The 72,089-nt window shown below is 42.4% G+C and overlaps 1 long non-coding RNA gene across 2 annotated transcripts; it reads left to right on the plus strand.

The window, feature by feature from the left end:
* Positions 1–13,498: 13,498 nt before the first annotated feature.
* Positions 13,499–57,843, plus strand: LOC142830668 (uncharacterized). Of its 2 annotated transcripts, none has more exons than XR_012906111.1 (4): positions 13,499–13,654; positions 47,437–47,488; positions 51,757–51,965; positions 57,048–57,843. It is a non-coding gene; the product is annotated as an uncharacterized LOC142830668 (long non-coding RNA). The 2 variants fall into 2 exon arrangements; XR_012906112.1 differs by lacking the exon at positions 57,048–57,843 and adding an exon at positions 55,628–57,030.
* The last annotated feature ends 14,246 nt before the right edge of the window (positions 57,844–72,089 follow it).

The raw sequence follows: 72,089 nt of genomic DNA on the forward strand, positions 1-72,089 counted from the left end.
CACTAGACCAGGAAGGTGCCTGTCTGGCCCTTTGTGGCCCCTGGCTGGCTCCTGGGAGCTGCCAGCCTGCTCCTGGGGAGCAGTGGAGGGCGTGGTGCTACTGGGTTGCTGGCTCATGCTGGGCCAGGTGCACGGACTGCTGGCTCTGTGCTGGCAGACTTGCAGCTGGCACAGGCACTGTAGCCAGAATCTACCTCTTTAAGGGCTCCGGGGCTCCGGGGCTGCGGGGGGAGCAGAAGAGTTTTCCTTGTTGTGCCCAGAGTGGCCACCAGGGCACCCTGGGAAGGGCTGGAAGCCCCCTATTTCGAAATAAGCATCTACACAATGCTTATTTCAATTTAGTTATTTTGAATTTGGCATTATTCCTCATGGAATGAGGTTTACCAAATTCAAAATCAAATATTTTTAAATTATTTTTAAATTTTAAAATATTTTGATTTAATTTCAAAATTGTGATTTGGCTGTGTAGATGCTAGGAAAGTTATTTCAAAATAATGGCTATTTCAAAATAACTTTGCTGTGTAGACATACCCTAAGGTACCACAGGACTGCTCTTATTGTAAAAAAGCTTTTTTGTTTCAGTTCTTTTAGTTTTTTGGGCTAGTGAGTTGTATTGGCATCTACTCATGTCATTGCTACTAGCCACCATGCTCCAACTTAACCATTTGAATTTTTAACTGCAAATTCCTTGCCTCCATTCTCCCTGATCCCTTTATCAATCCCCTGTGGACTATCCAAAATACTCTCACCAAAACCATCTTCCTTATCCATCATTCTAACTATGTCAACTGCATCTGAAAGCCTGATCCAAAACCCAGTGCATTCAGAGGAAAGACCCTCTTTGACTTCAGTGGGCTTTGGGTCAAGTCCTGATGCTCTCCCTTGTTTAGTATATATCACATTGAAACTGTCTGTAGTCTTATTTAAGGCTCTGCACAGTCTTTCTTTGCCTACATCTTTGACCTCATCCTGTGTCTTGTCTTGTTCTCCCCCCCCCCCTCCGTTATGCTTCTCAAGTAAGAATGACACCAACCACAGTCCTACATCAAACTAATTTGCAGTTTCCTTCTTCATTCTTCTGGTGAGGTATGGACCTGAATTTGCAAAGAGTTTTTGTGCCTCCTAAATTTTTTTGGAAAATTAACTATTCATCCTAAGAAAATTGCCCAGCACTCCATGGAGGCCCTAAATTACCAAGCAGGGTTTAATGAGCAATTCTGGTAATATATGTATTTGTTGTTGAGGTTTGGTATAGGACTGATTGACAGTAAAGGAAATAATTCACTTTACGCTCCTGAGAAACATCAGCACCACTCATGCCTGCGTGATACCCAAAAGAGCTTCCTTATTGATTCAAATAATGCATCACTTGTACATTAAGTGGAAAGACAAGCAGGGTATATTTTACAACAAATGATTATACATCCTGGTTTGACCAGGAATGTCTGACACTGAATGAAGTAAGAATCCAAATACAGACAGCTATATTCCTGCATTTTTCTAACCTGTTCTGTCCTTGTCAGCTGCTCTAGGAGCCTCTCAAAAGCTGCTTAAATATTCAGAGGCAGAATACTCTGAAATTGCTTTGTTGAAGTGCACGCCATTTTGGAAACATGGTGAATTTTCAGAAACCACAGTACGTAGCTATGCTGCTGCTCACTTTGTCATATTTTCCTTTCTAATTCTTAGGTCAGTTTTAAATAATCTAATGACTTTTGGTGTTCAAAATCTTCCAGGCTCACAAAATAGCCACTTAATCTGCAATCTACTGAAGCTTCATATGTGTCTTCTGCAGGGCCGCATTATGACTTTCATGGGCCCTAGGCACTTTTCCCTTCATGGGCCCCTTCCTCCATAAAAAAAATTTTTAAAAATTATTTTTTAAATAACTTTAAATACGTCAACATTTTATTTTTTTCTGTTTTAGGCAAAATGTAATAGATATTCATGGGCCATAAAGTTTCATTTTTTTCTGATGTGAGAAAAAAATTAAAACATTTTCTTCAACCCTAAAAGTTCATTTTTTTCTTCTGATTTTAAAAGAAATTAAAACATTTTCATGGGCCCCTAAAAGTGTCATGGATCCTAGGCACTGTGCCTACTGTGCCTAATGGATAAGTCGGCCCTGGTCTTCTGTAAAGATATTTTCCAGCTTTCTCCTTTGCTATTCAATACTATTAAATAACATTTAACTAACTACATTTGTTGCAGTATGTCTTATTGGATAGCATGAAGGTAATGTTAGGGCTGATATCATCTTTATGTGTCTGATCCTGCTCCTATTAAGTCAATAATAAATTCCTATCGATTTCAATAGGAGCAAACTTATGGGTATTGACTGACTGTTAAAAACCATTGTTATAATTCTTAGATCCTATGTCTAACTCACATGTGATTGTTACAGAAAACCAGCTGCAGTTAGTTTTATGAACTGCCTAAATGACTTCATTGCCTGGGATGATTTCCATGTCCAAATGTATTCTCAATGAGTGATCTGTAAAATTAACTTTTGAAGTAAACAACAAAATGCTACCTCCGACAACGTGCTTGTCTTTGAAATCATCCTGATGCTTTCTCTCCTGTTGAGTGAGCCATACTTCATTGACTGGGATGTAGTATTTAAGTAAAGTATTTGCAGATAATATACAATGGCTCTTCTGAGCTGTTAAAAATGAGTTGAATGTTCCATCTAAAAACAATACCGCACACGGTATTCAAGCTGTGGGCATACCATGGATTTATACAGAGGCAAGATGGTATTTTCACCCACATCTTGAATACTGTGTGCAGATGGCATTGCCCCATCTCAAAAAAGATGCATTGGAACTGGTAAAAGTTCAGAAAAGAGCAACAGAAATGATTAAGGTTATGGAATAGCTACCATATGAGGATAAGTTAATAAGACTGTGACTTTACAGCTTGGAAAAGTCACAACAAAGGAGGGATATGATTGAGATCTATAAATTCATGACCAGAGAGGGCAGGGCATCAGGTCGGCAGTTACTTTGTGTAGCTGCTGCTTGAGGCTATCTGAGGCTCTTGAGGCTATCTGTGGACCCCTCCACACATCAAGGTCTCAGGCTTTTTGTCTTTGCCTACCTCCTTGAGGGACAGCAAAGCCCTTTCTTCTGGCTGCTGTGGTTGCCTTGCAGACATCTCAGCTTGTCAGACGTGGAGCCGGAGCTGCCTCTGGGCAGTCTTCTGCTATTGCAGCTTGTGCTGCAACTCATGCAGCAGTTTCTGCAGGTTGCCTCCCAGGCCCTACAGAAACCCAACTCCCAGCTTCTCTGGGAGAACCTCCCTGGATCTCTGTGGGCATGGCTCATGCAGCTGGATCCTGCCCGCCCTCCCCTGTACATCATGTCCCGCCGCCTCTGGCATCTGGACTCCAGTGCAGACTGGTGGGACCGGATCATCATGGAGCTGTGGGAAAACCAGTAGTGGCTCCAGAATTTCAGGATGAGGAAGGACATGTTTCTGGAGCTCTGTGAGTGGCTCGCCCCTGCCCTCAGGCTATGGGACACTCATGTGAGACCCTCCATCCCCTGCCAGAAGTGTGTCACCATTGCCCTCTGGAAGCTCACCATGCTGGACAGCTATCAATCTGGCGGGAATCACTTTGGCATGGGGAGATCGATTGTCAGGACAATATGGTATTCTCACACTACTGTTCCAAGGGAGGGGGTGTGGACTGCTGAAATGGGGTTCCCTAGGAAAAAAGGAGATGAGAGTGATAGGGTAAGCCCCCTCCCCAGGAGGTTTTTTCAGTCCCACCTCACAAAAACCTGCTGGGGGTTAGGGTGAGTGGAGGAGGGGGTTGCTCCTAGTGTGTGTGGGGTAGGGGGACAGAGGGGTGGGCTGGTGGAACTCCCATGGGTCTTGGCACCCCAGTGAATCTCTATTTGTTTGTCTCCTTCTACAGGTGGCGAGGGCCATCAACACCATCATTCTGTGCAGAGTCATCCACCTCAGTGATGTGGACACCATCATCACCAGGTTTGCTGCCATGAGCTTCCCCAACTGCGGGGATGGGAGCTATTGATGGCACCCCTGACCACAGAACATCTTTCTTCATCAACTGGTCCTGCAGGCCATCACGGACCACTGGGGCCAGTTTACTGTCGGATGGTCGGGGAAGGTGCACAACGCACCTGTCTTTAGAAACTCTAGCATGTTCCAGAAGCTGCACACCAGAACTTTTTTCCCTAACTGCACCATCAGGTTCGGGGACGTGGACATGCCCATCTGCATGGTGGGAGATACAGCCTATCTTCTCTTGCCTTGGATCATGAAGCCATACCTTGGCCACCTCAACCCCTCTTGGAAACACTACAATGCCAGGCTCAGCAGGGCTTGCATGGCTGTGGAGGGCACCTTCGGCTGTTTGAAGGAGCATTTCAGATGCCTCCTCACGCGGCTGGACCTTGGGGAGTGCAATATCCCTCATGTGGTGGCCGTGTGTTGTGTGCTCCACAATCTTTGTGAGCAAAAGGGGCTGGTGAGGAGTGGATGCTGACTGCATCAGCAGGGCCTTTGAACAGCCGCACACAGCTGCCATTCAGCAGGCTCATCAGGGGGCCGTGCATATCCAGGAGGCCCTGAAGGAGAGTTTTTCCCCAGGGGCCCAGTGACACTCTCCCCTGGGCCTCCCCACTAGGGGCTGTGTGGCCAGGAGCGACATATGGTCCCACATGCACAGGCCATAATGGCCAAGCGAGGAGCTGCCGGGGTGGAGCTATCAGCTACCCCTCACCGCCAACCACTTCCACCCCCCTGTATGAAGGGAAAATGATGGCATTCACATGAGCATTCCTTCCCCAGCCTCGGATGATGCCTGGGAAACATCCACAGGGAGGGGTACTGGCTTCAGGTCAGAAGGGTGCTGGAGCTGGCCTCCTACAACTCCTCCTCCTCCACCTCATTTCTCTCCCCTGGGAGGATGACAATGGGCATCTTGAGCCCAGAGTCCACAACCAGAGGGTGGAGGGACTGTCCCGCCCTCCAAGATGGGGTCCAGGTCTTTGAAATAAGGGCAGGTATAGGGTTCTGCCCCGGAGCAGGAGTTGCCCTCCCTGACCCTGGCATATGCCTGGTGGAGCTCTTTCGCCTTCATCTTCACGTGCTCCTGTGTGCAGATGTGACCCTTGTTGGCCAGGCTTCCTGTGTTTGGTGTGGAGATCCTGGAGGTTGGTCTTGTCACCCCAAACCTCAGTAAGGTGCAGGATCTCTGTACCAGACTGTCTGACTGCTCCCTGGGAGCAGCGGAGGGCTGATTGGGAGTAACAGAGTTTCTCATTTTTTTAATAAAGCGAGGCAGTGGAAGTTGCAGGGTGGCTCAGGGCTGTCAGGGCTTCCTTCTAGCCACAGGCCTTTTTGCAGAGGCTGCAATTTTAAGGGCTCTAGGAGAAGGGGGGAATATAGAGTTTGGCTGAGTGTGGACAGAACAGCCAGCAGGTAACTTTGGGAAGGGCTGGAGGTCCCTTATTCCAAAATAACTACAGCTGCCTTGTCTACACAGCCTCTATTTCGAAATAACTATTTCAGAAGACACGTCATTTCTCACAGAATGAGGTTTACAGATTTCAGAATAAGCCGCTCATTATTTCAAAATGATTTTGAAATAACACTATTGAGATAAATATGAGTCAATAGAGTGACGCTGTTGCAAAAAAAGCAAACGTTATTCTGGGACGCATTAACAGGAGTGCTGTGAGCAAGACACGAGAGGTTATTCTTCCACTCTACTCTGTGCTGATTAAGTCTCAGTTGGAGTATTGTGTCCAGTTCTGGGAACCACATTTCAATAAAGATGTAGAGAAATTGGAGAAGGTCCAGAGAAGAGCAACAAAAATGATTAAAGGTCTAGAGAACAGGAGCTATGAGGGAAGACTGAAAGAACTGGGCTTGTTTAGTTTAGAAAAGAAGACTGAGAAGAGACATAACGGTCTTCAAGTATCTAAAAGGGTGCTGTAAGGAGAAGGGAGAAAAACTGTTCTCCTTGGCCTCTGAGCATAGGACAAGAAGCAATGGGCTTAAACTGCAGCAAGGGAGGTTTAGGGTGGACATTAGGAAACACTTCCTGCCTGTCAGGGTGGTTAAACGCTGGAATAAGTTGCCTAGGGAGGTTGTGGAATCTCCATCTCTGGAGATATTTAAGAACAGGTTCGATAGACATCTATCACGGATTGCCTAGATGGTACTGGGTCCTGCTGTGAGGGCTTGGGACTGGACTCGATGAACTCTCGAGGTCCCAGTTCTAGTGTTCTATAATTCTATTGCTGCATAGATGCTTGCATAGTTATTCTGGAATAACAGCCATTATTCCAAAATAACATTGCTGTGTAGACATACTCTCGTGGTACGTCTACACAGCAGGGCTAAACTCGAAATAAATTACACAACTTGAACTATCCTAATTGCGCAGCTTACGTCAAAATACCTTATTTTGAATTTGGGCATGTCGACACAGCATTTGTTTCAAAATAGAGCACTCTTCCTTCAACCTGCTTTACTCCTCATACAATGAGGTTTACAGAAGTTGGAGTAAGAAGCCCAAAATAAATTTGAAATAACAAGTGTGCTGTGTAGATGTGCAGTAAGTTATTTTGGGATAACTCTGCCGTGTAGACATACCCTAAATGAAATTAATAGGTAGCAAGTTTAAAACAAACAAAAAGAAGAATTTCTTCACACAATGCACAGTCAACCCATGGAACTCTTTGCCAAACGATGTTGTAAAAGCTAAAACTAATATCAGGGTTGAAAAAAGAAGTAGAAAAATTCACGGGGGCTGGGTCCAGCAATGACTATTAGCTAGTATGGGCAAGGATGGGGTCCCTAACCTCTTTTTTTCCAGAAGCTGGAAATGGGCAATAGGGGATGGATCAATTGATTGTTACCTGTTCTGTTCATTCCCTCTATGGCACTTGGCCATGGCCACTGTCAGCAGACAGGATATTGGGCTAGATCCACCTTTGGTCTGACCCAGCATGGCTATTTCTATGTCATTTTCCTTTATTCTCTATCCATTTCTTAATGATTCCTAATATTCTGTTTGCTTTTTTGACTGCTGCTATGCATGGAGAGGGTATTTTCAGAGAACTATTCACTCTAAGATCTCTCTTAAGTAGGAACAGTTAATTTAGACTCCGTCATCTTATATGCATAGTTGGGATTATGTTTCTAATGTGCATTACTTTGCATTTATCAACATTGAATTTCAGCTGCCATTTTGCTGCCCTTTTCATAGCTCTTCAGTCTGCTTTGGATTGAGTAGTTTTGTATTATGTGCAAATTTTGCATTTAAGTTGGAGAGAAGAATTAGAAGATCACCAGTGAAAACTGATTTAAGCTGTTCTATAAGCCTCATGGAGAAGGCAGTGTTTTAATTTTTTTTCTAAAGCATAGTGCACAGCTCTGGGACTATAAACAGTAATCCACAATCATGAGACCAGTGTTCTGAAATTTCTCTGTGACTGCAGCCTTGCCTCTCTTTTAAGAAAGCAGCTAGCATGTGACCTGCCATGTACCTTGTTTATTGGGCACACATTCAGTAGTGCCTTATAGGCATGTGCATATTTGATTCCATACTCCCGTACATGTAGGCTATGGCTATCACTCAAGAGTAAAATGCAGGGAGAAAGAAACTCACTAACAATCCTCCTGCAGACTAGTCACCACCTTTCTCCTCCTCTGCACACACACCGATCGTCTCAGTTATGTTCTGTAGTACTGTTTGGGTCCTAGCTCTCTGCTACTCAGATATATTTAAAGGAGGATTTCAAATGTCTATGTTGTTACTTAATCCCTGTTCCCCTTACTCTACAAGCACATGAGCTTGTTGGTTCACCACAATTAGCAACCACTTTGTCTACACCACACAGCTTTTAGAGACATGGCTGTGGTGACATGGCAGTGTCACTACAAGTCTGGCAGTGTAAATGCTTTTTGTCAGCACTGCAGATAAAAAGCTGCTGTTCCCTATGAGTGGTGTTTGTGTCATCGGCAGGAGAGCACTCCTGCTAACAAAGTGCCATGTACACTAACACTTCCTGTGGCAGCAAAGCTTTTGTTGTTCAGGGTTCTTTTTTTTAAAAGAACTTGTGAATGACAAAAGCTTTGTCACTCAATTGCCAGTGTAGACAAAGCCCAAGTTAACATTTTGCAGCTCGAGTTATGGCTTGTGCCTTTGAGATATGACTGAAAACTTAATTCAGACATTTATAATTCAGGTGCAGTTCCCAATGGAAACTAGTGACTCATCACATTGTGAGTCTGGGCAAATAGGTGCAGAAGGCACCGACATACAATAATGAGAAGATATTGACTTTTGCTGAGGCCAAGATAAGAATTTATTAAGTGAGGTAAACAGTGACTAAAACTTTGGACAGCTCTCCCATATTCCACTCTTTTTTCTTTCTTTCTTTCTTTTTTCTTACAGTCCATAGAAGGTTGTAGAGAACTTTCTGAATAACTCAGTTACCATGTAGCAAGTTAGATATCCACTTTTGCATTGCACATTATACTTGTTTTCACTTATAGTACTTCTGAGGCCAAAGTAATTTAGAGTGCATTTCAGAGGGATATTTAAAATAATGCTAATTATAGGGTATTTCATTGACTCTGCCATTTAGAAACCACAAGCCTTTTAATGAAATAGTCTTCTGATCCTAAGGGTCTTTACAGTCTATTCCAACCCCAAGCTGACTGTACACGTTTCTGTACTTTACCTCACTCTCTCTGACATCTAAGATTCCATTTTGTACTATTTAAAGACAGCGTGGCATTTGAACAGCTCTCCGAAGGATTTCCTTAGAAGTGGTCACTCCTTGTGCCACTGACACCCTTTCCACTCTTGAGAAAGGGATTTTTCAGATGAATTATTCACCAGCCTCAGAGGGCTTGATTTGGCTAAAATTGACATCTCAACACTATGCTGCTGTTCCACCTTGAAAAATGAGGGTTTGTCAGATTTTACTCCAGCCAATAGCTGCTGCTCTTTCTGATGGGTTGTAGTAGTAAACATGCCCACGGTAGTAAGAATGCAGGTTATACAATCAGACAGTCTCCTTTTGTACTACAGCTTTTCAAATCTTCAAACAAACTATTGTACTCCTTGAACAAACCCTCTTTCAGTTACACTTAAATATTACCTGTTGAAATATACATTTCTCAACACATGCACATGCAAAATCTACCATCAGAGAAAGTGTGTGCTTTTGCTAAGAAACAAGTTTTGGGCTCATAAAATATTTGTGATCCAATTCTTTACAGCCTGCTTGATAGCTCTAAATTACAATTCATGCCCACTACAGGTATTCAGAGAAGATTTTAAATTAATTTAATGTAAAAATGTATAGCTGCAGCTTCTGCATTTAATTTTTAAAAATATTTATTTAGCCTTAGCTATTTCTTTTACTAATATTTTTATGGAGCAAAGATAATGTGCTTTACAGACAGACAGTTTTACAGAGAGTCACTGCTTTACAGACAGACAAGAAGAAATGATCCCTGCCCCAGAGTTCTAGGATTTCTAGTCATTCTGAAGTGGATAACTTGGTTCAAATACAAATGACGCACCGCGTGTCTGCGTATCTTTCCTAAGCAACCAGGCAATATAACACATTCATGTGTCTCCCCTTTACAGCTTGCAAGGAAAGGGGCCTCTCAACTACTTCTTTAGCACAACCCTCCTTCAGTACCAAGTGCAAAAGCCCATGTAAAGTTAATACAAACACAGAGTACAGAAACTTTATCCAGAAGCCTCCTCTTTTTGGGTTCTGGAGGCAGCTGGCATCAGAGGAGCCGGGGGGCAAAGCTACTGTGGAAATACAGCACCCTGCATGTTTGACCATGAGCTACTCCCATCACTGGAGTTTATGAGCCAGATTCCCTCTTTCTTTCATGTAGGGATGTGACCAGGCACTTTGTTTAAACTTTTATTGTCCCTTTCACTCCAGTCTATGGGTACATCTACACTGCTGACTCTGACATGTGGGGCTCAGGATAAGAGGCTGTTCAACTGTAATGTAGAAATCCGGAGCTGGTCTCTAGGACCCTCTGAGGTGGGAAGTTCTCAGAGTTTGGGCTGCATCCTGAGCTGGAAAGTCTACACTGCAGGCAAAAAGCAGCCCTGCAGCCCGAGTTCTATAAGACCAACTTAGCTGGCCTGGGCTAGGTAGAGCTGTCTAACTGCAGTATAAACATCCCCTAAGTCCCTGTGTGAAACTGGGTTAATTCTAGTTTGTTTCTATTCAGTGTCTTCCTTCTCCTATTCTCATTATGCTTCTCTCATTTCCTTAGATGATGGACTCTTATTTCTTTCCTTCTGTTGTTGCAGCTAGGCAATTGGCTTGTTAGTTTCTGATTATACCCTCATTGAATTTTATTTTTGTTTTAAAAACCTTGTTTCTGATGGGCAGCGCTGGACTAGGGAGTCCTCTATATTTTTAAATATTACAAAGTTACTGAAGATTTTACCATGCTCAGATTACTTAGTATTAGAAATACTCTTCTAAAACAACTATTGGATCATGCTGGAAATTCCACCTGTGAATGGAGGTACAGAAAGGTATCAATAGCAAGTTCTGACATTTAAAGAGTAAAGTCATAGCTAATTCAAATAATCTATATGTTCTAGGAAGCCATAAGTCTTTAGCACCGATGTATGTTATAATCTTGTTGTGCTTTGAAAACCCCAACACATAATAACTTAAACTGATTATGGAATTAAGATTTCCCTGCCTACAAAATGTTTTAATCATTTTGCAGAACTGGAGCATACATTCCAGCCTTGCTACAATTTAGGTAAAGAGAGATTACATTTCACACTGAATATTTAAGAGGGATTAAATCTGTCTTGCATAGTGCAAAGTGTATTACCTGATCCAAAGACTCACATTGACTTCACTGGGCTTTGGATGAGGCTCTGAAAACACTTTTTGATTTGGGATTACAGCAAGGGAAAAGTGCTAAAGGAAATGAGTTAGAAGGACTTAGCTCAGTTCCCAATGGACGCGAGAGTCCACATCACAAAAATGTTGTATGCGCCTGATCCAAATCCCTCTGAAGTTAGTGGAAGTCTTTGGATTGAGTCATATATGCTACACTACCTACTTTGTGACATAATGTAAATGAATGGCAGCTTTAGGAGACTGCTTTATGACTATTTAAAATTGTCCTTTGCATTAATCTCTTCCATGTGTATATAATCACTAGTTTGGGGCTCTGGTTCGAGTAAGAGCATATAAGAGCTACAGCAATCTACCTTCTATTCAGAATACATCTGCACCCATTTACTAAATTCATTTGCTGTGTTGAAGCTCAGATAGTGTGCTTCCCATTGTTCCCTACCTGTCAGCTGCAGAATTCTCCTCTTCCCTCGCCCCCCCCCCCCCCCACTCTCTATCGCCTCTACATCCAACATTAAACTATTTTAAACAAGGTTGGGCTTTGTTATACAGAGTTTCAGCCTGTTTAGTACCATGGCAAATACACTGTGATTAATCTTTTAAATATGTTATTTAAGATACAAAAAAATAGATAAAGCATTTGAATGTAAAGTATTAAGTAAGGTTTTCATATAAACAATGTCCCTTGTTCCTTTTCCCTTCAGCTGTAGAGTATTTAGAAGGGAAAATATCACTTTGTTTCTAATCTGTCAGACAATAATTGTTTTTCTTGGGGAGCAGGGGAGGGAATTTGGACTGGAAGAGGTTGTTGTTCAAGTCTGGTCCTGTTTCCCTGAAGGCAAACAGCCATGAAGGAGAGAAAAGAATAGCCAAGGGAGAAAATGCAGCCTCTGTCTTTGGTGCTGATTATCACTTGCAACCTCACTCCTGGAAAGAAAAGAGCACAGCGCTTAGCTTTATCAGCCACTCTGAGATCTGGCAAACTGGTACAGCATTGGGTGGCTTAGGGCACTGCTTTCAGTTGCATCTCTGGGCACAAGCTTCCAGCAGTGTTTTGCAGCTAAGCCAGATTATTATTAGACAGATGGGCTACGTCTACACTGCAAGAGCTCTTGCGCAAGAAGGCAGTGGGGATGGGCAACAGGGGTTTCTTGTGCAAGAAAATGGCCATCAGAGCTTTCTTGCACAAGAGAGCATGCACACTGCCATGGACGCTCTTGTGCAAAAGCACATGGCAGTGTGGATGTGCTCTTGCACAAGAACTTTTGTGCAAGAACTCATGTGCAAAACAGTTTCTGCGCAAGAAGCCTGCAGTGTAGACGTAGCCAAGGTGAAAACTAGGAAAGAGAAGAAATGAGGTGGGGAAAGAAGAGGACAACTCTGAGGGATGAGGGTTCACATCCCAAGTGGTCAGAATTCAGCCAGAGCCAGTGGAGGTGGCAATGTCACCCATGTCCCTCTCTCTGGCCCAATCTGCTTAATATGGCTCTCAGGACCAGGCTGACACAGTCCTCATGGTGTCACAGTGGATCCTGGGGTCTCAAGTGCTGGTGGGGTGGCAGCCACAATGGGAAAGCTCACTTCTGCCTGTTATCAGTTGATGCATTCTCTTAATTCCCCGCCCACATCCTTTCTTTGAAGGACTGCAGAAAGGGAGTAAATGGAGGAATAGTCCATCTCCTTATTATTCTGTTCTGTCCTCGTTTCTAATACATCAGTTTTGGTTTATCAATTTCCCAGCCCACACTTCCCTTGTTTACCAGCTATGCTCATAACACAGGCCTTAAATTGTATCAGTGGTTCGTTTTTGTTTTGACTAATTTAATCTTTCTATGCCACCTTTGAATCTTTTCTTGTCAACATTTGTCATAAATTATTTTTTTTAACTTCTCATTTCTTAGCATTGATTTTACAGTTAGGCTATGTCTACACTCGCGGCTTCTTGTGTGAGTAATATGCAAATGAGGCTACGCATGGAATATCGCCAAGCCTCATTTGCATACCTAATGAGCCACCATTTTTTCAGAAAAGGCTCTTGCGCAAGGAGCGTCTACACTGCTCCTTCTTGTGCAAGAAAAACCTTCTTGCACAATGCCGTTCTTCCTGTCAAGTAATAGGTGTAACAGCATTGCACAAGAGGGTTTTTCTTGCTCAAGAAGGGGCAGTGTAGATGCTCCTTCTTGCACAAGAGCCTCTTCTGAAAAAAAAGGTGGCTCATTAGGTATGCAAATGAGGCTCAGCAATATTCCATGCTTAGCCTCATTTGCATATTACTCACGCAAGAAGCTGCGAGTGTAGACATAGCCTTAGGGTACTCCTGTAGAGCCCATTATTACAATAGGTCAAGCTCTCCCCAGGCTTCCTCTTACTAGAATTCAATGTACTGTTTTTGTGAGCAAAAACTTCAGTCTCACCTCTACATCTATGGAAGTCTCTTTGGCAGTTGTGTGAGGGTGCGATCAGCCGCTATAAATAGGGGCCCTTTTGGTGCCAGCACCTGGTCACTTAGAACCCACAGGGCACTGCCTAGTTAGAGTAGGAGAAATTTAAGCAGTCTGATTGTATTTGTCAGGTTATTGGGGATTTCTTGCACCTGTAGGAGTCTGATGAGCAAATGAAGGTAATTAAAGCATCAGCTGAACAGCTCAAAGAAGAAAGCAAGCAGGATAAAAGGGCTGAGTCAACAAGCAGGGAGGAAAGGCTATCCTGTCTGTTGCTACATTTTGTTGTACCTGGAACATAAAGTAAGAAATACTAATAAATACACTTGGTGATGGTACTTAGTAGAGTGTATGTGCTGCTTAATCATCAAAAGAGCTTACAGGCCAGGGTTTCTAGGGCTGGAGCCAGATGCCATCTAGGCAACAGAACAGATGTGGTTGGTTACTGGAGCTTTGCTTTAGGTATCTATCATACATAATAATTAATCTAGTTTTATATGTCACGTCACAAGAGATTTTAATGTATGATTTATTTGCTTATAGAGATGCTATTTAGGTGCATCATCTGATTTTTAGCAAGGTCCTGCACATATTTACCTTAGCCTCAATGGGCTCAATGATATACAAAGAGGTCATGACTCTAAAGATTATGCTATACATAAGGGCTACTTCTATACTGCAGGCTTTTTGCGCAAGAACTGTTTTGCATAAAAGTTCTTGCACAAGAGCGTGTCCACACTGCCAAGTGCTTTTGCACAAGAGACGTGCTTTTGCGCAAGAGAGTCCATGGCAATGTGGATGCTCTCTTGCGCAAGAAAGCTCTGATGGCCATTTTAGCCATAGGGGGTTCTTGCGCAAGAAACCCCTGTTGCCCATCTGCACTTCCTTCTTGCACAAGAGCTCTTGCACAAGAGGGCTTATTTGTCATGGGGAATGGAATAACTCTTGCACAAGAAGTTCTCTGTTCTGACGCTTACTGTAAATTTACTTGCGCAAGAACGCATGTGCAGTGTAGACACTCTGCAAGTTTTTGCGCAAGAATGGATGTCCTTGCGCAAGAAACCTGCAGTGTAGATGTAGCGAAGTAGTTCAGCCTGGATTAGCGCCTCCACAGATGTACGCTATCATAGTCTTACTAAAGCCAACAGAGTTACAGAAAATTTACACCAGCTGAAGAGTCTGAAATTTCTTTTATTTTTTCTCCAACCACAGACTGATCACATAGCTTCCTCTAATTTTAGAGATTTATGTAAAGTAGGGAAATATTATTAATACATCCCTAACAAATATTCTCCAACCACTGCTTCAAGAGCAGCTTGGTATTTAACTATTAATTACTTTAAAAGATATGCCCTCACACTTTATATAAACACTCACAAACATTTTAGTTTAATTTAAATTTAGATATTGCCCTAACCAAATAGTGATGTGCCCTGTGGTTTTTTTTTCTGCCAAAACATGATTTACTAACTCCAGTTTGGAGGTTAAAGAGTGCATGACCTTTCTCCATATTAATATTTAAAGCTTACCTTGTACAAAAAATCAGATGCTGACACAAATCTCACAGGACTAAGAGGTTTCTAACCTTTCAAAGAAGCAATGCCACATTGAAATATGTATTACTAAATTCAAAACAGAATATGTAACAAATGGCCCACTAGCAGATATTGAGTTTGCAAATTTCTTTCTATGCAAGCAAAAATCTATTTTTTTTTAAGAATTGCAGTACCACAAAGGCCAACACTTGACATCATAGCAAAGGCCAACAGCATAATGTGAAGCACTGAAGGAACAAGAGTAATTTTACCACTCTGTCCTAAGTGCAGGAGCCATTTGGTGCCCTTTTCAAAGTAATACATAGATGTTGCACTTTTTAAAAGGTGAGCATTTACTTATGTGTTTATAAAGATGCAATTTATAATAATTAAAGAACTAGGTGATTGTTTTTTGCAGTTGGACCAATTCAAAAAATGTGAATATCTTGCAGTTTTATCAGCTAACAGAGTTGATGAAAAAGAGACCAGAGTTATTTAACAGAAAGCCAAGTTGTTGATGGTTAACCTGTTGTAATATAGCACTAATCTGAATGTTTTTATTTTTTACAATTTTAACACACATGCAATTTGCCAGTGTGAAAAGATATTGTTTAAACCAAAATTATCTATCATCACCATTTGTAAAGCTCTTGTCCCTAATATCTAAGTACTACACATGAATTTAAAAACATGAATTAAAAAATTAAGTAGGCTAAGTGTGGGCAGTAACCACTCAATTTCACATCCACCCCAGTTGGAGCATGATGATAGTTCTACATCATGCAAAAGGGCTAATCTAGAGCAAATTTTTCATGGCTACATAGAATTTTCTTCATTTCTGAAGTAGCAAACAGGTGAATTTTACATAGGCTTGGCAGAATTTGATTTTTATTTCTTATAATTTCAACAGGTAATATTAATGCTTATTTTAAAGCATTTTAATTTTTATCTGTATTCATAGGTGAATTTCTGGGCAGGTCAGACAACAGTGGGAGGTTCAAACAGTAATTGTGCAATGCCGATAGATGATGAAATTCAAAATGTTAAAACTTAATAACTATTAAAACATAAATTGGCATCACATGTCAAAATATACCCAGTAAATATCCTTAAAATAAGCTGTAATAAATTCTCAAAGAACATTTTTCTATCTTTGTCTACCTGTCAATTTTGATTGTAATAGATGGAAAGGAAATATTTTTGTTTATGTGGATATGGTGAAATTGATGTTTGTCCAATAATATAATCCTTCCCAGTTTAGTTTTACAGCATGGCCTGAAGATGGCCATGGAAGTAATTATCCTTTTTTCCCTTGTAATGGTGTCCCAGAATTTCTGATCTGCTGCTGTTTAGGTTCTACCTCTTGCATCTGTATCAGTGTTCTGATACAAAACAGTTTGCATAATGCTCATGGAGGGCAACTGAAATTAGAGTGGCCATTGGCCTGGGAGTGCTTTAAATATCAGAGCCAGAACTTCAAATTGAATCTGTTAGTGGCAGGAAGCCAGCACAGACTGCAGAGCATTGCTGTGCTATGTTGTCTTGTCTATACTACTTATGAGAATAGTGTAAAAGTTCTAGTTCCTTCATACATTTCTGGTCTAATCCTAGTTACTGGGAGTTGCTGCAGTCCATCTATTAGGTGCCAAATGAATCAACTGCTGTTGCCAAATTATTGTTTGATTAAAGAAATGGATGGAATAGTCTTGCAAAGAGGAAGGTTGAGGAGAAGAAACCCTTTTAGTGATTGCAGTTATTTGGTTCTCTAAATGTGAGTTATGAGGCATTCTAGCATGATGCAATAACTGCATGAGTTTGGGGTGAGTCCATACTAGGTAGACTAGAGATTTTGGCTTAAGAGTAATATTGCAACTAGAATAGTGATTTGGAGCCTATGAAGATGACACTCTGACTCAGATACTGACCATTTCAGTCTGTTGTATTCACTAGCTGTTAGCCAAGAGCCAGAATTCTGGTAACCTCTGATCACACTCTGCCCTTCATCCTGCCATATATATATATAGTTGCTAACACAAGAAAGAAGATCTGGGGAGCTGTTTGGGAACTCTGGAGACCATGCCAGAGTTGGCAACATAAGAGAAAATAAATCTCTCAGTACTCTGACACATCATGGTGCTTGCTCGGAGCTCTGAGGGTTCTCAGCTGATGTGTGCAGCTTGGGTGATGCTGTGGAAGGGTAAAACCCCACTACCTGATCTTGATTTGCATTTTCAGGTTCAATGGGTTCAGGTTGCTCCTGTACCTGGAATTATAATGATGTCAAATGTGATCATATTTGCAAGTAATGTTGGTTAATCTCTTGGATTTAGTCCCACACAGCCTTAGAGACTTTTCATATTGCTTTTCCTGCTGCTTTCTATCCAGGTGTTTTATCCCTGTGATGGATAAGAGGTGTGCTAGTCAGCACTCGGTAACTAAAGAGCTAAACTCAGGTAGCTAAGGGGGTTGGCAGGACGCCAGGAGAACCAATGGGATACAGTCCTGAAATCTGATTTAAGGTGATATGCCTGCCTGCTCTCTTTGTGTGAGTTTTCTAAGTTAGGAGCTGGAGGAAGCAAGATGAAGTAATCAAATGGAATTACCATGCCTACAAGAAAAGTTGGGCATGGGAAAGGACTGGGCCTTGAAGAATGTATCAGTACGGATCATGAGTAGATAGAGAAATGTATGTTTAGTTGCCATCAGGGTATTTTTCTTTGTTTTCTTGTTTAGGTAAACTTCTCTATGTGAAATCCATGTGCTTCCCTCCCCCCACCCCTATTGACTATACCTAAGCTGTGCCAGAGCTTGGACTACTCCTCTGGAAGAAATTCAAGTGATTCTTCCTGGGTTTTAAAAGGAGTTGTACTCTTGATGGTGGCAGCCTTTCTCCCAGTGTCAGCAAATCTGTGACTGGGGAGCTTTTGTAAGCAGATCCTATGGAGGCACTCAGAGTGCCAGAGTGGGGAACAGCCCTGACAATCCCAATAGACTTCCTAAGGCGATCTTTCATCTTCTTCCTTTTTCCTGACTATGCCCTCTCCAACTCCTTTGTGGTGGCTTGAGATAAAGAAGAAATCACAATAAAATATTTAAAACTAAACATTAGTCAGCAATGACAAAGAGAACAGTAAAAGCGACATGGACAATTGATCTCTTTGAAATTATATACACTTTGACTGTCTTTGTCAGCTAACAGAGTTTTCCTCTAAATCTGCAGCTACTGGTGGTTCTAGGAATGAGCTATATTTGTGGAAATTCAGTCTTTGCAAACAAGATGTGATCCATTTGATTCTAAGCCACATACTGGTTCACAAAGCGTGATTCATGTAGAACAGTGTATTGCTAAATCTCAAAAAGGTTTTAGTGAGTCACAAGCATAATTTGAAGGCATGAAATTGCTCACAGGAGTAATGATTAAAGACAACATAATAATATAGAAAGAACTTGCAAAATCATACAACATTCACATTTTAGGTATTCCTGATAAAATAAATTGTACTTAACTAACAGATAAGCTTTCAAATCAACTGAATTCACTGACTAGTTCATTCCTAATCATATTTTAAACTTTTCACATTCCCTTTAAGTTCCCCTAAACATTGTTATCAATGATATCAACCAAGATTCTCATGACTTCGTTAGGATTTACCCTTGATCACGAACAATACATAAACTGAGCTCAGAAAACTAAGATAAACATCTCTTTCAGTACTGAGAGTGAATGTCTTTCCTAGTGCTAAAAAACAATTCCATCAAGAAGAAAGATTTTGCAAATCTGAAATTCTAAGTTGAGGGGTTGAGGAGCATGTTTTTTAGGTCAGAGGCCACTGACCCACCGAAAAAACAGCCAGGGACTGCACACAAGTGAGAAACAAAACACGACAAAAAACATCACCTGTCACAAGCATAGATTCCACAGTGCTGGAGGGAGCCCCATGCCTCAGGGGCCAGATCCATAAAAGCCGGGAGCTGCATCCAGTACCTGGGCCTTAGGTTCTTCCCCTCCCCCATTCTAAGTGTATGTGTTCAGTTTCCAGCTAAACTCGGACTAATTCAGAAATGATGAGAAGCCTTAGTTAGCTGAGTGACATTTTCCAAGAAAATGTTTGTCAAGGAAAAATGCTGATTCAACAACATTGAAGTGTTTTTTGAATTTGTGTCAATTTTACCATGTTGTTCCTGTCAAAAATATGTAAACAACAAAAATTCTGAAACAGTCTAAACATTTCATTTTGACATTTTCAACATAAAACATTCGTGGGGATTTGGGCTTGAAATTATTTTTTCTTGTGAAGTTTCCTTCAACTGTATTATAAAATAAATCAACATTTTTATATCACATTAAATGAAATATCCAGTTCAGTCTGACATTTTTTTACTTTGGATTTGTGGAAAATGATAAAATTTTCATTTTTTGGTTTAACCCAGAATTATTTTTTTCACCCATTTTTTTTGAAAATGCCAAAGAACTGAAAAATGCTTTATTCACTCAGCTCTAATTCTTTATTATATAGATATGATCAGATTCATAATAAATAACATAAACACTGAGGGTATGTCTACACTACAAAGTTAGTTCGAACTAACGGACGTTAGTTCGAACTAACTTTGATAGGCGCTACACTAGCACTCCGTTAGTTCGAACTTAATTCGAACTAACGGAGCGCTTAGTTCGAACTAGGTAAACCTCATTTTACGAGGATTAAGCCTAGTTTGAACTAGCTAGTTCGAATTAAGGGCTGTGTAGACCCTTAATTCGAACTAGTGGGAGGCTAATGCTTCCCAGGTTTCCCTGGTGGCCACTCTGGCCAACACCAGGAAAACTCTATTGCCCCCCTCCCGGCCCCGGAGCCCTTAAAGGGCCACGGGCTGGCTACACAGTTTGTGCCAGGTGCAAGGCTGCCAGCACCCGTGCCAGCAGACCCTGCACCTGCCACACCATGAGCCAGCCACCCAAGGACACCCAACCCTCCACTGCTCCCCAGGGCCAGCCTGGCGGCTCCCAGGAGCCTGCCTGAGGGCGCAAAAGGCGGGCGCCCGCTTGGTCAAGTGCAGAGATCGTGGACCTCATCGAGGTTTGGGGGGAAGCCTCCAATGTTCACGATCTCCGCCCTAGCCACAGGAACACGGCCGTCTACAGCCGCATGGCTGCCAGCCTGGCCGCCAGGGGCCACCAGCGCAGCCGGGAGCAGGTGCGCTGCAAGATTAAAGATCTGCGGCAGTCCTACTCCCGGGCCTGCCAGCCAGGGGCCGACCTGGAGGCCTGCCCCCGCTTCCACACCCTGGACCGCCTCCTGGGGGCTCATGCCGTCCCTGCCCCCCGGGACGTGATAGACCCCGGGGCAAAGGGCCTGCTCCAGGAGATGGAGGAGGAGGAGGAGGAGGAGGAGGAGGAGGGCTTTGAGAGCCAGGAGCCTGCCACCAGCCTGCCCGAGACCCGGGACCCCCGAGGCACCCCACAGAGCCACTCGCCTGTGTCGTCCGAGGCCGGGGAGGCGTCCACATGTGAGTACCATCGTGCTCCCCTTATGTGTACGGGGGGCTGGGGCGAGAGGGAGCCCCGGGACCGTGCTCCTGGGCCTTGCCCACCAAGGAGCAGCAGCTGGGGATCCTGCAGGGGCCCTGGCCTTGCAGAGGGGAGCTGGGTTTCACACACCTAGGCCCCTGGGGTAATTGACCGCTGGTCTTGTTGCACCACAGCTGCAGCACCTGGGCCTGCAGGGCGCACCACCCCGCCTGCAGCAGCTGCCCGTGCCCGGGCAAGCAGGAGAACCAGGAATGAGGAGGAGTACCAAAGGCGGCACCTCCGGTTCATGGATCACCAGCTCCGCACCCAGGACCACTGCGTCAGAGGAGTCTGGAGGCCCTGGAGGAGCAGGGCCGTGCCCTGCGAGGCCACCTCCAGAGCCTGCTCAACCGCTTCCCATTTCCCCTTCCTGCTCCCCTTCCTGCTCCCCCTCCTGCCCCCCCCCACACCCTCTGTCCCTCCTGCCCCCCCCCACAACCATTTCCCACCGATGACCCCGGACCCGCAGTGTGGCGAGACGGAGAGGCAGCCGGCCTCCCACCCCTGAGCTTTCCTTTCCCTTCCTCCCTTCCCTCCCCTTCCAGCTTCCTCGTCCCAGGTTTCCCCCTCCCCTCTCCCACCCTACTCCCTCCCTCCCCCCACCACAGTTATGTGAAATAAACAGACGTTTTTGTTTGAAAAACAGGTGTCTTTATTTTACAGTAGGTAGGGAGGGGAAAGGGGAAGGGGAGTAGGGTGGAAGAAGGCCCCAGTGGGGCATGCAGGGAGAGGTCAGTCCTCCTCCTCCACCAGGAAGCTCTCCCGCAGGGCTTCCCGGATCCGGACGGCCCCCTGCTGGGCTTCCCGGATGGCAGCGGTGCGGGGCTGACCGTAGTGTCCAGCCATGCGGTCAGCCTCAGCCATCCAGGCTGGCAGGAAAGACTCCCCCTTTTGCTCACACAAATTGTGGAGCACACAACATGCTGCCACCACGGGAGGGATGTTGTGCTCGGCCAGGTCCAGATGGGTGAGGAGGCATCGAAAGCAGGCTTTCAGTCACCCGAAGGCCCCTCCACCACGATGCGGGCCCTGGTCAGCCTGGCATTGAAGGCCTGGCGGGAGGGATTGAGGTGCCCCGTGTAGGGCTTCATCAGCCACGGCTGCAGTGGGTAGGCGGCATCCCCCACCAGGCATACGGGCATGTCCACGTCCCCGACGTGGCGGTCGGGGAAGAAGGTCCCGGCCTGCAGCCGCTGGCACACGGAGGAGTTGCGGTACACCCGGGCGTCGTGTGCTTTGCCGGACCAGCCCACATTAATGTCCGTGAACTATCCCCGGTGGTCACACACGGCCTGCAGGATCACGGAGAAGTACCCCTTGCGGTTCACGTACCGGGACGCCTGGTGTTCCGGGGCACGGATGGGGATGTGCGTCCCGTCGATGGCCCCCCCGCAGTTGGGGACGCCGAGGGCGCCGAATCCCCGGATGACGGCGTCCGGGTTGGCGAGGCGGACCACCCTGCGGAGCAGCACCCAGTTGATGGCCTTGACCACCTGCGGAGAGAGAGACAGCAAAGCGCCAATCAGTGGGGCGCCCGGGTGGCTGGGAGCATTCGTGCCCTGGCAGTGCCCAACACCCCACTCCCGGTAGCAACCCCCCTGGCGGCGTGTAGTACGGCCGGGACAGACCGACCCCTCCGGTGCGGGGCGCTTTCGCCTCCTCCCGCCCCCCCTTTGTCCCTGGGGCAGCCCATCCCCTCCTCGCAGCCCCCCGGCCCAGTGGCCGACGAGTGCCATACCTGCATGAGCACCGCTCCGACGGTGGATCTCCTCACGCCGAACTGGTTCCCGACGGATCGGTAGCTGTCCGGCATGGAAAGCTTCCATAGGGCGATGGCCACCCGCTTCTGGAGGGGGATGGCGGGCCTCATGCGAGTGTCCCTTCTGCGCAGGGCAGGGGCGAGCCACTCGCAGAGCTCCAGGAAGGTGTCCCTCCTCATCCTGAAGTTCTGGGTCCACTGTCGGTCCTCCCAGCGCTCCAGGACGATGCGGTCCCACCAGTCGGTGCTGGTGTCCAGACGCCAGACGTGGCAGGGCACGCCGGTGCCGGGGCACCGCCACGGCTCCTCCACGGCCCCCAGGGCGGCCAGGCGGAGAAGCAGGGGGCTGACGTGCACCAGGAGGTGCCAGGCAGCCTCGAGCCATTGGTGGCAGGCTTGCAGCAGCAAGTCCAGAAAGTGCACCAGAAGGTGCAGGGCGAGCCGTGGCTCCATGTTGCCACCTGCGGCGGCGTCCCCAAAGGGAAGCACCGACACAGACGGGCACAGAGACCAACGCTTTGCTGTCCCTCGGAGAGGTTGGCAAGCAAGCAGGAAAAGCTGAGAACCGGCTGTCCAGGGGGGGTCCCTTTAAGCTCGAGCCTCAGATAGCAGCCACACAAAGCAACTACTGACCTGATGCCCTGCCAGAACCTGTTTCAGCTGCCCTTAAATGCCCCCCTGCGTCCAATCAGTGTGGACGCACTAGTTCGAATTAGCAAAATGCTAATTCGAACTAGTTTTTAGTTCTAGATGCGCTAGTTCGAATTAGCTTAGTTCGAATTAGCGCTGTAGTGTAGACGTACCCTGAGATATTGGTAATTGTCTCCTTCTTTCTTCTTTTCCCATGGTCCTCTGAACTCCATGCCTGAGGATAAGGGCCTGATTATAATTGCCTTTCCTTGGTATAATCTACATAAGTTCACAGTTACTTGGGGTCTGTCCACAGTTACTTGTGGAATATTAGTGTGTGTGTGTGTGTGTGAGAGAGAGAGAGAGAGAGAGAGAGAGAGAGATACAGATGGTGCATGGTGCCTCTGTTTGTATAATCAGGATAATTACACATGCATACCTCTTTTGTAAAGTGCTTTGAGATCTATAGTTTTAAAGTGCTATAGAAGACCCAGGGATGATGATGATGATGATGATGCACCTTGTTTTATGTAATACACAATTACATATTTAGAATGTGCAAGCACAATGGGAAGAGGGGGTATGTGTGGTTCTGATGGAGAAAGGTCAATACAGAATGAAGAAGTAGGTACTAGGTTCAGGATTCCCCTTTGACCATGCCTCTTCTCCTGTGCTAGCAATGGAAGGAGATAAGATGTAACAGCTTATTATGAGGAGAAGGTGGGGCAAGGGCCAGCATGTTGGGACATCTATTGAGAGAATAAAATACAATACATACCAGTATAACTATATGAAATATGTACTTGCTTATACAGCAGGGATTGATCATTCAGTTTGATCCACTGCAAAAGGAAGTTTAAACATAATTGTAAATTAAAGTCAAAGCAACTAGTCTTCTGTCTCAACTTTTTTTCCCCAAAGAAATCTTGACCTCATGCTTAAACTGTGGTACGTTTGAGAAAAAATGTATTTTTAAATGAGATCAACCAGGGTGTCACCTAGGACTACAATTTTAAACTGAGCTTGCGTTAATTACAGTTGCACTTACTGTTAGGCCAGCTCCGTGCTGAGTTAAGGTCTTCAGCTTTTATCTAACCCTCCTTTTCCCTCTGTTTGTTCTTCACATAGGGTGATAGGAACCCATACAACATGGAAATGTGTGATTCATTCTATTCTGGTTTCTTTAGACATAAAAAGTTTTTTAGGGTGAGTTGAAGCAATGGCAATAAAGATGTAAATCTTCAGAAGCAGGAGAGCTACACTTCCTTGGGCACTTCACAAATGAAGCATGGTTTTTATAAAGAGGAGTTTGTTAGGAAACCCATGGAGATAAGAATTTCTGTAATAATTTGCCAGGGGAAAAAAAAAATCTGTAACACATGTCACGGTATTTTCTTCAGAACTGCTATCCACATGGGACCAAAGTCTTTACTCCTTAATCACTGCAGTAATTAGAAATGATGTTGGTGAATGTTAGTTGAACATTGTGTCACTTTAAATGTTAAAGCACTTTCACATTATTTTCCCATTTCCTTCCTTCCTTCTCATCTGTCCACTGTCTGATTAGATACTAACAGAGCTGACCTTTTCTCTGATGCCTGGGCAGCTTTGCAGTTTGTGTATTAAGAACTGCATTGTATATTAGGAATGTTTGCACTGGCAGTAAAATACTTATTATGCATTATTTTTTCATTAATATCCCCTTCTCCTCATCCCCCCATGAATACAGCAGTTAAGACACAAGAAATGTAAACCAAAACAAAGAATTCAACTGACCTAACTTACAATGCCTTGAAACTGACACAATCAATATGGGATTTATTACATGGTGGAATCAGTGACAGTCACTACAGTAATATAACTGGAATGGCAAGCCCTTAAAACATGCTAAAAATTCACATACAAAAATATCATTTAAATCATGTCTGCATGAAGTATGCATCTCTAAATCCAGAATAATGTAACTGGATTCTGGGACCTGATCAATGTATAATGTAGGGAAAGATAAAGAACATCCATTTCAGAGCCCCCTACGGCGCTGCACTGAACATTGTATTCCATGGCCACCTATGGGCCCTGAGAAGTAGGGAATAGCTGTAGGGTCTGCAATTCAGCCACACCCCCTCTATACCTCTGCTGTGCTCTGACCACTCATCCCTTCAAATTCAGAGCCTCGCTAGTGTAGAGCCATTATTTCAGATGTGCAATAACCAGGGAGGCTCCCTATATAAGGGGTATTCTCTGGAGTTGTTTTACCCTCATATGCTACCAGTGCACCATAAAGATTTCTCCATGCTGTGTAGCTGAAAGTAAAGGTAGCAATCAAGTGGCAAGCCAAAAGCAAAAATCATTGAAAACCTCTGTCAGAAGGATTCTTTATAAAGATAATCTTTTTCACAGATTGGGCGAGCGGTTTGTTGAAGTTTGGTTTTTGCTTCCTGAATCTCATATATCTGCTTGTCAATTTTTTTAGCTGCCATTGAATAAAAGCACAAAATAAGCCTGGCAGAAGTGGTGGTAAAACTGAAATTTAAGTATGCAAGTGTCATTCACTTGCCTAGTATCAAATATCACAAACTACTTTAAATGACTTATCAGAGGTAGCAGTACTCAGTGGAAGATCTGTGGCTATTCTTTTAGGTGGAGATTGTCTTTTTACACTTTTGATCTTAATCTTTATTTTTCAAAACATCAACTCAAAGTTGTTTTTTATGTTGCTTTCTTGAATAGCTTTTGATGAAAAGATGGAGCCTTTCAAAGGTTAGATCTGGACAACAGAGCAATGGCACAGCTGTGATGCATCTTTTCTCTGCCACACACACACCTGCCCCCACCACTTCTTGACCTACATGGCTTAGAGTCCTTCTTGATGTTCATATTGTTAAAACTGGCTGAACTGTCTCTAAGGATCTCCTTTGGTCTTTGCCAAAAAGCAGCTCTAAATTCCACTCCTTGTCTCTAGATTCATTTCTTGCAGATTGAAGCAGAAAATCAGCAGGATCTAAACTTCACCTTATGAGACAAGTTTTATGACTAAAGATCTCTTTTGAGAAAATGGGACAGACTACAGCAGCTTTTGAAATGCTTTAGGAAGAGGGAAATACAAAATAAAAATTGCATACCAAGGAAGAAAAATAAAACATACTTATTAGCATTATAAGTACTAACAACAATTATGCTTCTAAATATTTACTCCACTTTAGGCAAATCTTTGCTTTGAGCCATGCACACCATATTACTAAGAGAAAATAATTCAATTATTTAATATAAGTATATGTCAATTATAATTAATTTACTGCAGTATGACTTTAAAAAGTATGAAATCTGAAAGATGCACACGAAAAACATCAGCAAAATAGATGCACAGATGCAGTAATGTAGCTGCTGTGCTAAATTGTTTTATATTAATGGGTAGCAGGTTTAAAACTAATAAAAGGAAGTTCTTCACACAGCGCATAGTCATCCTGTGGAACTCCTTGCCAGAGTAGGCTATGAAGGCTAGAACTATAACAGAGTTTAAAGAGAATCTAGATAAATTCATGGAGGTTAGGTCCATAAAAGGCTATTAGCCAAGGGGTAGAAAAGGTGTCCCTGGCCTCTGTTTGTCAGAGGCTGGAGAAGGATGGCAGGGTACAAATCACTTGATCATTGTCTTTGGTCCACCCCCTCTGGGGCACCTAGTGCTGGCCACTGTTGGCAGACAGGCTACTGGGCTAGATGGACCTTTGGTCTGACCCAGTATGGCCATTCTTATGTTCTTATTAGTACCAAATGGTTCCAGTCAGAGACTGAAGTTCCATTAGTTAGACATGGTAAAAATACTTCATATGACACTTCCTGCCCAAAAAAGGTGTATAGCCTACATTATAATCATATTTGTAAACATGTACAGTGTAAATATCCTACAATTCACAGGAATTTTACATTAGTCTACATGCACACATACTGTTGCCTTTGATCCTTATCTGCTTTGTTTTAACTATCCAATCTTCAGGTGCTTACTGATTGCCAGTTCTGCCTTCCTGTTTTTCCCTTTATATTTTTTCATACCCTCTGCTCCTTGTCTTCCCTCCCCCCTTCCTTTTTCTTTCCCCAGTCTAACTTCTCCCCTATTTATTTTGGGTCTGCACATCCTAAACTCATAACTCCGGTCATCTGAAGAAGTGGTCTGTGACCACGAAAGCTCCTGATACCATCTGCATGTTTTGTTAGTCTATAAAGTGCTACCAGACCATTTGTTGTTTTTTTAAGTTTATCCTGCACAGACTAACTTGGATACTCCCTGAAGCTACTAAAAAATACTGTGCAATAAAGATACTATAATCAATTTTATAAGCGATACATTGCTTGATTAGGGAATTAATAACAATTATACCCATGTATAACAATTCCTGATTTTTCTCAGATATGAAAAATGCTCTCACAATTGTTATGATTTTTCTCCTTTCACTTAGACTAATGCATAATAGAAACCTATAAAATTTGTCAAAGTAGCTTTTTCCAATGCAGAATAATTCTGAAGTATTAAGATCTGAAATATCTGACATATTGTTGGCCCCAGTTGCCATAGTATCTGAGTAATTGACAATTGTAAATGCATTTATTCTCTTTTGGTCTTAAACTCTGTGACTTCTAATTCCTAGCCTAATGTCCTCTACTTGACCAGCCAATGTACCATTGAAAAAGTTTCTGTTTCTGTGGGTGTACAGCTCTGATCTTGAGTCTTGGCAGGACACAGAGATACCAGGCCTTGAACTTGTTATTGTTACTGCTGTGAAACTGAATATTCCCTGTGCCAAGGTAGGACAATTTCACAATTTGTGTTTTGCTTTTTTCCCCCAATATTAGGTCTTTATAGATTTTAAAACTATGCATAAAAACCTCAAGTTATGGACCAGCAGCAAACATGTTATGAATTATCTTGCCTTTTATAGGCTCAAGTGGAAAAATAAACAAAAGATCATCTTTCAATCTTTTTTCTGCGTTTTATTATAAGTGTATTTTCATGGGCACCAATAAGGAGTAATTTTACATAAGTTGCTATACTTCATTCAAAAGGCTCAGCTATTTAAATCTATTGTTCCCCTATAATTGGATACAGATTAATTTACAATATGTTTTCCCCAAAATCACCCTGCCCCCACATTGTCAAGTATGCAAACATGAACACAGCAATATGGAAATACAATGTACCTGTTTATTATAGTGACATGGGTTATTGTCCTTGTTATTCTTGCAGCTGTGATAAAATAATCCCCAAAGAAGTTGAAGTTTGCTATTTCTATAACTTGTCTGTTACTTTAGGAGTAAAGATTTGCAATAGGCCAATCAGATTACATCTGTCAGTGTCACGCAGCTTTATTGTTTCAACCTCTGGAGAACCTAATTACTTAAGTATTTCCTGAATAAATTTAAGAAACAGTCACAGTCCATTTGTAAAAGCAAATCTATTACCTCTGGTTCACAATGCTTTGCCAGAGGTTGGGATAATAAAAAGCTGCGTGAATGTCAATCCTATTACTAAATGGCCAGGAGACAGTCTATATGGGATGTACTGGAAAAAGAAACCTGAGTGACTAAAAATTGAATCAACACTGAAAGACCTTGTGACTAGATGTAAAAAGTTTGCCTGAACAATTGCTGCGGCATTTTGAGAACTTCAGTTCGAACATTCAACTAGAACTGCACTTTCAGGTTCCAATGGTTTCTAAAAGTAGTGGTAATTGCATAAAGCTGAATATCTTGGGAAAGATCTTCCCTAGACCAGGGACCTTGGCTTAAGGTATTCAGCTCTAGCTACATAGAATACATAACTTGCGTCAGCTTACCTTAAGCCAAGCTTGGTGGCTTCCCCACTGGAGGGGGATAACAGAAGAAAACACTCCAATTGGCTTCCCTTACTCCATGCAAGAGCAGGAATACCTCACACTGACGGGGGTGCCCTCATAAGAACATAAGAATAGCTATAGAGTGTCAGACTAAAGGTCCATCTAGCCCAGTATCCTGTCTGCCAACAGTGGCCAATGCCAGATGCCCAGAGAGAGTGAACAGAACAGGGAATCTTCAATGAACTTTTTCCAATGCCAATATATCTTTTCTGAGATGAGGCGACCACATCTGTACACAGTATTCAACATGTGGGTATACCATGGTGTCATTATCAGGAGCACTGACCAGCACCCAGTGATTAAGGGATTAACTAATGTCTCCTGTACTTATCTAGGTATTGGGTGGTCAGCCAATAACAATGCAAGTAGGAATTTGAAACTGGAAGAGAGGGGTTTATCTCTCTATTCTTTGTTTGAGAGGCAGAGCAGTTTCTTCCAAGACTGAGGGAGATGGAAGACACTTCTCTCTCCAAGAACAGACTTCTTAAAATGTGTAAGTAGGGAAAAGTTTAGATAGTCCATCAGGATTTGTTGTTTTCCTTGTTTGGAGATTTGGAAATAATGGCTGAGCTGTTAATTGTGAGGGTTTTTTCTTTTGCAACTAAGCTTTTAGCCCAGGGACTTTCCCTGAGCATCTGTATCAATTGGTATCTCTTCCCATCTAGCCACTTTACTACGCTTGCAACTGTAGTTTTGTTTTGATAATAAATGATTGTTTCTTTTTTTTTAATTAACCAGTATTGGTTGATTTTTGTGTCCAGGAAGGTCTGTCTGTGTGTACCTGCATGCCTGACTCAGGGGTCAACTTCCACAGACTGCAGCTTTTTTTTCTCTTTTCTTTCTCAAGCTCTTTTGGTGAAAAAGAGCTTAGGGTACATATGGGGTTAGTTTCAAATGTCTACCCCTGTTTGTGGATTCAAAAACACTTGATGGTGGTAGCAGATTTCCCAAAATCCAGGCATTAACATTTGGGGGAGAAGTTTTTATACCAGAGCCTGTAGAGATCAGGTTTTGGAGTGCTCTTTCAGGCACTTCTGAATTCGTCGTGCCAGAGCGGGGAACAGCCTTAACACATGGTTTTATATAAAGGCAATAAGATATTTTCTGTCTTATTCTCTATTCCTTTTCGAATGACTCCTAACATTCTATTTGCTTTTTTGACTGTCGCTGCACACTGAGTGGATGTTTTCAGAGAACTATCCACAATGACGCCAAGATCTCTCTTGAGTATTGTATTTATAGTTGGGATTATGTTTTCCAATGTGCATTACTTTACATTTATCAGCATTAAATTTCATTTCCCATATTGTTGCCCAATCACTTAGTTTGGTGAGATCTTTTTGAAGCTCGTCACAGTCTGCTTTGGTCTTAACTATCTTGAGCAATTTAGTATCATCTGCAAATTTGCCACCTGACTGTTTACCCCTTTCTCAAGATCATTTACAAATAGGTTGAATAGGATTGGTTGCTATTGGGGACCTTTTGGGAACACCACTAGTCTCTTCTCTTCATTCTGAAAACTTACCATTTATTTCTACTCTTTGTTTCCTGTCTTTTAACCAGTTATTGATCCATGAAAGCACTTTTCCTCTTATCCTATGACTGCTTACTTTGCTTAAGAGCCTTTGGTGAAGGACCTTGTCAAAGGCTTTCTGGAAATCTAAGTACAATATATTTACTGAGTCCCCCTTGTCCATATGTTTGTTAATCCTCTCAAAGAACTCTAGTAGATTAGTAAGGCATGATTTCCCTTTATAGAAACCATTTTGACTTTTCCCCATCAAGTTATGTTCATCTGTGTGTCTGGCAATTTTATTCTTTACTGTAGTTTCAGCTAATTTGCCTGATACTGAGGTTAGATTTACCAATCTATAATTGCCAGGATAGCCTCTAGAGATCTTTTTAAATATTGGTGTCATATTTGCCGTCTTCCAGTCTTTAGGTACAGAAGCTGATTTAAAGGATAGGTTACAAACCACAGTTCATAGTTCTGTAATTTCCCATTCAAGTTCTTTCACAACTCTTGGGTGAATGCCATCTGGTCAGGTGACTTGTTCCTGTTAAATGTATCAATTTGTTCCAAAACCTCCCCTAATGTTATCTCAATCTGGGACAATTCCTCAGATTTGTCACCTAAAAAGAATGGTTCAGATTTGAAGCCATCCTCAGCTGTAAAGACTGAAGCAAAAAATTCATTTAGTTTCTCTGCAATGACTTTATCATCTCCTTAAGTGCTCCTTTGACATCTCAATCATCCGGGGCCCCACTGTTGTTTAGCAGACTTCCTGCTTCAGAAGTACTTAAAAAAATTTTGCTATTACTTTTTGATTTTTTGGCTAGCTGTTCGTCAAACTCCTTTTTGGCTTTTTTTATTATATTTTTACACTTTTTGAAAGCGTTTGTTCCTTTTTATTTTCTTCACTGGGATTTAACTTCCCCTTTTTAAACTATGCCTTTTTATGTCTCACTGCTTTTAGTATTTGGTTGTTAAGCCACGGTGGCACTTTTTTGGTTCTCTTACTGTGTTTTTTAATTTAGGATATGCATTTAAGTTGAGCCTCTATTATGGTCTTTACTAGACTCGCTAAATCAAATTCTGGAAGATCAATTGTGGCAGTGTTGATCTTCTGCAGAAATAAAACGTGGCCTTGATATTTTAATTGTTTTGTTTTTACAGGTCTATGGGTATGTCTACACTACCCCGCTAGTTCGAACTAGCAGGGTAATGTAGGCATACCACACTTGCAAATGAAGCCCGGGATTTGAATTTCCCAGGCTTCATTTGCATAAGCCGGGCGCTGCCATTTTTAAATCCCGGCTAGTTCGAACCCCGTGCTGCGTGTAGCCGCGCGGCACGGGGTTCGAACTAGCCGGGATTTAAAAATGGCAGCGCCCGGCTTATGCAAATGAAGCCCAGGAAATTCAAATCCCGGGCTTCATTTGCAAGTGCGGTATGCCTACATTACCCTCCTAGTTTGAATTAGGAGGGTAGTGTAGACATACCCTTAGAGAGTCCAAGACTAATTTATAGGGCAATATTAAAAAAAAGGTCTGGTGTTCTCATGCTATTCACATCATCTAGGAACTGAAACATTATAAGAAGACTAGCTCTCACATTGTTTTACATATCTTTCAAAAAAGTCACTGAAAAATGTATGCATATACAGAGTCTGGAGTCACATTTTGCTTTGATATACCTCCTTTGTGATGCCAGAGGATATTGTGAAAACCAGGACTTTAATAGGGTTCAAAAAAGAACTAGATAAATTCATGCAGCATAGGTCCACCAGCACTAATTAGCCAGAATGGGTAGGAATGGTGTCCGTACCCTCGTTTGTCAGAAGTTGGAGATGGGTAATAGGGGAGGGATTACTTGATGATTACCTATTCTGATCACACCCTCTGTGCATCTGGCATTGGCCACTGTCGGAAGACAGGGGAGTGGGCTGTATAGACCCTTTGTCTGACCCAGTATGGCCATTCTTATATTCTTAACTGATTTGGTTGCTTACAATGTACACTGGGACAGAATTTAAATCCTGTACAAATCAGTAAGCCCTACTTTATCCTTGTCTAAAAATGTGTTCCATTTGGGTTAGGACAGCAGGCGAAGTTGTACACTGTAAATTCAGAACTAAATTCTGGGCAGAAGTATACATGCGTACCATGTAGTATTCTGTGGTATTGCTCTACTCTGCTCTAACCTTCCTCGTCAAAACACTGAAGTTTTGTGCTGGGTTTGTATTTCAACTGTTTTTTCAATTGCAGTGACAGTCCAGTTGTGAAGTTTGGGGCACAGGTTAAAAAATGAACCTTGTAAGAGAAGAGACAAAACTGCTAACATAACAATCCCTATAGCAATGGCGATTCAGTTATTTCTGATGTTGCAATGCTCTCCATCTCTTTCTAAACCAAGGATGTAATTTATCCAGGCCTTTGAAAAAAAAAAAAGCCATTGTTTGCTCAAACAATGAAATAAGTCTCTCTCTCTCTCTCCCTCTGACCCTGAAGCTCCTTCCCCAAAGCAAAGCATTTGGTTTCTGTAAGGAATGGAAAAGATAATTGTGAAATATACTCTACTTTATTTGATCATTTAAAATCCACAGTGTATTTTAGGCATTATTCTTGTTGCTGTGAAAGGAATTCTAGTGTGCTGGAAAAAAGACACAGTCTACAAAAATACGCTTTACATTTTAAATCTATATCAGAGTATATTGCCGTTATTTTAAAAAAATATAAAATTTCCATATTTTCTTCAAGAAAATATAATCACTCGTGAGATAAGTCTCTTACACACAGTCTGAGTTTCTACCTGTGGTTCCAAACCAAAGGGGAAGCACAAAACTGTAAATGTTTATCTCTCAAAGCAGCTAACTCCCTGCTACAAATACTCTGTGTATTTTAAATGTACTTTACATGAACCTATAAGGTATTCCAGTGAGACAGCTCCAGGACATGTTTTAGATTTAAAACACAGATTAAAGAGGACACATGAGTTTCAGCTAAAATTGCCAACCAAAAGAGTGATTCTATCGAGTGATCTATTTCTTCCCTAAGTGGGAGTTATACATACAGAAATAGAGGGATTTATGTATCCAGAGCACAGGTTCAAGTGCAGCACAGGTGAAAGCTGCTACCAATTGTTTTGTGGCCTATGGCTATGTAAAATGAGTTTGCACCCTCCATCCAATTCCCTATGTCTAGCTCATAAATACCATCACCACAACTGTCCCCCTTGTTGGCAGTCTTCGCAGAGAGGTCAAGGACTGAATGGGTATGGAGACTGAGTTATCTTCTCAGTCCTTTGATGGACTTTACTAGATCTGTCTCTGTTACCATAGTTTCCATTTTGTTCTCTAGATAAGAAAAAGAAGCATTTTAGTGTGTAGTTCACAGAGGCCTTGATCAGTCAATTGACATAGGTTCCCTGCCTGCAGTGAGGTTTAAGGGAGTGAGAAGTGACTATGCTGAGGCCTGTAGTGTGGAGGTAAAAATCAGTCTTTTTATTATTATGCTTGCTTTTTAGACTTGATAACTGCTGTGCATTAGTCACTTGCAAGGAAAAGGACACATTTAATCCAGTTAGATAAGATTTCAGGACAAAGTGCATAATTCTTGGCTAATTTCAGAAGCTCGCAGATTTTGTCTCCATTAATGTATCTATTAAGCTTCACCCCTTTTGCTGCAGCATCTTTACATGGTGTCGCACTAACATTAGCTTTCCCCCTTGTCTGTGGGCTCTCAATTCCATTCTAAAATTTCAGGGCAGCAAGGACAATAGCTTTCCTTTACCAATGCACTTACAAGTCATAAAGGCTTTGTGTGCTGTTAAAACCAAATAATAATAACCCTTCTGTACAACCAATGGCTGACTTCAGCATTATTGGGTTTTTTTAAAGATCCATAACTGTCTTAAAATCACTGTTCCCTCCAGCACAAGAGAGGCTATAAAAATTTCAGGGACAAGGCTTTATTGTCTGTCACTACTTCCTATTTTATTGTCAGTAGCAATTTCAATTCATTTTATTTCAGTGTCAGTGTCACTCCAACTTCTCTCCTCAGCTCTATATTGTGGCCAGAACAGTGATAATGCAGTTATATAAAAATAATATTCTCTGTTTCCACTCCTTTTATTTTAATAAATAGGTACCACAAGCCCATCTGCAAAAATCCAGCACAACAAAAACTGTTAAAAGGCAGCATGTGTTCTCTTGCCCTATTTGCTGTCCTCTGTTCAAAAGGGAGGGATCCCTTTCTATTTTCTGTTTTAGCCTCTATACAGAGCATGACGAAGCATGATTACTCATAGTGCTTAAGTCATTACACTACCAGTATAATGTTTTCACTCTCATAGCCATCCAGAATAATATAACCATCACATAGAAATGTAGGGCTGGAAGGGAACTTGAAAGATCAGCTAGTTCCAGCACCTACATTGTGGCAGGACCAAGTATACCTAGGCCATCCCTGACAGGTGTCTGTCTAACCTGTTCTCAAAAACCTCCAGTGATGGGGATTCCACAGCTTCCCTTGGCAACATATTCCAGTACTTAACTATCCTTATAATTTGAAAGTTTATCTAACCAAAATCTCCACAACTGCAGATTAACTACTTATTGTCTTACCTTCACTGGAATAAAGGGCAATTGATCACTGTTCTCTTTATAACAGCCCCTAACATATCTGAAGACTGTTATCAGGTCTCCCCCTCAGTTATCTTTTCTTAAGACTAAACCTCCCCCGCTTTTGTAATCTCTCCTCATTGGTCAGGTTTTCTAAACCTTTTATCATTTTTGTTGCTCTCCTCTGGAGTCTCTCTAATTTATCCACATCTTTTTTTAAGTGTGGCTCCCAGGATTGGGCATACTACACAATCTGAGGCCTCACCAATGCCAAGTAGAGTGGTATAATTACTTCCCCTGTGCAATTATGACACTTTTGTAAATACATCACAGAATGAAGTTAGCATTTTCAATTACATCACCTTGTCGGCTCACGCTCAATTTGTGAGTCATTGTAACCTGTGGCTAACATGACTAACTTAGCTTGTTTCTTCTTTTAATGTACATCTTCATTGCTTTGTATATGTTAATGCTTGGGAGAAACTAAATGAGAGCAAGAAAGTTTAGTTGCCTGTATAAAATGAAAAAACCTGAGCCTACTTGGAGATAGGTATGTGAGGCTACCATTGAAATCAACAGGAAACCATGTGTATTTATATGCAGGGGCAAAATTTCAACTAAAAGTCAGGTCAATGGTACCAACCCAAATGTTTGCCTATTGGCTAATCAAATAGTCCATCATTTAAATAATGATCCCGAGTAAAGCCTGAGACCCACATTCTTTCTAGGGTGTAATCAGATTCACATCTTGCCTGAGTAGAAACAGTGATCCAGTTTTGTGCAATCACTCTGAAGAAAAGGGACCCTCTCCTCTTTTCAAGTAATCTAACAGACTGATATATGGAGGTGAAGTGAATGGATGACAGTAAGACAAGGATCAATGACTCTTTGAAGTTTACTTACTTGTTTCTATAGAGATCAAAACTTGTAGTATGAACTGCTAACACACTGCTGCTTGCATTTCACCCTGCCATTTCCTATCAGCTAAATCAATGTGCAGCTGATATCCTGCTGGGACTACAACCCCATCCTTAAATTCTCTTTCTGTGACCTAAGCCTATTTTTCTGGGCTCTAACATGGCAGGATCAAATAGGCTTTGTCTTTCCCTTTCCCTGGGGGATTTTCTGCGTACTAGAAAAGGTGCCTTAACACTTTAAATGCTCAGCTTCCAATGCTCTCACTCAAAGCGGCAATATAATGGACCTGAAAGGGAATGTCGTAAGCTCTGTCTTTTCACTGAATTTTTCATGCCTCCCCTTATGCAACCTGATGCTCTGCCTGGCTCTTTGCAGGCTATCATCCATGTTTTGTGTGCCTCTTACTTTCTGGTTAGTTAACAGTTCTGTTTTCCCTTAGTTTCTTGGTTTTCTTCCCCTCTATAGCTTAATACAATGGGCCACAAGAGACTCCTCTTATCACAGTTTAAGGCTTTTACATCTACCTGATATAGTGATTGAAAGGTAGCCATGTTAGTCTGGGGTAGCTGAAGCAAAATGCAGGACAATGTAGCACTTTAAAGACTAACAAGATGGTTTATTAGATGATGAGCTTTCGTGGGCCAGACCCACTTCCTCAGATCAAATAGTGGAAGAAAATAGTCACAACCATATATACCAAAGGATACAATTTAAAAAAGTGAACACATATGAAAAGGACAAATCACATTTCAGAACAGAAGGGGGATGCGGGGGGGAGGGGGAAAGAAAGGTAAATGCCTGTGAGTTAATGATATTAGAGGTGGACCCAAGAAAACCAACAATAGAACACCACTTATCACCTACAGCTCCCAACTTAAACCTGTCCAACACGTTATCAATAAATTACAGCCTATACTGGAACAGGACACTAAGCTCCAAGAAGCTCTGGGAGACAGACCCATAGTCTCCTAGAGTACGTCTAGACTACAGGCTTCTGTCGACAGAAGTTTTGTCGACAGATACTGTCGATAAAACTTCTGTCGAAAAAGCACATCCAGACTACATTGAGTTCTGTCGACAAAGCAAGCTGCTTTTGTCGACATGGTAGTCTGGACGCAAAGGACAGTTTCCATTCAATAACACCTTCTGTCGACAGAAACTCTGTCGACAGAAGGTGTTATTCCTCGTAAAATGAGGTTTACATACGTCGACAAAACTGCTGAGTTCTGTTATGTCGACAGAACTCAGCGGTAGTGTGGACGCAGGTATAGTTTTGTCGACAAAAGTCCACTTTTGTCGACAAAACTCTGTAGTCTAGACACACCCCTATAGACAACCACCTAACCTCAAGATGATTCTTACCAACAACCACAGGACATACCACACTAATACCAACCCTGGTACTTTCCCTTGCAACAAACCCCGTTGCCAGCTTTGTCCACATATTCACTCTGCTGACACCATTATTGGGCCTAACCAACTGAGTTATAAGATCAAGAATACATATTCCTGCGCATCCAGAAATATAATCTATGCTATCATGTGCTGAAAGTGTCCGTCTGCTATGTACATTGGACAAACATCTCAGACACTTCGCCAAAGGATCAATGCCCACAAAACAGATATTAGACAGGATCACAAAGAAAAAACAGTTTCTTGCCATTTCAACCAGAAAGGACATTGTCTCAATGACCTAATCACATGCATCCTACTTCAGAAGACTTTCAAATCTGCACTTGAAAGGGAATCCTCTGAACTGGCATTCATGCTAAAATTCGACACTCTCCGCAGGGGGCTGAACAAAGACCCCAACTACCTTACCCATTACAAAGATAGCTTCCCCAATTATCACCTCTAATACCATTAACTCACAGACATCTACCCTTCCCCACCTCTAATATCATTAACTCACAGGCATTTACCTTCCTTTCCCCGCCTCCTGCATCCCCCTTCTGTTCTGAAATTTGATTTGTCCTTTTCCTATGTGTTCACTTTTTTTAATTGTATCCTTTGGTATATATGGTTGTGACTATTTTCTTCCACTATTTGATCTGAGGAAGTGGGTCTGGCCCACGAAAGCTCATCATCTAATAAACCATCTTGTTAGTCTTTAAAGTGCTACATAGTCCTGTATTTTGTTTCACCTCATATAGGGTCTGAAGGACTTTCCCTTTAGTATGTATCTTTCCTCACTTTGTGTTACAGCACCAAGAGCTCTCCCTTGTCACCTTGATCAAGCAGGCTACACTGAAAGTTGTGTAATACCTGTCGTTCTGCACTACAAGTATAACTAAGACTTTGACTAGCTAATATTAATTTGCTTTCATTATCTAACCTCACAAACCAAGGGAGTGAGGCTACTGTGATAACATGGATTCCACTGCATTGACTGTGCTATGCTGCTGAATAGACTATATTGTTGTTACTGAGCTCACTGCACTGTACCTAATTTCTGACATGTGGGAAATGTAGAGCCTCACAGTGCGTAATGTAAAAGCCTGGAGTTATTCACTCTGGTTGCTGTATTTCCAAGAATGCTGTGTGTCAGTCTGAATAATGATAAGGCTTTTCTCTCTTATGATCAGGTTTAACCATGAACGAAGCAGCTGCTTGATTTGAGCTCTGTGTTGTGCAGGAGAACTTCATGTGCATGCAACACACTGGCCAGACGACCCCTGTTTCCCGCTCTAGGAACCCTGTGCCTGATCTCCCAATAGAGACATACCAGACAGGAGGGCAACTCACCAGCTGGCTTAAAACACACCCTCCAGCAGAAATGGGGAGGCAACACTGAGTTTTTCCACGTAATCTCCCTTTATCCAGTAATAGCACTAGAATCTCGGGTACCTTGCTGCCCAGGTCCCTTCCTCCATTGGCAGTAGATAAATTAGGGGACTGTGGTAAAGATTACCTTGCTATAAGGTGGATGTGCAACTTGTTGAAAGGCTGTATTAAAAGTCTCAGTGGGGTAGTCTGTACTTGCACATCTGTTCATCTTTAAGGTGCCCCCAAATTGCTTGTTGTATTTAAAGTGCAGTTACCAATGGTTTGCTATCAAATTGGGGAGGAGGGAGCTTATCAAGTGGGGTCCAAAAAGGGTTGGTACTGGGTGTGGTACTATTCAATATTTTCATTTATTACTTGGATAATGGAGGGAAGAATATGCTTATACAATTTACAGACACCAATCTGGGAGACATTGAGATCACTTTGGAGGACAAGATTAACATTCAAAATTACCTTGATATATTGGAGAATTGGTCTGAAATCAACAAGGTTAAATTCAATAAAGACAAGTGCAAAGCACTATGTGTAGGAAGGAAATATAAATGCCCAACTACAAAGTATTTAAATAGTTGGCTAGATAATAGTACTGCTGATCAAAGGTTTACAGGGGATCACAGATTGAATACAAATCAATAATATGATGATACAATTGCAAAAAAGACTAATCTTCTCGGGTATATTAACAGGAGTTTTGTATGTAAGACATGGGAAGTAACTGTCCCACTCTATTTGGCAATGATGAATACTTGGCCTCAGCTGCAGTACTGTGTCTAAGTCTGGATCCACACTTTAGGAAAGATGTGGTCAAACCTGAGAGAAAACGGAGAAGAACAACAAATATTATGGAGGGTTTAGAAAATGTGACCTATGAGGAAAGATGTAACTAAACTGGGAGTATTGAGTCTTGACAAAAGAAGATTCAAGGTGGTTTAAGATATGTTAAGGGCTGTTATAAAGAAGATGGTGATCAATTGTTGTCCATCTTCACTGAAGATAGGACAAGACATAATGGGCTTAAACTGCACCGAGGGAGATTTATGGTAGATATTCGGGGGGAGAAAACTTTTTAATGTGAAGATAGTTTAGCTCTGGGACAGGTTTCCAAGGGAGATTGTAGGATTGCCATCACTGAAGGATTTTAAGAACAGATTGGACGATCACTTGTCAGACATGCAAGGGGCTGGGCTTGATGAGCTCTCTAAGTGCCTCCCATCCCTACATTTCTATGAAAAGAGGTTTTCAGCTCACAGCTTGATTTCCTCTCTCTGTCCCCAGTCTCCCCAGATCATAAGGCTGTCCCCTGCTCTTTTCCATACAACATACCCTATGGTGATGTTTTTTGCACCTTCACTGGCGAGAACTCTTCTGTTGGCCTGGGCTCTCTGCTGAGTAGTCTCCTGATGAGAGCAGAGAGCTTTAGTTTGAGTGTAACTTCTTTTACATGGTATGTTCCCAGTCACACACCTGAGACCTGTTTACAAATGTACTGGGAAACAAATAATGACACAATTGCCCCCAAGATGGTTAATGCACAATTCAGTTTTAGTGTTGCTGGGCCTAATTGCGTTTAACCATGTCTCCACACCCCCCAGCAATAACCTCGGTGTGACTCCTCCATGCCAATAAAACTATACATGTGATTTAGTTGGACACTTTAAAGGGAGATTTAATTTCCTTTACTTGTTGTATCATTTTAAAAGGAACCTTTTGTTCTTCAACATCCTCATGTTAAAATTCTCTGTGATGCCTTCCCCCTCCATTACAATAGCGAGAGGTTTACAGACTTTACACAGGGATTTGACTTCTTTCTAGTCATATTTCCGTTACTTGACAGCACTTAAGACTGTCCATTCTTTTCCATGTCCTTACCTGTCTCCCTCTGCATGATGGCTTATTAGCAATGCTGATGGTCTGGGAAGTTCTAATCTGTATCTGGATTCCTTAACTTTTATCAGCCATAAAATGATCAGAAGAATAGTATAAGGCTCATGGTAATTAGTTTCCTATGTACAGCATGTTCTAAAGTGCCCAGTAAGATAAAATATATAGAAAATGTCAATATATTTTTAAAATATAGAGAATGCTACAATGTTCTGTGCACCTTTATACAGTTCAGTTTCCTTGTTGCCAAATTTCCTTGGTTTTTCCCCCTAGGTTTTTCGGTCTGTTATTGCAGTATTTGACAAAACAAACTGAAGACATTCTGCCAGCTCTTTTCCCCTGTTTCATGTGATACTGGAGAGTAATTCACTGACCTCTCACCCTCCTAGAAGTACCTGTCAGGGACTTTCCCCAGGCTCCCATTTTTGGTTCAAGAACAAGTTACAAAAATAAGAGCTACTAGACGTTTTAAAACCTATTTTCTTGTTATCTGCGGTCTGTTAAAGCTTTCCTCTTAAGAAGCTTACAATAATATAAATAACCTACAGAAAAACTGCCCCCTCAATCTGCTCCTATAAATTCCTACAGTTCCATGGGTTTCGGGAATTATATATTGCAACCATCAGCATCTGCAGGCCCCAGAGTCAGAGATAACTATCAGGCAATTCTCACCTATCAAAAATATACTCTGGTATATTCAAAATGGAGGGAGGTTTGGGGGGAGAGACAAACCAAAAAGGTGCACTCAGAGCAAAGAAAGGGAGCAGGTGCCCTCAAAAGGACTGAGGAAAGAGGCCTCTGTCTCATAACTCTAGTGGCTGAGTTATAGCTAGTCTTTTCTCCCCCTTGTGCCAGTGACCATCTGGCTTAGTGAGCTCCTTGACTGCACTTCTCTTTCCTTATTATAAAAAGTCTCTTCAGTTTGTAAGGGTCCAGGGCATCACTTCATCTTCAGGGGCCATGTTAGCAGAAGTAGCAGCTCTTTTAGTAACAGCAGCTAAGCTAGGCATCCTTCTTTGCTGATTAGTTTGGAGTTCCCCTATTTGGTTGGCTTTGTACTGCATACAGCTTTTAGGCTGACAACACTGGAACACCATTGTCAGGACATGCTGTATACTGTAATGTTGTACCGCTCAGGCTTTCAGAGGTGCTCAGGAAATAATGAGCAAAAACTAATTAAGAAAAATGAAGTACAGTAGGTTCAGCCAGCTGCATCAGAGTGTGAAATGGATCCATTGTAAAACAAAATAAAACATGGTACAGTGGCACTGCAGGAGCACCAAACTCTTAAAGTGATTGTCAGATTTCCAAGATGCCAGAAAACAAATATACCTGCAGGACTTGTTAAAATGTCTGGAATATATTAATCATGTATATTACAGTAGTTCCTTGCCCAGCCAGGATCATAATCCCATTATGTGGGGCACTGTGTAAGACATAGACGAGGAGACACTCCCTTTCCTGAAGGGCATACATTCTAAATAGATAAAACAAACACATGGCAGGGGAAAGGGATATGCCATAGGCTACATCTAGACTGCACTGTTAAATTGGAAAAAGATACACAATTGGCATGTCATTTTTCAATTTACTTTAGAAAGAGGCTCTTTTGAAATTTGGCGCTTTTACATGGTGCCAAATTGTGAAAAAAGTGCTCTTTTGAGCCATCCCTTATTCCTCGTAGAACAAGGTTTACAAGGATGGCAATAGAGCACGTTCATTCTTTCGAAAAAATTTTTTGAAAAAGCGGATGCGTTCCTCAGAGGAATACTTCTGGTAATCCAAAAAAGCAAAGCAGTCTAGACATAACCATAGAAGCTGAGCAATCAATGTGATGGGAGCAAACATGTTACTTCTATAATTTTGGGAAGAGGGTTAAACAGGAAGGGGGAAACTAAACAAAAGGACAAAATGGTGAATGTTGAGGAGGACAAAGCAGATATGAAGAGAAAACGTGTGAGGGGAATCTGTGGAGTGAGACTGAGGTGAAGAGGCTATGAGAAAGGAAAGAAAGGGTTTGGAGCAAACAGTCAATTAGTATGGGGACAAAGATAGGACACAGAAATATTGGTCAGACTAAAGAAAATATTTTACATGTTATATCCAGAATGTATATAGAATAACAAATATTACCAATCCTCCTAGAGGGAAAAATACCAACATTTTAAAAATTTGTTCTCTACACTGAATAAATAAAATAAAAACTTGGCATCCAGTTTTATAGCCAGAAGAATATTTACCCATTTGTCCTGTAGTCGGTGCTTTTTCTGACAAAATAATGAGCATGAGATAATGATCACCGAAACAAATTTATCCTAGGAAATCACTATTGATGACTCACTACTTGGTAAATATTCACATGGCCAAGGATCGTGATTTTTTTCCCAGGGCCCTTTAACAAAGCAGAGTGAGTACGTTCTAGGGGAAAATCCTATTCCATGACAGCCGGTGGTGTTGAGGTATACTTAACTCATTTTGAAGGACATGTGAGTATGTGTGCGTGTTTGGCAAAGTAAGTGTTCATTTTGGCTGTATTCTTTCATAAAATGTGGTCTGTCTGACTTTCTGGTCACATTCATTTGGTACATTGTCCTGCTCCAGAAGGTGGTTGTAGAAGTTAGGTATCTAGATCAGAAAGGTGTAGTTAAGACTAGGCATGCTACGTACATTATTGCTGTCAAAGAGCATGTCTACACTGGAGAGTTATTTTGAAATATGAAGGTGTGTGTCCACACTACCAAGCCTGTTATCATATATATAGTAGCCTAACGTCTGTGACTCTGTAATGCTGAAATGCTGGCTGTTCCCTCTGGGCAGCACTGTTGCCTGAAACGCTGGCTGTTCCCTCTGGGCAGTCCATGCTGGATGAGGAGTGCGGGGCCCAAATAACCGCTTGTGCCGCTTGCTCCCCTGTGGCAGCCCACCTGAGCGATGCAGAAGTCAGCCAAGCTCCACGGCAGGAGGGGAAGGGGGCGGGGTGGTGATGTACACGGCCAGGGGTGGGGCCTGGCCGTGTACGTCACCGCCCCACCCCCTTTGCCTCACACCATGGCACTCAGCTGACTTCTGCGCTGCTCAGCTGGACCGCCGCGGGGGAGCCCAAATGGCTGCTTGCTCCCCTGAGGCGGCCTGGCTAAGTGGCGCAGAAATCAGCCAAGCGCCATGGCGGGAGGCGAAGGGGGGTGGGGCGGTGACTTGCGGCGTGACAGCAGCTCTAGGCCCCCGCCTCCTAGCTGTGAACATCACCACCCCGCCCCTCTTCGCCTCCCACCATGGCGCTCGGCTGACTTATGCGACGCTCAGCCGGGCCGCTGCAGGGGAGCAAGTGGCACAAGCAACCATTTGGGCTCCAGGCTCCCCATGCAGCACAGGGAGTACGGACCCCAAACAGCCATTTGGGCTCTACGGTCGCCCGAGTGAGAGGCAGGAGGGGGAGGAGAAGAGAAAGAGAGAGACAGAGAGAGAGGCAGGAGGTGGAGGAGAGCTGAGAGAGGGAGAAGGGGAGGCAGTAGGAGGAGAAAGCGAGAGACCAGAGGCTCAGGAGAGAAGACCAACATGGAGGAGAGACCTGAAAATCCCATCTTATGACAGGCAAATTGGCTAGTTTCAAAATAATGGGCTTGTCATTTTGAAATAACTTCTGCTTGTGAAGAGGATTAAGCTTATTTTGAAATAGTTATTTCAGGAGTTATTTCAAAATAACTGATTTTGAAATACCCTGGTAGTGTAGACATAGCCTAAGTGCCCCTAACGTATCACTTCTATTTAAATCTGTATTTAGAACCAAGTGCAACTCCTGTTAAAACCAATTAACTCCCATTGATTTTAAAAGGAACTAGATCAAGTCTTCAGGCGCTTTGAAAACACAATAAATGCCCTTGTGTAGAATACAAAAAGAGACAAAATAATGGAAAATCCTCAGTCTTTTAAAGCTTGCCCTGACTAGTCCAGTTCCATGTTGCCAGACCATCTGAGAGGCCTGCAGCCTACTTCCTGGGATCCTCACTCAGCTCCTATGTAGTAAGAGGGAAGAATGCTACACTGTAGGACTGCCCTAGCATAAAACTGGCCCTGCTAACTGGACAAGGGAGTTTTTCATTTTAAAGCTGGACAGTCCTATGAATGTCAGGACGTAAGTTTATCCTGTAATAGCTCTATTAGGGCCCTATCTAGTAGGGCCGGATTAAGGGCGGCGACTAGTCGGGCAGCTGCCCGGGACACCAACCTATGGGGGGTACCTGATGGCAGCTGTAAGGGGTGCCATGCAGCTGGGTACGCAGCGCCCCTTAGAGCTGCCATCAGGCACCGTGCACCCGATTGCAGCTGTAAGGTGTACAGCGCGCCGTGGGGCTGGGCCGCACATGCACTGTGTGTGCGCCCAGGGATGGAGTCGCACATGCATCGTGCACCTGCTGCCCAGGATGCAGGAATGGCTTGAGGCGGCCATTTCAAATTGCAGAATTCTAAAAAGGAAAGAAAATAAGCACGAAAATTGGTCAATTTCATCATTTCTTTGCAAGCTATAATTTACAGAAAGAATCAAATGAATGGTAGTCCAAATAAATTAAAACATAAAGCCCTGAAAAACAATATTTACTTTGTACTGTCTGATAGACTGTATGGAAGTGGCTAAATTACAAACCTAGAAAATAGTTTTTGAATGGAAAATACTATTACAAATGCTGCCAAAAGGGCATCTTGAATACTTAGCAGTACATAAAATCAGGACAGGCAGAAGTACTCTAAAATATGCTAGAAAATTCCTCCACAATAATAGGATTGCTGCAAGAATAATGTGCTTTATTTTGCATCTAAAATCCTGATTTGAATTTGTCTTGGTTTTCCTGGGGTTCTCTCTTCACCCCAACTTTTGAAACCAATTACTTTTATTAGGAACACTAACTGATACTTCACTGTTAAAATGCTTGCTAGAAATATCCAACACCTGCAGAGAAAATTATCTCTAAAGGTTAACACAGTGGGGCTCATACATAAAATGTCAAAGGACAGCTTACATCTTCTCTTTCTCTCTCCCCACCCCCAAAAGAAATCACCCAGTGGCTGTCAGAGACAGTAATCAAAGCTTTTATATATTGGGGGCACTGCCAAATTTCAGCAGCAGTCAGCAGTGTTAGAGCTGCACAGTGTGTGCTATGCTTCTGCAAGTATAAGAAGCTGAGCTGTGAGAGCTTGAACAAACCCACCTAACAGGCAGGATCCTGTTCCTTTCGAAATAACCCTCCCTGAACTCTTTAAGACATCCTAAGGTGGGCTCAGTTTAAATCAGTACATGATTTGAGAGTGAAAGATTTGAGGGCAGGAAAAACTAAGAAAATACTAGAACTGAGTCATAAGAAGAAACATGTGAGTCCCTGATGCCAGTCATCATTATTTGAAGGATGCAATAATACCTATCGAGGAATATCTGATCCAATGAAATCTGCAATAAGACATTTTGGGCAAAGGGGAATGCCCATTTGCCCTATAAAGGTGCAATACAATAATGGAGGAAGTTAAATTGTGTTTGGTCAGTTGCTTCGTAATATTACATGGATACAAACAAAAATTAGCTCCTCAGGCTTTGAGAATATCATATCAGTTATTCTGTATTGTGCTCCCTTACTCTCAAAATAAATTCTTTCTTTCCCTAACCAGTGGCATGGTAAAACACCAGTAAATTCCCAGTCATTCCCTAATGTGTAGGCACTAGATTACCAAGCCAGAGAATCAGGGCAGATCAGAGAAGCTAAAAGACGTATGCCCAGATTGGATTTTTTTCACTGCAGTGTAGCCTTTTATTCTGAATGAATTCTACACACCTAACATCATGGACAGAACCAGAAACTATGGGCCTTTATTTGAACAAGTTCTGCATGTAGCTTCTCACATGAATAGTCCCACTGAACTCAATGGGCTGCTCACATGTGCTGGTGATTGCTGGATGTGGCTCTATTTCAGTACTTGTTAGAGCAGTAAGGAAGAGTTTCTCCCTTTACTGCAAAGAACAATCATGGTCCATGTTTGGTTGGTTGGCTGGCTGGTTGGTTGGTTGGTTGGTTTTTGCTTATGAACGTTCCCAGCTGCATTCCAAAAATAGGCTGGAGAAACTGCAGCAGGTACCAAGTAATCAGGACAGGCCCACACATCCAAGACTTCTCTTCCAGTCTCCAAAATTTCATAGCATTACATAATGATGCAGCCTGAGGCTTTGAATGGACTCCCAGATTTACACCACAGGGATGCAAACCCCTTCCCTTGTCTGATACATGGAAAAGAACGTCTTTGGTGCTGAGCACACACAGGTTAATCCCCACTAATTAGCATCACACACAATGAATGTACAGTGCAATGTCCCTTCATAATAGTTTCTGCTCCTCCCCACTCTCACAAGGGCACCACACTATATTGTTTACATGGAAACTAGAAGGAAATTAGCCTAACGTGCAACAATACCATGAGTCTTTTGTATGACATGTTTTTTTCATTGTCAAACAGCACCTGTTATAAAACATTCATTAATCTCAGGGCAGAAATACATATTTTTTACCATCTTATCTGCAGTGATAGGCCTGGTTTTGCTTGGTTTTTGGTTTACTTTTTGTTCTGTTGTCTGATTTGGCTTCTTTCATGGTTGCTAAACTTGACTCGTGTGCCCAGTAAACCTCCAGACATGCACAATGGTTAGCTATTACAGCAACCATTTGCTTTTCTTGTTGTGCAAGCCCCGGTGTATGTGTATATGGTCTTGAATCATGCAAGGGGAGTCTCTCTCAATCTGGCATTTCCTATCTCAATTTGTGTTTGACTAGATTTTTTTCCTATGTGCATGCTACTGCTTTTCATTTAGTGACTTTAATTGGTGCAGATGTTTTGCATCTCTAACAGAGGAAGTTAGTAAAGTGTTGCTTCTTAAGAAAATCATATACTGTTTAAGCTAGTTCAAGCAATGTGCTATGCATGCAAATGTGTTCATTCTCTCCCTCACATTGTTTTTAGATCTCTGGGCCCACTGTCAGTGATGAAGACATGGAGACACTTTGGGAGTGAAGTGAGATAATTATCTGGTCTTTAAGCTTTTATAATATGTTGATTCTTACATCAGCTTTGGTAAAACCTGCACACAGAGTGTCTGTCTTGTACACCTTTTCTGTCATTTCCAGTGGCTAAAAGCCATGTATTGGGATGTTTCTCTTTTTAGCCATAACTCCTTTCAGTTTTTATGTTAATATGGATTTCTGGACTCAGAGCTGGTTTTATTCTGTTTGTCACTGTATTGTACAGATGTAGCACTGTGATAGTTATTAATACAATGTCTCAGATGATACCTGAAACTTTGGTGCCATGACAAGCAAAATCATTGAGGGCCCATATTGTTCATCAATGTGCATAACAGGAAACCACTAAACTTATATTAATAAAAGCAGGATTTTTGAGCCTATCAAGCCCCTACAGCCCACTTTTGGAGGGACCATAAGGTAAAGGTTATTCTCAGCTTTCATTGTTATAGAAAAGAGAGGGATAAAAACTTGGTTTGCATCATCTTAACAACATAGAATCATGGAATTCTAGAACTGGAAGGGATCAAGCACCATCTAGATCATCCCTGATAGATGTTTATCTAACCTGCTCTTAAAATATTTCCAGTGATGGAGATTCCACAACCTCCCCAGGCAATTTCTTCCAGTGCTTAACCACCCTGACACTTTGGAAGTTTTTTCCTAATGTCCAACCTAAACCTCCCTTGCTGCAAATTAAGCCCATTGCTTCTTATTCTATCCTCAGAGGTCAAGCAGAAAAATTTGTCTCCCTTCTCCTTGTAACACCCTTTCAGGTACTTGAAAATTGCTATTATGCCCTTCTCAGTCTTCTCTTTTCCAAACTAAATAAACCCAGTTCTTTTAGTCTTCCCTCATAGGTCATGTTACCTAGACTTTTAATCACTTTTGTTGCTCTTCTCTGGAGCGTCTCCAATTTCTCCACATCTTTTCTGAAATGTGGTGTCCAGAATTCGACACAATACTCCAGTTGAGGCCTACTCAGTGCAGAGTAGAGTGGAAGAATCACTTCTCACATCTTGCTCACAACACTCCTGTTAATGCGTCCTAGAATGATGTTTGTTTTCTTTGCAACACTGTCACACTGTTGATTCATATTCAGCTTCTGATATGCTATGATCCCTAGCCCCCTTTCTGCAGTACGCCTTGTTAGACAGTCACTTCCCATGAATTAATATACATCAATGCAAATTAATCACTGGGGCTGAAGGTTTGTTGCTGTTCTTTTCCTTAAGACAAAGAGTTATTTTCAGTCCCCCTAGCAGCCTCCAAGTCTAGCCCTTGGGCTGTGAGAAAACTGAAGCCAGAGGTCTCCTTTTTTTGAGAGGACCCCAAATTTGTTTGAACCAAAAAACAGGGCTATGTAGCACTTTGAAGACTAACAAGATGGTTTATTAGGTGATGAGCTTTCATGGGCCAGACCCACTTCCTCAGATCAAATAGTGGAAAAAAATTGTCACAACTATATATACCAAAGGATACAATTACAAAAAATTTAACACATATGAAAAGGACAAATCAAATTTCAGAACAGAAGGGGGATGAAGAGCGGAGGTAAATGTCTGTGAGCTAATGATATTGGATGTGATAATTGGGAAAGCTATCTTTGTAATAGGTAAGATAATTAGCATCCTTGTTAAGACCTAAGCGTAAAGTGTCAAATTTAAGCATGAATGACAGTTCAGAGGACTCTCTTTCAAGTCTGGTGTTAAAAGGTCTTCGAAGCAGGATGCAGGTAATCAGTTCATTGAGATAATGCCCTTTCTGGTTGAAATGGCAAGAAACTGTATTTTCTTTGTGATTCTGTCTAATATCTGTTTTGTGGGCATTGATTCTTTGGTGAAGTGTCTGAGATGTTTGTCCAATGTACATAGCAGACGGACACTTTTGGCACATCTAGCATAAATTATATTTCTGGATGAGCAGAATTATATTCCTTCTGTTCTGAAATTTGATGTGTCCTTTTCATATGTGTTCATTTTTTTTTAATGGTATCCTTTGGTATATATGGTTGTGACAATTTTCTTCCACTATTTGATCTGAGGAAGTGGGTCTGGCCCACGAAAGCTCATCATCTACTAAACCATCTTGTTAGTCTTTAAAGTGCTACATAGTCCTGTATTTTGTTTCAGCTACACCAGACTAACACGGCTACATTTCCATCAAATTTGTTTGTGACTGTGAAGTGCAATGCTGCCTGATTGCCACAGGAAGCCTGCAGGGAAGAAGCATATGATAGCCATAAAGCCGTCAGTGGTAGTCAGTTGTTTTGCTGAGCACTCTCTGGGTACGTCTAGACTACATGGCTCCGTCGACGGAGCCATATAGTCTAGACATACCCTTTGTGGTGTCTGCCACAAAGTAGGGCAATTTGATAGCATGAGAAGCTGTATGGACAAAGCCAGGATTGAGAATTAGAGATTCCTTTATTCCAATCCTATTTCTGACCTATATTCCCTTAGCAGTCTTGGTAAGTAACTGGTTTTTTCCACATTAGTTTCCCCATCTGTGAAACAGAAGTGAGGATAAATCCATTAATAATTTCAACATGCTCAGATATTACAGTAATGAGGGCCATATAAGTAGACCCCTACATGGATGCAAAATTTGTAGCTGTATGCACATCCATATCTGCAAAAATAAGCTGGATGTGGATATAAAGCAGACTTCTGCAAATTTGCAGAGTTCTGTATGCAAAATTTGTATCTGCATCCACATCCATATCTGCAAAAATGAGCTGTGGATATCCATATCCACGAATGTGGATACCTGCTGTAGATATAAAGTGGATATCCACGGATTTGCAGAGCTCTACAAGTAAGAACAAAATAGGATCAACTACTATCCTATTTCCTGTTCTTAAAGTGTTGGGGAGTTACACTAGCTTGAGAACATGTTATCTTTTCTCCAGTGTAGGATCAGAGCATTGTTAGCCTTCATGCCTATTTTTATTCCTTTATAACACTTTCTGTGTTAGTGCTTCTATATTGATCCAGTCAAGGATATTATTGGGCATCCTGAAGACTGATGGAGGATAAAAATACAGAATATTTGCTTTTATAGTGGGTGTTTCAGTGGACCCAACTTCAAGTTTTAAGCACAACTGACAAACTTCACCTAAGTGTTGTTGCATTTGTTGTGTTTGTGAAAGGTGATGACTTAACAGCTCTGGTGACCCAAGACTTAAAAAGAGGAACAACTGTGTATGGTCAGCATCTTAATGCTTCAAGCTTGATGTGGAAAGATTCTCTTTAGGGCTGAGATGGTCCTTTGGGGTATGTCTACATTGCAGTGTTATTTCGGGATACCCGTTATTTTGCAATGTTTTTCAAAATAACAGATGTGCTATTTCGGCATCCCGGTATCCCTTATTCCATGAAAGTTCAGGAATGACTCAAAATAGCACTTTATTTCAAAATTTGGTGCTATCTATACCAAATTTTGAAATAGCCTATTTTGAAATAAACTTGAAATAAGTACGCAATTTGCATAGCGCAATTTGCATATCTTATTTTGAGTTTAGAGTGCAGTATAGACATAGCCTTGGACTCCACACACTGGAGGCTTTTAAGAACAGGTTTGAACTGTCAAGGATGGTCTACTTATTATGTAGGCCTGCCTTGAATGCAGCAGACTGGACTAGATAACCTCTCTAAATCCCTCTCAGTCCTGCATATCTATGATCGTATTCCTCTCCGCAGAAACTATCAACAAAGATACTGATTGAGATCATCTATGGTTGGTGGGGGTTTGGTGTGGACTTTGCCAAATGGAACAGATCAATAACTCATTTTATACACACTTCCCAGCATCTTTCCCATGGGAATTCCTCTCATTCACTATAAACCTGGGCCAGTGGTGAGCCAGTGACTTGGGGTACATCTGTGCTGCAGCAGGAGCCTCCTAGTTCCGGTAAATATTCATGAACGCAGGGCTTGAGTTAGCACACTAAAAACATCAGTTTGGCTGTTGCAGCTTGGGCTCTCAAGTCCACCTGACCTCTTACAAGGTGCAACATCCACACTGCTGTTTCTCATGCATTCACTAGAGTCTGCTTGTTTGAGTCTCTCTAGCCATACTGGGAGGCAGATTCCCAGCTGCAGTGTAGACATACCCTTTGAAGGAAAAGGCTTCACACTATACGCAAGGGGTTTGCAGAGGAGCCAAATGGATACACAGGGGCTAACCTTGCAGCGTTCTGAAAGCTTTTGTGGTCATTCCCATTAACAAACTGCTCATCACCATCCGTATTTCCTGCCAGAGCAAACTATGATGGCCAAGATTTGAAACCAAGTTACCAAAAATGCCTGAGAACAACTCTAAAATGCAGCCAGGACTATTTCCAAACCAAAGAACAATGCTTATGGTCCTGTGATAGCAGAAGAGTCCCTGGAGAGAGAACCCCTATTGGATGGAAGCAAACACACAGCAGGCCTCTATAATAGCAATGCTGGAAGACAAGCTTTAAAGGTCAGAATTATTAAAGGACATTAATTAGGAATCAGATTATGCTCTAACTGCTTTCGCAAATTTAGGCACTATGTACAGACACATGCTGAAGAGGGTGCAGCCAGCTGAAACATATTTGATTATTTTAAAACAAAATGTGTCCTCCTCAGAACAAAGATTGAAAAACATAATGAGAAAACAATGCGACTTCCCACTGATTGGCTATAATGGTGGCAGTACATAAGCTACAGGAGGACATAGTGTTAGTTAACCAGATGCGAGCAAATACATTCCGAATGTTAGGCTCCCTATTAGGGGAGAAATGAAAAGATGGGAAATTCTTTTCTGAACAAAGGCTACAGTGTCAGATGAATGAGGAGTTCCTACAATATGAGAAAGCTACCAAAAGATAATTAATAGTTTTTAGGTCCTGATGTGGAATCCACTGAAAACAATGGTAGTCATTCCGATGGGCGTTAGTGGTAGGTCCCAGATTTAGCCCTTAGAATAACCATTAAGGTAGTGGTTTCTGTCATGGATATCAGGTCTAGAAACAGCATCCTGAAACTGACCAATACAAAAGGAGAGAGAGATTAGAACAGAAACAGTATACTGATTTTCCCAGTGCGTAGACCAAAAGTGCAATCTAAGAGTATGGCCCACCAGAACATAGGAGCTTCTCTGTTGTAGGGGAGCAGTTAGCCAATGATTTTAGCATTTCACCTCTAGATCAAATATTACGGCTTTGAGATCTATTCTGTTACAAGGGCTAGGAAAATGCCTGATCAAACTGGCAATATCTTACCTTTTAACAAGAAAATAGAAAGCAATTAGAGGAAAGATCTATCTACATACATTGTTTTAAGTTTCTTGCATTATTGTTAAAGGGGGGGCAGAGAATTCAGCGCTAACTATGGATTAACATCCAAATTTTGAAGGTGTTTGATATATGTTATTAACTTGTTGTATTATAGATATAAAAGCTGGCTGGATTTTAGTTCAAACCACAGAATCCTAGGAGTCTGTTAGAATTCTTGCCTCTCTCTCAGGGTATATCTAGACTACAGGCTTCCGTCGACAGAAGTTTTGTCGACAGATACTGTCGACAAAGCTTCTATCGACAAAGAGCGTCTAGACTACATTCAGTTCTGTCGACAAAGCAAACTACTTTGTCGACATGGTAGTGTAGACGCAAAGGACAGTTTACATGCAATAACACCTACTGTCGACAGAACTCTGTCGACAGAAGGCATTATGCCTCGTAAAATGAGGTTTACCAGCGTCGACAAAACTGCTAAGTTCTCTCAACGTTATGTCGACAGAACTCAGCGGTAGTGTAGGTATAGTTTTGTCGACAAAAGTCCACTTTTGTCGACAAAACCCTGTAGTCTAGACACACCCTCATAGTCATTCTTTTCCCCAGCTTTGGGCCTCAGTAGTGCATTACACGTTCCACATATAAGGTACAAAGACTTTACTGAGTGATATTAACCCGCGCCTTTAATTTGAGAATTGTTTCTTATGCTACACATAAGAGGTTGAAATACAAAAAAACATAAATTGGAAAAATAATAACTATCGCGGGATATGTCTGTAACGTTATGAATAGCTTGGAAAAGAGAACATGTCTTAGAAACAGAGAATCTTCAGCCCAAAGTCAAATGTATTTAATATCTCACCTGTGGATTTCAACTGCACTGGCTCAACATCCACTGATGAAAACAGCATAAGACTTCTAATTTTGATGGGGTCATGTAGATTGAGGTGAGAACTCTCCAAAGATTCTCTGCTGAGTGCCAGTTTTTAATGAATCCCATTTGTCTTTCTTTATTAAGTCTGCTATTATCCCTGTTTAGTCTTGTCATCAACCCATTAGCTAGAATTTCATACCACAGTTTAGAAGAGAAATTAGCCTATGAGTGTAGCACTCATCATCAGTCAGTTTGCAGTTTATTTAATACAGTTTATAGTTTATGAATTCAAGAAAATGTAACCTGCTATATTGAAATGACTAACTGCTCCATACAGGGAAATACTTAGGGCAAAATAATGATGTTGCATTCAGATGAGAAATATATAGAAAAAACATGCTGTTGGTAATACATATATAGTTACATGGCTATTTGAATGAATTAGGATACCGCTAAGACCATCTATTTCAACCCTATTATTTGGGACCAGGAACTTCTTTAGTACAGTAATAAGTGGATCTAGATTAAATGTTTTGGTGAATAGTTTTTTGGGTTGAAAAATGCAGTTTCAAATTGACTGACACTGTTCATGAATTTAGGTTAAATTTTGGCAAATCGTTTTCAGGTGAAAAAATTAGGCAGAATTCCAAAAAGTCAAATTTTCATTTTGAAACAATGTTGCATTTCACAGTAAAAATCAAAACAAAAGCGTACAATACACCAGGAATTGAAACAAAATATTTAGTTACAAGACAAACAAAATATTCTGTTCAACCCCAAATTATTGTTTTTAATTCCCCTTTTTGACAGCTGAAACCAAAAAGTCAATTATTTAAGTTTACCCAGTTCTAGTTAGTGATAAATCTCCAGAGGTTTGGCATCAGTTCCAATAGGATGAGCATCCAAAAAATTAGTCAAGCCTTTTGGTTTGTAGGATATTAGATATCCCAAAAGTGGTTAAACACCATGGCTGTGTCTACGCTGGCCACTTATTCCAGAAAGTCAGCCGCTTTTATGGAATAACTTGCCAGCTGTCTACACTGGCCCCTTGAATTTCCGGAAAAGCACTGACTATCTACTGTAAAATCATCAGTGCTTTTCCGGAAAATCTATGCTGCTCCTCTTCGGGCAAAAGTCCTTTTCCGGAAAACTGTTCTGGAAAAGGGCCAGTGTAGACAGCACAGATTTCTTTTCCGCAAAAAAGCCCCAATCGCGAAAATGACTATCGGGGCTTTTTTGCGGAAAAACGCGTCTACATTGGCACGGACGCTTTTCCAGAAAAAGTGCTTTTCCGGAAAAGCATCCTTCCAATGTAGATGCGCTTTTTCCGGAAATACTCATAACGGAAAACTGTTCTGTTTTAAGCATTTCTGGAAAATCATGCCAGTGTAGACGTAGCCCATGGAAATGGATTAGATATAAAGTTGTGGAGTGGGGTTTGCAAAATATCTTGGGTTTTGTCCATGCTGAAAATACTATGGATAGGTCTACACTACAGAGTTTTTATGCAAAAACAGCTAGTTTTACAAAAACTTGCAGAGCATATACACCTCAACTACATTTTTGCATAAGTAAAATGAAAGAACAGAGGGGGGTTTCCAGTGTACTTATTCCTCTTTCTATGAGGAATAACTCCCTTTTGCTCAAGAGCTCTTGTGCAAAAAGGTGTGTGTGGATGGGGAACAGGGGTTTTTTGCACAAAAAGAGGCAACTGAAAAAAACCCAGGTGCCCTGCTGGCCATTCTGAAAATAGCAATCAGAGTTTCCTTTCGAGAGAGCGTCCATGCAGTCTGGATGGTCTCTTGTGCAAGAAGTTTTTGCAGAAGATCTCTTCCACAAAAGTCTTCTTGCACAAGAAGCCTGTAGTATAGACATTGCCTATGAGAGAGCCTCTTCTAACATTTAGGAATTTCCATTGTTTTCAAAGCCCAAAATAGCAGGTATGGCACTATACGCTTTTAAAATGATATGCCCATATTTCTACATTTCCAGGAGTTTTCATTTTTGTCTCATTGCTGAGTGAAGATTTGGACAGTGGCAATCAGCCTTACAGAGCTCTACAGACACTTCATCAATGAATGGAATCACAGAGAGCCATGAATTAATCATGAAGTGATGCTGTGGCATTGCTTTGTGATACTCAGTATGACTTTGTCAGATGCTGATGTAACACCATGATGTAAACATTGCAAATATTTGAACACCACATCATGATTATTTTGTGCTATCCATCCAATATTGCCTCGTTTTTTCTCTCTTCCTCCTGCCCCTTCGCTTCCTACCCCTTCTTGTAGTTGATAGGCAAGTTGGCATTTTTTCTTTCACCTTCTTTTCTCTAGCTGCTGAGCTAGCGAACTAAGGACAGATCCCAATGATTCAATTCTATTTGCTTAATGTCCCCACATCATGGTGCATATAATGAATAGTGTGAGGATGGAACCCTCCTTTGTCTGAAACAAGCACAGCTCTGATCAATTTCAGAAGCATCTCAGAAGATGCCTGGAAGAGTTTCATGCAACCCTAAGACTATGGCAGTGCTACAGAGCATTCCATCAGGTAATCAGGGTTGATTAAATTGACTGAAATATATAGAGAGAGCCATCCTTTGGCTCTCTCCCCAGTGTTGGATAGGGTTGCAAAGAGACATCCCCTATCCATCTGAAATTCTACTCTCCCTTGAATTTATGGATAATTTGTTATACTTGTAACCTAACATGTTAGTTTCTTATTAAGGATAATTTAGATGAAGTAAATTCATCTATTGCAAACTATACATTTTAAAGAAAAACCCTCTGTAGTTTTCCTGTATGTTTTCTCTAGCTCAGACACCTTTCTTTTCTTTCAGGCAAAGGCACTATGACCCCTTCACCTTCCATTCCTTTAGCCACTCAACAGCGTAAATCTCTAAAAAGGTTGGGGCAACCAACAATTTAAATCTACTCTTAGCTATGGCTGAAAAGTCTATTGTAGATTCAACCTCAAGTTTTAATTCTATAAAGGGCAGCTCCTTTCTTACCACCCACACAACAGCTAGAATTTCTGGCTGTAAGTCTCTACTTTCCAGCTGCCTTGGGACTGTATTATTCTGCCCCATCTAGACAATGGATGCTGTCATAAAATTCTGTGGCTCATGTAACATGCTATTTACATTGGTGATAATGAGGGCTGTGATCAGATTGGAGCTGGAAAATTGAATCAGTCTAATTCCAGGTTGTTCTTCCTGCTATTATATTAGAATACACAAGAGGCTGCTGAAAGCCAGCATTTGTTTGGGGATGCAAGCTAATGTTCTGTTTTAGAAAATGCTCTTTAAGGGTCAGAGAATGTTAAATAAGTCTGTCCTAAACTGAAATAAATTAAAGAAAAAGTATAGGTAAGTGGATGTTAATTCTCTGTCCTTTGTTTGAATTAGGATGGTGATAGTTGAAAATTGTTGCCATTGGATAATATTTTGGTGGTATCGCTTTCCAATGCCTAGTGATCAGAAATGCATGATACAAAAACTACCCTGTAGCTGGCTTTGACAGCTGTGAAAATTAAAGTTCTCTCTCCAAAGAACTGGTACGTATGTCCCTAAAGGAGTCTGGCAGCATGCCTGTCTTGGAGTGCTAAACGTCAGGGGTGAACACAGTACATTACCCACCCGCAGTCAAGTGCGTCTACTAAGTGTGCCAGCGGGGTGCCCATTGTGATGATGTGGACATGACCAAGAGGACTGATAGAGACCACAAACTAATTTCACAACCGATTACTGAATAGTATTGCTCAGATGATGATAACTTTGGGGCATTACTAACCTGGGCCAATTGTAAACCAATGACTCGGATGGAAAAGCGACATGTACTTTTTGCCTGTTGCCTGAGATATACAGTCTCCTTCTGCTAATAACAGATGTCAGTATCTATTTTGTCTTGCAAATATTGGTTTAAATGATTAGCCTGTTGTTTAGTACAATTGTCTTTATTGTCGTGATTAGTTTTCATTTTCTCTCTGGGATTCATTAAATCCTTTTCTGGAGCCCTCAGGATCATTGTGCCTCCATCCATCCTCCTTCACAAGTCCCTGCCAACCCCAGCTCCCTCAGCTAGAACTTCCTGGTGAAACACCAGAAAACAGTGCCAGCAACTCCTTCTGTCCGACCCCACTGAATCCAATATAAGGGGGCAGAATTTGTCTCACTTATTATTTGTATTACTGTAGTTCCTATGGGTCCCATTCATAAATCAGGGATGCTTTGTGGCTGGCACTGTCGAAACAAACTAAGAGCCATCCCGCATCATCTGTAGCACTGCCAGGAATGGAACTTCTTGGACATGTATATAGGACTCCAAATCTCCAATCCCTGACTCCTAGGTAGGATCCGTTTATCTGACAATTTAAGAGGAATTAATAGATTTTTAAAATCTAATACCAATGCTTTTTTAGGGGGGGGAAGGGGACTAGCGCTATGGATTTCTAGTATATCAAAGCAGACATATGAAGACTAGATAGATAGATGGATACAGCTGGAGGGTTGTACTAAAGCTTTGATGATCCCTGAGGCATGGATTTGTGATCTCTGTCCTCTTCATTTTGAAAACGAGGTACATGTGAAAATGACAAGCATTTTAGAAGACTTTGCAGATTATTATTATCCAATATAAAAATCAGCTAATGAAATGCAGCTAAATGAAAATAGCTCAGGATATTAATTAGAAATAAAACATACATTCTCATTATGACACTAATCCGATAGTATCTGTGAAGACACAGCAATAGTACAGTATTAGGAGGGCATTAGAAATATTTTGCAATATATTACGCACCAGTACCAGAAGTTATATCTACATAGGCTGACTCTTATGTCTGCTTAGCCCTACCCAAATCTTTTTCATCTTGGAAAAAGTCCCAACTCTAGGGGACCTGTTATAAGGCCACATAGTATGAACCTTTGACTGATTAGCAGTTACATAGTTATGCTGCCTGAGAAGCAAGAAAAAATAAAAAAATTAATGACAGTTAATGTATTGCAGTAAATAACACAATGTGGTTCTCCAGCTACCTTCATAGCAAAGAAACTTTCCACTTTTTCCAATGTTTCCCTTTCAGCAGTGTCACATAATTATGCCTCTTCAGAAGCAGTTAATTTGTGAGTAGAGTATCAATCATTGATAAGAGTATTAACGGTATTGATCATACAAGAAGAGAAACATGCTTGATTTCTTTTGTCAATCCATTAAAAACATTTACTCTTCAAACATAAGGCAAGAATAGTATGGTTTAAATGAATATTTAGCAATTGCTTTCCTACTTAAAAAATGCAATCAGTCATCAGTGAGCTAGTGGTAACTTAGAAGAGCTTTATTGGGACTGAAATACAAGCATTTAAAATAAATGTCCTCCTCCTACTCTTGGCTTCACACCTTCTATCATGCTATCCCTCAGGCTTTGGAAGAGCCTCCCACATCCCATGCATTGAACACTCATTTTTTCCTCCTCCAAATGCCTCTGAAAAACCCATTCCTTTGGATGAGTTTCTAAAGTTGATTCTAGCAACTATGATCTTCAGTCAGTTATAAACTATGTGCCTGCTGAAGACACTGGATTCCATGCATAGGTGGAGTGAGTTGCAGTATTAAGGCCATACCCTCCTCTCCTACTCAGACCTGAACCATTCTCCCCATTAGAGATAGACACTGACCTTCAAAGACTTACAGGCATGTTTAACTGTAGATGTTGTGAGTAGCGCTATTGAAATCAATGAGGAGCTGTCTGAGTGCAGGGGGGGTCTATCTGTGCAGAGAACATTGCACTATTGGGGCATTAATCTCTTCTCCTGCCTGAACTGTTCCTCTGTTATCCAAATTATCTGGCTAAGGCCTTGATCCTTTGCTTCCTTGTGCTGTATCAGGCCTTTTGATTGTAGGATCTTTGCAGTAGAGGGGAGGACATTGTCTTTTTTTCAAATGTACACAATGCAAATCACATTTTTCTCTTCCTGTACCAGAGCAGAGACAAGGATTATATAAATCAGGGGAAATAAATGATTGGTGAATAATTGTATTAATCAGATTCCTTCTGGAACAGTGATCTCATTATTTGTTTGCCAGACAAGCTTCTACTGAATCTATTCACAATTAAAAAACTAAAACAAAAACAAAAAACCACGCAACTAGTATTGAACTGAACCATAATTAGGGCATCTGAGAGAGTTTTGTATAATTAGCTGGGCTTTGTTTATAATTATTCCTGATAGTTGGGATTGTTTTCCACGTGTAATGGGGCAATAATAATGGTAAAGCGAAGAACCTTTGATTTCTATAGTTTACTAATGAATGGTCCAATCTTGCCATGTTTACTTGTGTAAGTAAGAAATATTTGTATTAACAGAGCCATTGAAGACAACAGAGATTACTCAAGTGAACTAGGATTACTCACAGGTGAAGACTTTGCAGAATCAGATGTATTAGCATAGAAATAAAAGTCCACTCGTATCTTTTAGGGTATGTCTACACTACAGCGCTAATTCGAACTAAGCTAATTCGAACTAACGCATCTAGAACTAAAAACTAGTTCGAATTAGCGTTTTGCTAATTCGAACTAGCACGTAAACATTAAGTGGACCCTGAAGCGGGGTTAAGGATGGCCGGAAGCAGTGCCGGCACGGCATCAGAGGAGGTCTTAGAGCGTGGAGATGCTGTCTCAGGCTAGCCGAGGGCTGTGCTTAAAGGGTCCCAACCCCCACCCCGTACAGACAGTTCTCAGGGGTGCCCCACTTGCAAAGCAGTCCTGGCTTGGAGTGCCCTGAGTGCCCACACTGGGCACATCACAGCACTCGGCCATCAGCCCGGCTGCACTTGCCGCAGGCTGCCATCTGGGGAGAGGGGGCAATTAGGGGGCTGCAGGAGAGCTTCCACCCCCAGAAGCCCGCAGAGCCAGCCCAGTCCTCCCCATCGGAGGTTCGTGCCCCATTCCTCCCTCACCTCCTTCCACTTACCCTTCCCTGGCCCCTCTTCTTGATGTACAAAATAAAGATAACGTGTCTTCCAAAATGGAATCTGTCTTTATTGAACAAAACTGGGGGAGACTGGGAAAAGGAGGTGGGAGAGGGGAAGAGAGAGGGTGGGAGAGAGGAGGGCAAGTAAAATGATCAGCGGTTTGGAACAGGTCCCATATGAAGAGAGGCTAAAGAGACTGGGACTTTTCAGCTTAGAAAAGAGGAAACGGAGGGGGGCAGGATAGAGGTCTCTAAACGCAGGAGTTGGGTGGAGATGGTGCATACAGAAAAGTTCTTCATTAGTTCCCATAAAGGAGAACTAGAGGACACCAAAGGAAAGGAATGGGTAGCAGGCTTCAAAGTAGTAACAGAAAGTTGTTCTTCACAAAGCAAAGAGTCAACCTGTGGAACCCCTTGCTGCAGGAGGCTGTGAAGGCTACAACTAGAACAGAGTTTAAAGGGAAGTGAGATCAAGTCATGGAGGTTGGGTCCATGGAGTGCTATTAGCCAGGGGGTAGAAGTGGTGTCCCTGGCCAAGGTTTGTGGAAGGATGGAGAGGGATGGCACGAGACAAATGGCTTGGTCACTGTCTTCGGTCCATCCCCTCCAGGGTACCTGGTGCTGGCTGCTGTTGGCAGACAGGCCACTGGGCTAGATGGACCTTTGGTCTGACCCAGTACGGCCATTCTTATGCTCTTATTTTCTAAGCTCAGGGCTCAGGGTCAGGAGTCTCAATGGACCAACTTGATTTTCATGCAAACCTACTCCTGGGTTTGTATGTGGCCTTTGGTGGCCAGGCTGGCAGCTATCCTGCCCTAGACGGCCGCATTCCTGTGCCTAGTACGGAGATCGTGGACACTGGAGGCCTCCCCCCAAACCTTGAAGAGGTCCACGATCTCCGCACTAGACCAGGTGGACGCCCACCTCTTGCAGCCCTGGGCAGGCTCCTGGGAGCCACCAGCCTGGTCCTGGGAAGAGGTGGAGGGCTGGGTGGCAGCGGGTGGCTGGCTCATGCCGTGCCGGGTGCAGGGTCTGCTGGCTGGGTGCTGGCAGGCTTGCAACTGGCACAAGCACTGTAGCCAGACCGTGCCCCTTTAAGGGCTCCGCAGCTGGGAGAGGAGCAGAAGAGTTTCCCTGGTTTGGCCCAGAGTGGCCACGAGGGCAACCAGGGAAGGGCTAGCCTCCCACTAGTTTGAATTAAGTGGCTACACAGTCCTTAATTCGAACTACTTAATTCGAACTAGGCATTACTCCTCATAGAATTAGATTTACCTAGTTCGAATTAAGCGCTCTGCTAGTTCTATTTAAATTCCAACTAGCGGTTTGTATGTGTAGCCCCTATTAAAGTTAATTCGAACTAACGGCTGTTAGTTCGAATTAACTTTGTAGTGTAGACATACCCTTACATACATAGAGTTGGAGCGGTGGGGAGGGGGGGTTAGTTAAGAATGATATATATATTTTAGGAAGAAGTATGTAAAAGGATACCTAGTAATGACATTGTCATCTGCCTCATCTACCCCTTCTACAGGCATAACAATAATTTGCAGAATATGATTTTTCTTTGGAAAGAGGCATTTGCTAGAATGTTGATTGTAATTTCAAGAGAACTAATATCTTCTCTAATCTAGGAAAATAATAACAGTTACAACTTGAGGCTGTTTGGGATTCATTATGAAGCTGTGTGAAAGAGCATGTGGGTTAAACAGGTTCAGTGCTAATTAATACCTACACTTCTAAGGAAGTAGCTCCTTGCTCCTGGGGTTAAGCAGTGTGTGAGAAGAACAATAAACAGGGAGCTGTCTGCAGGCTGTTTCAGGAATGAAGAAGAGGAGAAGTTCATATAAACTTAGGAAATAAAGCTTCAGTCTTCTTCCTTTACAAATCAATGGTAATTTTGCCATTGACTTCAATGAGAGCAGGATGAAGCATACACTCTCATTTACACAGGTACCAAATCAACTGGATTACAGAAATATAATTAAAAAGATAATTTGGCCCTGTGACAGGGTGTACCAACCCCCACCACCCCGATTCCCCACTGAGCGAACAGTGGCCCAAGCCGCTGCTATTAGGGTTTTGGGCTTGCTGGAGTAGGGAGGGCCTGGGTCCCCCTACTCCCTTTTGCCTCTCCCTCCCTAACCGGGGGGGCCTGCACCTACTGTATACTGACTCCAGCTACCAGGTTGCATTGCCCCAGTGAGCGGGGTGTTAATTACTGATTCCAGCTACCAGGTCACACTACCCTAGGGTATATCTACACTACAGCACTAATTCGAACTAACTTAGTTCGAATTGGTTAATTCGAACTAAGCTAATTCGAACTAACGCATCTAGACTTAAAAACTAGTTCGAATTAGCGTTTTGCTAATTCAAACTAGCATGTCCACATTAAGTGGACCCTGAACTGAGGTTAAGGATGGCCGGAAGCAGTGCCGGCAGGGCATCAGATTAGGACTTAGAGGGTACGTCTAGACTACATGCCTCCATCGACGGAGGCATGTAGATTAGCCAGATCGGCAGAGGGAAATGAAGCCGCGATTAAAATAATCGCGGCTTCATTTAAATTTAAATGGCTGCCCCGCTCTGCCGATCAGCTGTTTGTCGGCAGATCGGGGCAGTCTGGATGCGCCGACAAAGAAGCCTTTCTTGATCGGCACAGGTATGCCTCGTGAAACCAGGTTTACCTGTGCCGATCAAGAAAGGCTTCTTTGTCGTCGCGTCGCGTCCAGACTGCCCCAATCTGCCGACAAACAGCTGATCGGCAGAGCGGGGCAGCCATTTAAATTTAAATGAAGCCGCGATTATTTTAATTGCGGCTTCATTTCCCTCTGCCGATCTGGCTAATCTACATGCCTCCGTTGACGGAGGCATGTAGTCTAGACACAACCAGAGTGTGGAGCTGCTGTGTCAGGCTAGCCGAGGGCTGTGCTTAAAGGGACCCGACCCCCACCCTGGAAAGACAGTTCTCAGGGGTTCCCCGCTTGCAAAGCAGTCCTAGCTTGGAGTGCCCTGAGTGCCCACACTTGGCACATCACAGCACTCTGCCATCAGCCCAGCTGCACTTGCCGCAGGCTGCCATCCGGAGGGAGGGTCAATCAAGGGGCTTCAGGAGAGCTTCCACCCCGAGAAGCACACAGAGCCACCCCAGTCCTCCCCATCGGGGGCTCGTACCCCATTCCTCCCTCACTTCCTTCCACTTAGCCCTAGCCCCCTTTCCTGATGTACAAAATAAAGGACATGTGTGTTCAAAAATAGAAACTCTCTTTATTGAACAAAACTTGGGGAAACTGGGAAAAGGAGGTGGGAGAGGGGAAGAGAGAGGGTGGGAAAGGGGAGGGCAACTAAACTGATCAGGGGTTTGGAACAGGTCCCATATGAAGAGAGGCTAAAGAGACTGGGACTTCTCAGCTTAGAAAAGAGGAGACTGAGGGGGGATAGGATAGAGGTCTATAAAAGCATGAGTGGTGTGGAGAGGGTGCATAAAGAAAAGTTCTTCATTAGTTCCCATAATAGGACTAGAGGACACCAAATGAAATGAATGGGTAGCAGGCTTCAAACTAATAACAGAAAGTTCTTCTTCACAAAGGAAATGGTCAACCAGTGGAACTCCTTGCTGCAGGAGGCTGTGAAGGCTAGAACTAGAACAGAGTTTAAAGAGAAGTTAGATAAATTCATGGAGGTTAGGTCCATAAAAGGCTATTAGCCAGGGAGTAGAAATGGTGTCCCTGGCCTCTGTTTGTGGAAGGCTGGAGATGGATGGCATGAGACAAATGGCTTGGTCATTGTTTCGGTCCATCCCCTTCAGGGTCTCTAGTGTTGGCCACTGTCGGCAGACAGGCTACTGGGCTAGGTGGACCTTTGGTCTGACCCAGTACGGACATTCTAAGCTCAGGGCTCAGGGTCGGGGGTCTCAGTGGACCACCTTGATTTTCATGCAAACCTGCTCCCAGGTGGCCAGGCTGGCAGCTATCCTGCCCTAGATGGCCACTTTCCTGTGCCTAGTGCGGAGGTCGTGGATGAGGTCCCTTAATTCGAACTAGCTAATTCGAACTAGGCGTTACTCCTCGTAAAATGAGGTTTACCTAGTTCGAATTAAGCTCAAACTAGCAGAGCGCTAATGTAGCGCCTATCAAAGTTAATTCGAACTAACATCTGTTAGTTCAAATTAACTTTGTAGTGTAGACATACCCCTGGTGAGAGGGGCATTTCCTAGAGACTCTGGCCACTAGGCCACACTGCCCTAGGCATTCCCTAGAGAGACTGAGTGATAGACTGCACTGCGCTGATGAGAGGGTCATTTCCTAGGGACTCTGGCCACTAGGTTGCATGGCCCTGGTGAGAGGGGCATTGGTGTATAACTAGGGTAGTGTAACTGAAGACGCGGGGTTGGTTGTAGTCCCAAGTAGCCCAGGAACTCAGCATCGCCCCTTGGGAGAGGGATGGGTGTACTACCTCATGACAGGCCCTAAAACTTCAAAGCTTAGGAAACGTTGTCATACAGTGTCTTCTGTCTGGGAAGTCTTCTGCAGGAGTTATTCTCTCCTGAGAGAACTTGATTGTCTCACTTTGCATTCAGGCTGGAAGTCACAAGGTGACACCTACAAGAACCTTTCTCTCTGTGGGAATGAGTTTCTTTAATCAGCTGAGTTAAAGACTTTTGTTCATCTGGGACATTGCATTGTAACTGATCACTCCAGTGTCCATTGGTGAAGTCATACGTTTACATGAAGCACAAAGTTTTAACAATATTTGGAAAATGATTTTCCAGGATCCCTTTTCTCCAATATTAGATTACTGATGCCCTAATAATCAACCTCATTTTCATAATGTTCAAGAATCAACTGAATAATAATCTTTGCTTATTGTATTTCTATTGAAGAATTTCTAATAATTTTAATCATGGTTGCATTACTTGCAGCATTCTGTTAAGTTTAGTCAATAAGAAGATTAAAATGTAAATGCCATTAAACATGCTTTAAATATCAGATCCATTGAAATACTTGCAGGTCCTGTATCCTCTTACAAAGTAATCCTCATTCAAAATAGAGAGGAAATGTCATTCATATGAATTTCTTCTAAGTTTAAGCTCTGATTATACAAGGAATTATGTACAATAGCTTTGGAAATCTGATCATTAAAAACACACACACACACACACAATAGCAGATCCTTTATTTATGACATATTAAACTCTCATTGCATTCAGGAAAATTTTCAGCATTGTAGTACCTTAAGGTTTCACTGTATAATTTGATATGAATTGATGGCACTATAGGTATGAACTTAAATTAATTAGGCTGAAAGCTGTGTGAAGATGGGCTGGGAGTATCTTGATTCTCAGTGTAAGGACTGGGGAGTACAGAGTCTAGTTTACTGGTCACAGCTGGGCTCAGAGGAATTGCTGGAAGATGAATATCTCAGGACAGTATCTATTGAGCTGGACTCAGAGGAATCACTAGAGCTTGGTTCAGATAAGTGAGAGTGGGGGTCAGAGAGTCAGGCTCGGGTCAGATGCTAGAGCACAGGAGATGAGGTGATGTCTGGAGTCAGATCTATGCAGTTGTCCAGACACCTTCATGGACTAACCTCCATGGTTAAACAGTGTTCTTGGCCAATCAGAGGGCCACAGGGTGCTGTTGTAATCCATGTAGTGGCACTTAGACCTCTTACAGTGAGAGATAAAAACAAGGGAGCTCTATAGCCTAACCTGAGAGCCAGCTGACTTCATAGCTTAAGTTGTAGTGCCTCCTATACTAAGGTCCCAGGTTCAAAACCTGCCTGGTGGCAATTACGCTGTGGGTCCCTCAAACAAACAATACTTCTTGCAATGCCTACTCTCCACAGTGCTCCCTGTCTCAGACTCTACATGGCCTCTCAGTGACCCTGGGAGACTATCAGTAGTTGCAGGGTCTGCAGATCTAGTTCAGTCTTACACTCAGTCCTTCTTCCCCTCAGCTTTGGAAATAACCATAAGTGTAATTATATCACATCTTCACAAGGCTGTAACAATTCTCAGCTAGCTGAATTCTCACAACACTCTTGTGTGTAGGGGCGAGTGCTATTCTCCCCGTTTTACAGCTAGGGAAACAAAAACATGGAGGGAAAATGAGCCATACCTGGTTCCCACCAAATCAATAGCAGAATTCCAACTGGCTTCATTGGATGCAGGATCAGGCCCTAAGTGACTTACTCAAGGCCGCATAGCAAGTCAGTGGCCACAGTAGGAAAAGGAAGTGGGCTTGGTTCCTTTTGACACTAATGCCATATAATAGGGCCTGATTCATGAGTGGGACTTCGACACCTGAGTGCATTTTTAGGCACCTATGCCCAACATTTAGGCTATATTGCTGGTCAAAAACTCCCATTCAGTAGCTGCCTAATCTGGTAAGGGCCCTCATTCCCTACGTACCTAAGTTTCCCTGCTACTGTCCCCTAAATACTAAAATTTTTGCTGATGAGCATGCAACCAGTTTCCTCAGTGCTGACCCCACAGAGCACCTCGGCCTCAGGCCTGAACTCCAGCAGATTCAAAAGGTACGGACTTCCATCCGTCTCTCCTCCAGAGCCCAATCCTGTAGATGTGCTCAGAGGCAGCCTTCTAGCATGTCTACCTGACGAGGCCCCACACAATGCACAGTAGTAGAGTGGAGCTAGGTGCTGCCCTATGGCCTGGAGCTAGGCACCTAACTCTTGGAGGGCCTGTCTACACTAGGAATTACTTATTTCAAAATAGTGTGTTCACACTACAGGGAAGCCTTGAAATCAGTCTGAGGCAGGCTCCCTTAAAGTCCATTACCTCGACTTAGAGCCTCAGGAGTCCCTAGGGCCTGGGGAGTAGTTATTTCAAAATAGCTGCAGTGGAGCATCCACACTACTGCTATTTCTATTTTGAAACATGCAACTGTTACCATATTTAAACTTTCAGAAAAGAGGACACTCCTGAGAGGAATGTATCTGCATCAGTATCTACCAACTCACGTTGTATTAATGTGTTATGTATAATGAATATATAATAGTATATATTACACATTAATACAACGTGAGTTGGTAGATACTGATACAGACATACTTCCTCTCAGGCGTGTCCTCTTTTTTGAAAGTTCGATATGGTAACCATAAAATAAGCATTATTCCTCGGGGAAAGCAGGAGTTATTTCAAAATAACCAGCCCATTCTTTCAAAATAATGGACTTGGTAGTGTGTACACTCTGCTTGTTATTTAAAAAAAACTCCCCAGTGTAAACCAGGGCTGAGAGGCTAGCATTTCCTTCCTTAGCATTTCCTTCTGTCTGGGTTAGGCAGCTCCCCACAGTGTATTGACTTCTGTGAATTCCTTTTTCGGGCACCTAACTTTCCCTAAATATTAAACAGGATCTTGGGCAACTAACTTGGAGTTTTGAATTTCACTTGGAGGGCACCTAAAAGTCTGTCAATACAAAGCCCAACCTAAGTCATCCTTGTGAATCTGGTCCCCAGTGTTAATGAGACGCAGTGCCAGGATTTCCTGCAACACGTTTATGCTCACTTCATCAGACCACAGACCTCGCTACTTATCACTACTGAAGTTTATGATAAGTTTTGCAGGTCTCGGGTGTTTCAGACCAGTCATCTAGGTATGTAAGGTAGAAAATTAGGCTGGGGAGCTTTAGGGACTCGCTTCCCCCAGGTTCAATGTTCTTAGTTTCAGCCTTTTCATAGACAAAACCTGGAAAACCCTCAGTGGTAAATATAAAACCTTTCAGCTAAACAGCAGTGCATGAGTGTGATGCTGAGTGGTGCTTAAAGTACTTGCAAGAACTCTGCTGTAGCTTATCTGGTTTCAATTAGCTCTGCATAACATCTAGAGCAGTGGATCCCAACCTGAGGTCCGTGGACCCCTGGGGGTCCACGAGGGTATTGCAGGGGGTCCGTAAAAAAAAAAGATAAATAAAAATAATCATAGAAAATAAATTTTAAATAAATTACAAAGTTACTATCAGTTATAATGTTTTAATTAAATATCTTCCAATAATGTTATTAATTGCTGTCTAAAAAGTTATGTTGTGGCGCCTTTGTGTGACAAAATGATCGTGACGGTTAGAAGCATACAAACGTTAGCCATACATTCAATTTGGATCTGAGGCTGAAATCAGGCTCACTGAAGAGAAAGGAGGCTGATGAGCAGAGTGAAGCATCCACAAGTGGAACATCTAATCAAACAGACATAAGTAAACAAAAAGTGAGAAAATACTCTGCTGACTACTAGAATTGCAGCTAGAATTGGGTTTGATGGGGGTCCGTGGATGGTTTGGCGGAATGTTTGGGGTTCCACACTAGTGAAAAGGTTGGGAACCACTGATCTAGATCACTGTAGTGACCAACTCAGGCAATGTGTCTGGAAAGCTCAGCCCTTATAGGCACAGTCTTCAATATCACAGGGTATGTAATGGGAGTCTGCCATACAGGCTCCTGAGATACCTTCCACCTGAAGCAAATTACCAAATACAATCAGAGTAAAGACATTCCAGATAGACAGGTATGAATCAGTAGAATAGGTCTGCCAGAGAAAAAAGCCACGTGGAGGTAGCTTCACCAGTGTTCCAACTGTGTATCTCACATTCCTATAGGGGCTACATAGTAGCAGTAGGAGTCAGGGATGATTCCTACACATCATCAAGTGTCTCAGCTATCACAGTGGAATAGAGGGGGCACTCTGTAATGTGCTCTTAAGTAGTCAGAGTATGTCGGTGTGAGCTCAGGGCTCCTTACTGTCAGGAGGAAAAGGTTTCTCTTCAGGACCAGTGCATGTTTGCCCCATGGCTGCAAATAGTAAATCTTCAGGACTGTTAGATATTATGCATGGAAGCTAGAGGACAGACTTCAGGCAATATGCCCGTTCCACTGTGCTATAAAATAATGAATAGTAACGAAAGAGGATGGCAGTGATGGCATTGGGTTGGAGGAGAGAAGGAAAGAATAGTCATGGCTTAATAACTGAATGAAGGCTTGTTATCCAGGGACTTCTTGTGCAACAGTTCGGTATTTATGTTCTAGTTCACTAAAGTGTGTCATGTAAGGTTTCTGTTTAAAGCCTGTGATGTGCAGGACTTTATGAACTTTGCGAAGGCAGGTCACCCAGAGGCAGCATGCCTCACATCGGAGTCTACCAGATAGGTGATGGGAGATACTTATCACCCTGGTTGATCATTGTGTATTGCATGTCATACAATAGAAGTTGGTTTGAATATGCAAAGAAAGTCTACACTTAAAACACTGCATCAATCCAGCTGCACTAATGCACCAGTGCAGCTGCAGTGCATTAATGAAAAGTTTTTTGGCCAGTGAGGAGAGCTCTCCCCTTGGTGTAGTTAATCCACTGCCCTGAGAGACAGTAGCTATGTTGGTGGAAGCAGCAATCTCACCAACTTAGCATGGTCTACATATGAGGTTAGGTCTGTATAACTTGAGTATGAATTTTTCATACTCCTGAATGATGTAGTTATACCAATATAGGTGAATAATATAGAGCAGAACTCAGTCAAATGCTAATGAAGACATTGTGGGGACTTCAGAAGAAAAACTGACAGGAATGGGAAACAGATGGGGAAAGGAGAGAGAACAGCTCTCTTTTACAGGTGAAGAGCAAAGGACTAGTCTAGTGTAGCTTTGAAGATGCCTTGGCACGCTTCGTCAGATGGAGATGGATTGCCACTGGACTTTGGCTCATGAAAGTAGGATCTCAGCTTTCCTGGTTGAAAAATGCTCTAAGGGCAGCTTTGGGTTAAACAGGACAATGTTAACTAATAAGAGGCCTTCTAGTCTAAGTTTAGGCTCTAGAATACGTGTTAATATTTCATTTTATATGAAACACATTGTTTCCACTGTTTCTGCTTGCTAGCATATTAATTTCTGTTCTCTCCTAAATAAAAACATATTCTCTATAAACAAATCTAGGTGCTGTACGTTAAGTGGCGCACTGTTCTAAGTTTAACTAGGAAGTTGTGATGTACTGTTACCTTGGGAACAGTGGGTCTAGTCATCTACAAGTCTCCAGTGGGTAAGGGAGCTAGACACGATGGAGAGGTGGGAAATGCTCAGAGAACTTAGGAGTTGGCACTGGCTATTGCTAGCCTGCATGGGGGATACCAAAACCCATGTGGGCTAAAAGGAGAGTGCTTGCGCTGCCTGTGGCTAGGAGAGTTAGGGTACAAGCTCCTATCAGGTGCAAATAAGATTCTCATGCTAAGAACAGGTGGTAGTCTTAACTCTGGGTGTCCCTGCAAAGTGCCATGCGGATTGAATCCAAAGGTTGGTTAATTTGAAATGAAGAGAATCGTAGAGGTTTGTGTGAAAGGAGGGAGCATTCTTGAGTAATAATTTTCAGCTAAAGTTTGGAGATGTTTCTGCACTTCTAGATGCATCTCTTAAGTAAAAGGAGCCTCTGACCCTTTCTAAGGTTCACCTATCGCCAGATCTAAATGAGAATCTGCACCCATGTCTTCAGCATACAACCTCAGTGTGCACACTCTGCATTAACCTGCTGTGTCCTTTACCTTCTTACCCAGCTTTTATTTAGGTGGCTAATCCAAAGTGTCCTCACTGAGGAGTGCAGTGGGAAAAAGAGAAAGTGTGTGTTTGGCTTATCTCTAGTGGGTGGAAATGCACTAGTGGTTACATACAGGTGGTCCCTGATAAATATTAATTGTGGACTATAGCATAAATGTGCAGTGAAGCTGTGAGCTAGAGTGAAACACTGAAGCAAACATGTTTAGGATGGAAGCTTTCAAAACAGGCCAGGAGAATTCTAATTCCAAAAACAAGTGACATGCATCTATTCTTTCTCCACTTGGCTAAGCAACAGCAGGAATGTTTCCTACTAAACAGCCTCATTAACATAAGCATAACTACAGGGTAAATTTTCAAGCTCATTCCAAGTGAATTCAAGGGGAGGGGGGAAATATTCTTTTAATATGCGCAATTCATGCAGACAATGATATGAAGCTAATTCATTTCATCATATTATCACCATATCATATTAACTTAAAAGAAATAATAATGCAACATGGAAATGTTTGCATATTAGAGACAACTCTCATTCTACCCTATTAGCACCATATCGTATTAGTATTGCATTAGGCTATTATGCTCCAGTGCTAAAATGATGAAATCCCACTGTGAAAACTGATATTGAATTCTTGTAATGTTTCAGAACCATTTTTAGCACTGCACATAAATAATTCATGGGAGCAGATCTAATGAATTGATGTGGGGAAAAATCCCATGACATTCTGAGAGTATTTATGAATGTAAAGTCATGAACAGGATTTTTTTTTCTTAGTGGAGATGGGCCGGAGCTGAAATATCTGGCTTATCACCATCCCCAAGTCATGCATCGGATGTATAATGCAGGCCATGGTTGTGTTTTGACTCTGCAAGTGTGGGGTCTGAAAGCTGGTTGTGTCAGAGTGTTCGCCAACACGATGATGATCCACCAGG

This window comes from Pelodiscus sinensis, chromosome 9 (assembly GCF_049634645.1).
Source record: "Pelodiscus sinensis isolate JC-2024 chromosome 9, ASM4963464v1, whole genome shotgun sequence".
NCBI lineage: Eukaryota > Metazoa > Chordata > Testudines > Trionychidae > Pelodiscus > Pelodiscus sinensis.